Source organism: Pleurodeles waltl, chromosome 12, assembly GCF_031143425.1.
Source record: "Pleurodeles waltl isolate 20211129_DDA chromosome 12, aPleWal1.hap1.20221129, whole genome shotgun sequence".
NCBI classification, from domain to species: Eukaryota; Metazoa; Chordata; class Amphibia; order Caudata; family Salamandridae; genus Pleurodeles; species Pleurodeles waltl.
In genome coordinates, this window is record NC_090451.1 from 674,780,327 (window position 1) to 674,852,415 (window position 72,089).

Genomic DNA, 72,089 nt, shown 5'->3' on the forward strand with positions numbered 1-72,089 from the left:
TGCTCATTAAATGCAATAATAAGGAATCCTAAATCCTATCCTCACAGTATTGCAAAATTAATGTGAGAGTTTTTCACTACCAGGACATGTAAAACTTAAATATACATGTCCAACATTTTAATTGCAAAGCAATCTGCCATATTGGCTACTAAGGGCCTACAGTAGGGGTGACATATGTAATAAAAAAGGAGTTTAAGGCTGGGCAAGGAAGTTTGAATGTCACGTCAACATGACAGTGCAACACTGCATTCCGGCTGCAATGGCAGGCCTGGGACAGTTTTAGAATGCTACTTAGGTGTGTGGCACAATAGGTGATGAGGCAGGCCCACCGGTAGCAATTAATTAAAAGGCACTGGGTATGTGGCATATCACTCTACAAGGGACTTATAGGTAAATTAAACATGCCTATTAGGTATATGCCAATCAATCCATGTTTAGGGGTGTTAGCGCAAGCTGACCTCATGCTGACCTGCCAGAGATACACCGTTCACTAAAACATTTGTGTAATTTTTAGGGCCTATTGCTACCCATACAGCCTGTCATTCTTTACTGCCATGGCCGATACCATTCGTCTAATCCCGTATGCTAGTCCGCAGTTGCCTTGGACCTCAAGTGTGACTTCCCATATCTGGTGAAGCAATTGTTTACAAATCTCACCTACGCTGAAATGTGGCAATGAAAATCTATTGTATATTGTTAGCTGCCACGTAACCATAAATAACATTTTCAGGGACTCCTGAGAGTTGCTCCAGTAGTTATCACCGGGGTGGTTGGGTGCAGCCCATGTCTTTGGCAAGTGCAGCCTCTCTGGAACAAACAAGTGCAGCTAAACATGCCTTGGTGCAGCAATCAGATGTCTTCAACAGGACTGGGCACTTTCTGGACCAGTGTAGGTGAATCCTACTGCAAGGCAGTGGTAGCCCACCTCCAGGCCAATGTAGATGGTCTTAAAGAAAGGCAGTTGCATTCCACCTCTGGACAGGTGCAGTTGAATGTGTGTTCCTGGCAGTCACAGCCTTTCTAGGCTGGTAGGGTCTCCATCAGTATTATTGTGACTCCTCACACCGTCATCAGCTATAGTACCAAAGCCACAGGAGGGGGAAAATTAATTTGTTTTTAATGTACCATTTTGACCATGAACCACAGAGAGCAAGACTGACAGACAAACTGCAAAATAATGCACTCCTGGCTTCGTTGTCTCAGGCAGTCTCCTTTTTCTGGGTGTTACTCGGATAAGGAATACATTGGGTTTCTCCTCCTGGACCATCTCTCCTCCTGCAGTCAGGGCCAGGCAGTCAACTTTCCCTTCTCAAGAGGCAGGCAGGCTTCTAGATGCTAGGGATAGTTTGAATCCTACTTTCCTATACATTTTCCATTCAGGGAATATGGGTCCAGTTTCTTAGCTGTCACAGTCTGTTTCAGTTTTCCTTCTATGCTCCAGTCACAGCCTTTGAATACATGGATGCTTCTCAATGCAGGAAACAGCGGGGCTGTCTCCAAGTAGGAGCACTCACAATATGGGTACAATGAAGTGTGAGTTTTCTGAACCTGTTGTCATCAGATTTTCTCAAGCTGTTATCGGAGGCAGGCAAAAGTGGAGGTCCTCACCTTGCACAGCAGAAACTGCAGTCCCCACCTTTCACTCCTACTATCAACAAAATGGCAAGGAGGACCTACTCATTAGCGGTATCGCTAACAATCTTCATTGAATTCCTAAAGGTGTCTTGAACTCACTCCTCCCCACTTGACCGCCTGGATCTCCACCCTCCAGGCACAAGGGTGCATGCGATACACTTCTACTGTCCGGGGGAACTGTCCTCTTCCCCATCTTGTGCAAGGGCAGACCAGGGCATTTCAAATGAATCCAGCTGGCTGCGGTAGTCAGACTCACAGATAACTAGAGTCTTGCGACCACTCTTATACTCACTCATAGTTCACACGCATGAGCACTCGACATACACACGGGATATCAGCGCAATATGCTGGGTTTCAGATAAAAGCAGAACTTTACAGGAGAGGGGTCAGTGAGTCACATTCTCACTAACACAGACAAAAATGTCTGGTCACAGTATAAATCACAAAACACAGTGTGTTGCACCACCATCTTATGTTCTAAAACTAGCAGAGTCCACTGTCTGGATGAGGCATTTGTGTTGTGCTCCTCCAGGTCACAGGACAGGTCTTTGGCCTTTTGTTGTCTATAACATGCTTGGGCCTCTGCTCACATGCAAGTAGCTTGATGCCAAGATCACAAGAAAAGTCAGGGTAACAGATATGCAAGCAGATGGCCACTCATGGGATGGCAGCACACGTATGCAATGCAAGAGGCATTTCCGTCCCAACAGTGTGTGGGCTCCAAAATTAAAGCATGCAAAAGGCAGCTGGCTAAAATACTTTTATCACAAGCTGCTTTGGGGCTTTTAGCAGCATTGTGTATTTTGGGCTGGTGCTACAGTAAGATCGAAGAGCACAGTTGCCTTATATTGCCACCTCAAATGTGCTCAAGAGGGCGACAGATTGCAACGAATCACCTTAGAATTTCTTTTTATAGTAGAGGAAAGGGAGTTTTGAAATATAAAAAAAATATTTTTGCTTGGAACTACTCAAATCTTTAACTGAGTACATTCCACGTGAGTATGCCATCAAGGGAAGGTGAGACGGGGCTTCCTCTTCAGCCCCAGGACTGTGCCGCCTACAGAGAAAGAAACTAGTCACAGCTCACCTTTGATTCCTAATGTGTTACCAAAGGAGTAATGCACTGTCACCAGTATTCATCTGAGATACCTTTACTAATTGAGCTGTGACTAGCATGTCTGCAGCCTTCCCTCCAGGGGGAGGGTGGGATAATGAATCATGACTTGGAAGCAGCATATAAGCTGCCAGGTGCTGAGGTCTGGGCTTGAACTCAGCCTAGTGAGGTCAGTACATGCAGAGGCCGATTGTCCTAGCCAGAGGTAAGGTGCCCCCTTTTCAGAGAAGAATACAAACCATGTTGTCTTGTTTTAGGATTGTGAAAAGGAAAGGCGATGGGGTTTGCATCACACACATTAGCTTCTGTCCATGTTTAGAATGAACTCTCTGACTTTGCTTTCCTGCAATTATAGGAAAACCTGAGAGTTTTTTGCTCACTGTGAAAACTAAAATATATTTTTGAACTTTTACTGCTCTATTTTTCAGCTTTTCCCGGCCCTTACATGGAATAGTAACATTAGTCGATAATTTTAAGGGGCCGTTTATGTTTTCAATATTTTCTTACGTAAGCGTGTTCTGGTGCTTCAACATAGCCTTGAGTTTTGCTTTTCTGAAGAGCACAGATGAATATTTGCGTCATAATAAAATATCCCTCTCTAAGCAGGGAAAAACTCTAGCCACTAGGAAACCCGGTAGATGGGAACATTTCTAGCGACCCAGTCTGTTTTTTTTGCAAGTGTGAGCGTTTTTCAATTCTACATTTGGAAATTACATGCATTAGACCAAGATACAAGCTCTGTGATGTGATACGATGTACTGAACCTAACCTACCTCTTTAACATATATGTCCCAGTTCCTGATGGATATGTAGCAGGGGCCTTTGGCAATTTTTTCTTAATAAACTTTAAGCTAACTTCATGACTGTCTCTCTCTAATTTTACCTTCACGTCACAGAACCCGCTTTTTTTAAATATTCCAGGAGACATGAAGTGATCCTGTTGCTTAGCTATTTTGTTACAATGTCCACCAAGGTTAAGCAATGCATTTTTGGCGGACACATTGTCATCCATGAAAACAGAGGGGTTATTCAAAAAAATGAGTGACTGTAATACCTTTTCGAAAATACATGTTCGACCATTATGGTTAATACTTCCCCGTTTTTATCCTGGTTCCTGAGACGGTCTGTCCTCTAGAAAGCTCACAAGGCTGACCTTGGGCACCCCAGGTGAAAATAGGATGGTATTACCTGATTTTTATGTGGCTAGTTTGAATTCTCAACCAGCACTGTCATCTGCTTCGGAGCCCACTGCTAGCTATGTAAATGGCAAAAACTGGCCAATGCTATTGTTACACACGCGCCACACCAAAAATACCAAAATTCAGCAAAACCCATACTGCAGCAAACTCTGCTTCACTATCCTGGACCTCCTCAATGTACTTCAAAATCCTGGATGTACCAGTCTTCTAGCCAACCAACCATTAGTGTTAGTGCAGGACTTTTCAGAAAGTATAGGAACAAGCGGAACATCAAAAAGGCACAATAGGAGTATCTGCTGCAAGACTGACCCTTCATGGGACTCCCTCTGATCTGACCTAATGGTCCTTTGATGAAACTTTATATCTGATCTCACCCTGTTGTTTCCCCTTTTTTATCACCCATGCGAGGGAGTCCAGAAGTCGCTTGCCCAGATCTACGATATTGCTAACCTGACATTTCTACAAGCGTACAAGGTTGACTCTCGTAGGTGACTTTAACCTGCACATTGATGTGCAAGGGGGTAGACATGCTCGGAGACCTTCTTGACACTTTACCAGTTTATTAACTCTCCAAGCTGCTCACACTTGAGAAATATCACACCACACTGGATCCGATAGTCACCCCGACTGAGTAGTCAACTTTGTCAGAGGCTACTTCTGCACCCTGGACTGATCACTACTTCATGGCTTTTCAATGTAAAGGAAAACAGACAGTTTGTGCCCATAGTGTCTAGACCAAATAGACTTGATCCTGTCTTTCAGTCCTATTGTGGTCCGGTTTGCCCAACAATCTCTGGAGTGTGATTTGGGAGACGTTCTTGAGGAACACTGTTGAGATAGTTTTCAAAAGTCACTGTCCCAGTCCAAATGGAATTAACTAATTATACTGCTTATACAAAAACACTAGTGATTTTCTGTTGCGCTCAAACAACAACAGGTCATGGCAATTTGAATGAGCAAGGAGTAAATCCTACTATGCGGAGAACTCCTGCCATACAATGCCCAATTAAAGCTTTTAAAAGAAAGCACTCATTAAAGCTAAATCTGAGTTTATTGGCACAATTATTTTGGTGACTAATAATTTCTCCTAACAATTTTTCAGTACCAACATTTCCTTTCTAGGTCCCTCATAGCTAGAAACAACTATCATCTCGCCAACGTTATGTGACTCCCTCGCGGACAAGTTCATCTCTAAGATAAAATCATGTACCATGGGATGAAAAACAAAACCAGATGTATCTGAGCAGGTCTACTCTACACCACCCCTTCTTGTAATTTCAATTACTGGTTTACTTCATGCTTCTGTCTCACTGAGAAGATGTTGAATCTTTGCCTCAACCCAAGGTCAAGTCCCCCCATGGTATTTGTCTCATTTGTATCTTGAAATCCATTGCAATAACTGTAGATGGTCGAAGTTTTGATACTTTTTAATGGATCACTGGCATCAGGGGTTGGTGCCTGACCGGTGGAAAGCTGAAGTGGTTGCACTTTATTGAAACAGAACAACCTCAACAGGTCTCAGGTCTAGAATAATCTCCCCAGTATGTTTCATCCCACCTTAGGAAAATCTTTCAATTCTTTGTAGCTGAACAACTATTTAAAACATGGATTCCTTAGATTCATGGTTTTTGGGTTTTTGGCATGGCTGTACATTCACCATAATAACTACAGCCAGCAAGTTTTCCTAAATTAAATAGACACTTACAATGTTTTGCCTGAGTGCACTGTGCTGTGCCTCAGAGAAACTTTACCTCATGTACTTCAGAGAAGCAATTCATGTGGTATATCAGGGAAACACTGGGTGATATTTCTCAAAGGAACATTACCTGATGGAGGTAAGAAAACCACTGTCTGCGATATGGATGATCTACATCCCAGCCGCCCAGGTCTGTTGTGTTTTGATACACTGAGAGAGGAGAGCAGGTGGACCTGAATGATGAACAGTGGAGCACAGGGTGATATACAATAAGAAACACCACTCCATGTCATGCACAACACTTTCAGACACAAAAGATATTTGAGCCAACAGACTTTTGTATCCTGGGATTTTAGGCTAATAAATATGATACTAAATGCAAAACACACGGCCCAAAATGGAAAGTTATGTTGCCTAAAAAGCTTGAACTAGCTGGAGGCATCACAAATAACCTGGGCTGCTTGGTTGAAGTGCGCATTCAAGGATGGATAATAAATGTCCTCATCATGATCTGGGAAATACAATATATTTTTGTTTTGCTACTTCAAGGTGTTCTTTGTCCTTCATTTGTCCTTCATTCTCAAAAAGATAAGAGCTCCTTCTGCAACAATGTGACACATTTTCATTTTTTTCATAAGCCATTTCAAAATGGTAGAAAGACAGACACGAGTAAGCATGTAGTCAGTATATAGTAATTATGTTTTGTTAATCCATTTTTTAGACCTTGCACTTAAAACATTTTCTTTAAAATGGTACCTAGGCCTGTTTAATATACTACAAAAATATGTTTATGAGTAGGCAGCGCAAAATATATTAAAGAATCATTCAGAAAAATGTCTTTAAAGCATGTAACTCAGCAGAGCTATGCAACCAATTCAATGTGATTATTTTTCCTTGATTATTAATGTTCTTAGATGATGTATGTTCATAATCTATGTAATGTGGATGTAAGCAAATGAAAAACTTTGATGAGGGCAAGCGTTTCAGCAGCTGCATTGCCGGTCAAACGAGGGCATTGACATGCGTATAGAAAGCACATCATACCAAACGGCCTTCCTTCGAAATAAGTGTTCCCAAGCCATATACTAACTTCGACTGGTTCAAAACTACTGAATAGAGCAATTGGCTTTAAAAAAATACTGCATTGAAATACTACATTCCTAACCCATGAAATTTTAGCTCTGCCGGCTCAAAAGTCAGCAATTTCCACCTTCTATAGCCGCAAAACCTTAACTGCATGTACCCCAAAAATGATTTGTTATTCATAAAGGAAATCAGGAGAGATGCAGCGGTAAATCTTTAAGGAGGAACACATCAAGGCTAATCTCTAGCACCCACCAACATTGGTCCAACATTCACTAACATGGTGGTACTTGAGTATGGATACATCTACAAGACTGGAAGCCTGGTGTAGTAAGCAGCCTACCTCAAGATACCCAAATAACCACATGTATATTGGAAATCCGGGTACTGGAACACACCTGCCATTAAGGACCTTATCTATCTCATTACCCTAATCTTTAAAAAGCATAGACCTCTCTTCCAATCTTTCTGTGACTTCGAACTCAAAGGATAGAACCCCAAACCAGCAGAGGTCCAAATGGTTCTTTTATTTACTAAGTTAAAGCCTCTGCTAGTCAACTGGCACCTGTTCAAAGCCACTCTCCTGTACATATAAATGATTCATGTCAGACTGGCTTTAGACAGATTTGCTATCCTTCTAATGACAGTCCCTAATGGAATTCGTAATTGAAAAATGATTTTCTATTCTACTTCCTACTGCGTGAACACTATTCCCAAGATCAAACGCGACACAGTTCTCAAAAGAGTTTTATTTTGAATTCTAGGGCTGTGCATACACCTTGTATATTGTAACTACTACATTTTATAAAACTGAGTTCAAAAAGATTGCAAATTGAAAAACGAATATATTATATTGTATGTGTTTGTACTCACCGCTTAATCCTAATTAAATACTTCCATGTTCAGTCGACCAAAAAACAGTATTCAACTATTATCAAATACTGATAAAAGCACAGATAAAAGAGAAACCAATAAAACAGTTTTTAATGATTTACATGCATCTTCCATAAGTAGTTACATACATCAATGTTATTCCATAACACCCTTTATTGGTTTGTTCTGTGCGATAAAAAACATACACATAAAAAAAAGCAATTAAGTGTGAATCATGTTTGTAGGTATTGAGGCGCTAAGCAGCGTGTGCTGGCACAGGGGGTGTGTCCGGACATGAGCCTATCACCGGCAGGCAATGATTACTATGAAATTAAAGTGCATGAAGACAGCAGGTCCATTTGCTGGTGGGAGGGGCAAACACATTTTAGAAAGTTACAGGTGCTCATGGGGCAGGTAAGGGGACGGAATGTTTTAGGGCAGTGGTTTCCAACCTGTGGTCTGGAAACACCAGGGGGTCCGGGAGGCCTCCCAGCGGGGTCCGCGACTGCTTAGAAAATTAAATAATATTAACGGATTAAGTGTCCAGCTTTCAGTATTGATTCAGTGGGGGAAGGGGGGTCCCCAGATTCCAATAATGATTCATTGGGGGTCCCTGGGATCCGGTAGTGATAAAGTGGGGGTCCACAGAAGTCAAAAGGCTGGGAACCACTGACATAGGGCATGAGAGAGATCAGAGGGAACGTACAGCAGGAGCAAGCAAAGGAAAAAATAAAAAGGGGAAACTCAGGAAGCTTTGGCTACTTACATAGTGGGCCACAGGAAAGGAGCGAGCAACTGAGCCATCGGCATAGGGAGAATGAAGAGATACATTTAAGAGGTTGAGTAGAGAGTATACCTATTTGAAGGGGTTTCTGTGTGTAAGTGGGTCACAAGGAGAAAAGATCAGAAACTAGGAGCCAGGCCAAAGGCAAGCCAGAGTCTGGGCAGTGAAAGCCTATGGTTGAAAGGGGCAGACCTAAAACCACTCTGTTTTTATTGTCAGCAATAAGTCTGGTTGAAGGCCGGAACTAAAATGGCATTCACTTGATTGGAATGAAGATACCCACATGCAAACTGATACGGTGCATCATACAGGAGTGTAGTTATCATCCAGGAATTCTTTTTAGAAACAAGAAAATCTTTAAAATGTTCCCTAAATGTGTTTTTGACTGATAAATCATGAAGTATTTGTTAGCAGCGTTAAGAACTAGATCAAAAAAAGCCTTTCAAACTCATGCAGAAAGCTAACTGTATAGGTAGATGGGGTTTCTCTATAGATTGTAACAATGGTTCCTGGTTTTATGGTGTTTATCTTTTGGCCTTATCTTCTTCATTTATTCATACTTATTTTATTTTATTGATATTCTTGCTTATTTCCTCGTGTTTTTAGGAATTTAAAACAGTAAAAACTGAAAAGTTATTTGTTAATAGGAATAGCACCAACACATGTCGAGCACTTCAACTCAACCCAAGTTGTGCTTTTTCCCTCCAGAGCTCTATGTATACAGCCTGAGCAAAGAAATAGAAATTTGAGGACCTCAACAGCTGAAAGAACACAGCATACAGCATAATACAGTGCTGTAGATATGTTGTCATTTCATGCTGCCCAGCCTTGAAGCATGATTGTTAAAACATAGTTTGTGTCCATTCTGTTCCAATAAATAGATGTCCAAAATTATGTCCCTTCACAATTTTGCAGTTAGGCTTCTTTTTGGAAAATGGCTGGGAAGAAACTTTCTGTGACTTATTATTTTGCAATATTAATATTTCACCAGTGGACCCTCCCCCGACTGCTGCAATGCTTTCGCTGTTCCTTCCCGCCTTGCTGCTGTCAGTGCCCCCTCGCGTGTGCGGCGGTGACGCGCCTAGCTGTTTCCTGCACGCGGAAGAGGAGGACGGCTATGAACAGGATGGCGACATCCAGATCGGAGGAATATTTCCTGTTACCTTCCACAGCGAACTTCCGGTCAACCCCTTTATGGAACCAAGGAAACCTGACGACTGCAAAGAGTAAGGTCTACATTTTCTCTCACTTAAGGTCCACCCAATTCTGCATATTTTTAAAAACTAAGGAACTGTTCCCCATCAGTGGCGGCTGGTGAACTTAGAAAGTGGTAGGGCTAATTACCTTCATCGATTTTGCAAGAGTGCAGTTAATTATATTTGGTAATTATGTTCTCATTTGTGTACAACCCAAAAATAAATTAATTTAAACAAACGCTGTCTCTAGGCCACACCTGAAAATCACGATAACCAGTTTCCGATAAAAGAAGTAGATCACATACATTTATCCATTCATTCAGATCTGTCGAAGGCTCTTTTTATTGGTAGAAGTCATGTAATTTTCATTAAAGCACTTCCTGCCTGGCTCTGTACAGCAGCCATCTCTCCTTGAGGTTGTTCATTAAGCAGTTCATTTGACAAAGTAATAGCAGTATCTCTAATTATTCAGAAGGCCGGTGCATCAGAAAAAGGGCAGCCTGGAATAAAGCGGAGAGCTGGACACGTTGATGCGCTTCATTTCATGCAGTTGTATTCACCGCCCCTACACAAAGCAACAACACTGCACAGCACTTACCAACAAACAACAGCTTGTTCCTCCAAGCTGAGCTTTCCTGACATTGAACATAACAATTATGGCCCAGCTGAGGGCATGTTACATTAGACAAGGACACGTTCGTCTTTGGGGCACCGGGAGGTTAATAGATTTGTCCTGACAGTGCTTAATGTGAGCCAATGGGCATTTATTTTTAAGCACCAGCACTTATTTTTGCTGATCGAACATTTCCCAAGAGTCAAAGAAGGAAAACACACAAATGGGAAGGAAGGATGAAGAGAAAGATAGAAAAGTGTCATGGGTGGAGAAAGCAGGGACCTGCCAGAACTTGTTAGAATCCAAACTGAAGTTACTTTGGGAGTCTTGGATAAGTACAGACATAGGGAATGGATTTGTTTCAAGCAGTTCACATATTAAACTTTAGGGGAAATGGTCATCACTGAGCAGCCATGAGCAGCTGTAACATGCATTACAAAAAATGTAATTATTTAAAATGAAGTAATCTAAAAACCATGCCACTTAAACACAACATAGCATAGCATAAATACTTTTCCAAACCTTGAGCTAAGCTGCATTTTGATTACAAACCTCGATACCTTCAAAAAACATGACGTAAAAGGCATTGGCTCTTTAAAGGTGAACTCACCTCTTATTTCTGCTATGTTGCTTGGTATTACTTTTGCGGGAAGAGATTGCATACAAGCCAGGACGGGAGTGCTCACCGCGTGAAGGAGGGACCCCCCCGGTGCACCACGCACGTGACGCCTCCAGTAAGCAGTGATTCTGCTGATTTGCTCTTCAGATGAGATTCTACTCACTGCTGATTGGATGTTAGGAAGGGCTGGGGAGGAGTCCGTGAGTCCGTCTTCTCTATGGACTCCTTCCCATTCCTACACAAACCCCAACCATCAGTGAGCAGAAAGAATAAGAAGGGCCAATGAGTTGCTTTCAAGCCTACACTGCCTACTAACACGTTGATTGTGCCTAAATAGCCTGCCCCCCATCATTGACACCTGTGGCACGGAGTTGGCCCTTCCGAGGTCCACAAGCAAATTGCCCCAGGGCTGATCATACCACCTTCACTGAGAAGAAGACACGCCCCTTCCATTATGTAAGCACACTCTCTTCTGCCTCCGGGGCGAGTGACAACCTGCCCTGCAAAGAAAAAATGCAACTTCCAGGCCTTATGCTGCGCTGCTCATGTATTCCATCACTCTCCTCTCCCCCTCTGAGTGACAGGGACCCGCCCCTTTTGCCCACATGAACCAATCACCCCTATTAACCATCCGGTTAGACAAGTGTCATTATAACGCCGTATCCCTTACCAACAGCAAGCTATGTCCCTCTCTGATTTGTGTCCAAACCTTAGTTCAGAACATTGCCCTCCCTTTGGTGCCTCCCTGCCTTATTACAGAAAGGAGAAAGGAGCTTTACGGCTGTAGGTAGGCCCTCCAGTTTTCTGCTATTTAGTTTTAGACCCAGTGCACATTCATAGGTTAAAAGTCTCTCTTTTTTAACTCCTCTAACTGCCTCTCCACACAGCTGCTGGCCGGGCAGGCCTGACAGATAGTATTTAGAATCACTAAAAATAATCTATCCTTTCAATATTTGAAAATAAATGCAAACAGAAAAATAGGTGCTTTCCTGTTTTTATTTACCTGCAAGAACACAAAACAGGGACCTTCAACTATAATACCCCTCGTTACCTTCCTCATGCTTCCTCATGCAAGACCTTCAAATTACAGAGCCCTCATTCCCAGAGCTAAATCCATTTCAAAGGCGCTCATGTGAAAAAAACTGGTCTATGATGCGAATTGTCAAACCTGACGCTTTGTGGCCTGTACATCTGTAGTCCATGTATCCTGTCCAGTAGTTCTAATTTGGTGCAATCCCACAAAAAAAGATGCATGATGCTCAGTCAAGACTATGGAGCTTTGGCATCTAATGTCAATAGTGATCCTAGTTGCTTGAATCCACAGTCTTGATTTGTAATGCCCATCTTCACATCATGGAGTTTGATTGACTATCTAAGAACCTGATCATTGATGCAAAAGCAATATTAACACATTAGGATTACCCTCTTACCTTTTTCCTTGTCAGTATAGTAGCCAGTATTTTACCTTCAGACTCGTGCGGTGGGAATTCACATAGAGCAAAAATTCCAGTTTGAATTCGGCCACAAAAAAATCCAAGTGGTGCTGAGTTAACTGGTCCTAAATTACTGGGTGTTCAAATTGTGGACCTTGTGATCCCTGGCTCACAAACTCTAGGCTCAGGTATTCTGGCCCAGCATCCCATTTTACAGATAGCAAATGTGCATCTAGTCATCATTGTAGCATCACTTTAACCTTTGGACTTCTACACTATACTATAACTAGAAAAACTAAATTAGTTATATTGCTCATACTATCACTAAACCCATACAGAGCATTTTATTTCTTTGCATTGAAAATCCTTCATTTTTTTTCTCCTTGTTTTTTTTCACTGTATGTCACTGCCAGATTTAGTCCTAATACATACAGATGGGTACAAGCCATGACGTTCTCCATAAACGAAATCAACAAAGACCAGACTTTGCTTCCAAACATCACTCTAGGATTTCGGATTTTTGATACATGCGCATCTATTAGAAGAAATGTTGTGGGAACCATGTGGATGCTGACAGGGAAGAGACGGCCCCTGCTCAACTTCCAGTGCCAGAGTCGGTCTGTCTTCACTGCAGTCATTGGAGGATCCCAGTCCACTTCCTCACTTGCCATGGCCAGATTGCTGGGACTTTATCAAATTCCACAGGTAACATTTGCAGTGTTATTTTTTATTTCAGGTGGGGCTCATTTTAGTTTGTTTACAGAGAATTTAGGTCTTGACAATCGCTAGAGCTCCAGTCCATTCTTGGGGTAGGGCAACATAAACCTACTAGAGGAAATGAACTGTAGAGGGTAAGCAGACAAGTTGTCAAAGGTCATGATGAAGGTGACCCACCATGCAGGAGTGGCAATAATTATTAGAACAGATTTGTAAGTAACTACTAAGATTTATCTACCTAGGTCAGCAAATTCTGATCCTCCACTGGGAGCGTGGGATGTGACATCTAATAAAAGGCTCTTCTGTACTTAAGGGGGGTGCTTCATAATCAACAGAGTCAAGTTGTAAAGAGAGGTTCTAAAAGATGAATCCACCAGTGACAAATGGAGTGAAAAAGACCTTTCACTCTGTCGTCAGCTTTATTCACTTTGTACTACAGTGCCTTTTCCGCTTCTCAGGATTCCTGCTAAGACAAATACTTTAGAAGACAAAGTATCAATTTTACATCAAATAACAATATAATTCCACTCAGTGATAAAACAATAAGCAGGCTACAATGAGCTGTTCATTACAACACGTGGTAGTTCTACAACTAAATCACTCACACCGGGGGAAGGGGTAATTTACTAGTGTGGTATTACCACATCGATAATCCGGAATGTGGGTATCATGTCTGTGCCCGCAATGATTGCACGATCTACCCTTTTCTGACTTATTATCCCAACGCAGATTCCACCTGATTTTTCCTGACAAAATATGTATGTTTATATTGCAGTGTTTTTGCTAAATATGTAAACACAAATTATCGTAGGACTAGTGAACCAGTCACTGGTTCTCTTGGAAAAGTTAACTTTTTGGAGTAGTCACTCGGTTTTGTTTTCCAAAGATCTTTACAACAAATCATTAATGAATAAAGAGAGAGTCTAACCAGGACTATCCCCTTAAATACTCACAACTGTGGCACAAAATCCTGCTAGCAGTGAGTATGAAGTCTGTTGTTACTATTAACAGCTATGGCCTTCTGAACACAGGTCTAACCCACATGCAGTGACACAACATTGCTGTCATGGAACTCTCTGGGCTTCCTACTGAACTCCTCAGTTCAAGGAACTGTCTTCACAGCTTCTAAAGTAGGAGAGGAAACCCTGCCAAGCACTAGTACTTCCAAAGGTCTGCTGTTTATGAACAAGTGCAGGAAGATATATTATTTTATATATTCACTAGTATAAAACAACCATTCCTCGTAGGCTCCAAAGATCCCATCTGTCTTGCGCTCATCAAACACATTTTTTTACATTTGGCAAGTAAAATGCATTTTTATGCATTGAATAACTCTGCAGAATGAATAAAAGGGCTCCCATACTTCCAAAATATACTAGAAGTGTTAAAATTTGCTAATTTATTTACTTTGTTATTTTTTACATGCACAAATGTTTCATTCTCTGCCTCTCAGGAGCCCTGAGAGGACAAAAACTTTAGAACACAAACTAACAGTTTTAGAACAATATATTTCCACTAAGTATTGAAACTACAAAAAGGCTATTAGGGGTCCTTCATTTAAATGCAGTTGGTAGTTATAAACGTTAATTACTAACACCAGGGCGAGTGGTCATTTTCAGCTGTAGTGTTACAACATCACTAGAAATTGTTGAAGTCAGAATGCGGGTATCCTGTCTGTGCCCACAATGAATGCATGAACTACCCTTTTCTGACTTATTTTCCCAATGTAGATTCCACCCGAATTTTCCTGACAAAAAAATTATTTTCAGAATGCAGTATTTTTACTAAATATATAAGCACAAATATGGTTTATAATGGTGCTCAGAATGAGCAAATCACTGGTTTTCTTGGCAACATCACTTTTTGGATTAGTTTCTAGTATTTTCCCAAAGGTCTTCACAACAAATCATTAATGAACAAAGACAGTGCCTAATCAGGAACAGCTCCTTAAAACTTCCAAACTGTGGCAGGAACTCCTGCCAGGAGTGAGTGTGAAGGCTGTTTTTGCTATTGGTAGCTCACGCCTTTGAATAACACAGATCTATCTCACATGCTGTCCCAGTAACACTACTGCCTTGGAACTCTGAGTGGCTTCCTATGGAACGCCTCAGGTCAAGGAACTGTATTCACAGCTTCAAAAGCAGGAGAAGAAATCCCACTAAGTCTTTGTACTTCTAAAAGTCTCCTTTTTTGAACAGGGGCAGAAAACCCACTCCTTTATAAACTCGCTAGAAAGAAACAACCATTTTCGTAGTCTTTAAGGATCCTGCTAGTCCTGTGACCATCTTAAAGCCAAAAAATGCGTTTACAATTGGCAAGTAAAATGCATTTTCGTGAATTTAAGTACTTCGCTGAATCAATAACAGGGCTTTCCTGCTTCCATAACATATTAGGGATTTTCATATTTACTAGAGTATTTACTCTGTTACTTTGTACATATGCTCTCTGAGACTTTTACCAACATTGCATGCAAATAGTGGGAGAAATCCCCAGAGATTAATTGAGAACAGTAAATGAATGGAACAACAACAACAGATCTTCTTCAAATTGTCCAATGATTGCATTAATAAACAACTCATCATTTAACCCCTTATTAACTCTTTTGACAACAGCTTTTCTAAAGTTTCTATGAATCATCATGAAAACAATGCTGACAATCCTCCAAGTCTCTAAAATTGTCTATTTGTGGGTTGGATGAAAATGGTATTAAAACCAAAACAAAATGGAAGGTGGCCCCGTTCAAAACCTTAAAACAACACCAATAATGACAAACTCAGGGGTCTGTTTAGGTTGTGCCCCACTGACCCTCCACATTTTGCAGTTCTGACATTCCCAGGAACTGCTCCTTTGCAGAATGACACAGCACACATACCTCCAATGATTTTTTTTACACATACCACCAGTGCATTTACACATCTAATCTGAGCCTCTCTTGATGTCTCTCAGGAATCTCCTGCAGCCACAGGTTAGGTGAGAATGTAGATGTTGCTTTTTGCATAGTTTGTATCTTATTGGGACAGCTCATTGAGGTATGTACGCCATTTATATGTCCCGCCTCTTGCAGGACTCACTTAAGTTCTTGGATCTCTTAACAGACACTAGGCAACTTGTGCTGCTTCTATTGGGGATACACTGTTTTTCTCTTACCCTCAATATGAAGTCCCTATTAATTGGTTATTACAGCAGAGCAATGATTGTAGGTGCCTATGTTGCACTCCATTCTTCACCGGTATAACTAGCCTCAGGGCATCAGTTGTTCTTTGGTGGGTGGCTCATCTGACCACTTGATCAACAAACACCCTTGACTGTGTTTAGTGGTGGAGGGCTTCCTGGCATTCTGAAGAAACCATGCCTGCCTGATGGGGATCTATTTGATGAAAGTGCATCTGCCAGTACAGCAGATACAAAATGTGCAAAGGAAAATGCTGAGTGAACTACCATTTTGCTGTGGCTTTCTTAAAAAAAAGGGGGGGTCTGAAAAACAAATTGAGCTCTAAATAAGCTCTTAACCTCTACTTTGGGTAAACTATCTCCTTCAACCTATAATATGTCACCCAGAGTTTAACAGTGTTTACCCTGAGTGTGTGGCTTATCTTCATGAACTACAATAACAAACTTATGCTCCTCCCTGCATATTTGTGAGCATGGGTTGAAACCCTAGTATGAATTTGTGGTTTATGTCTTGTGCATATTTTATTTTGTAAAGTATTAGTGCTACAAAGCAAGGTTTCCCCACAGATTTGATTCTCTACCAACAAAATTGTAAACCAGTAATGGATTTCACACCCATTATGACATTTGAAAATCAATTAGAAGAAAAGTCACAGCTTTCATTTAAGTAAAGCCTCCGGTCACATAGTGGCATGTCAATATTTAACTTGGACATGATACCCAAAACAAGTAATGTTGATTTAAGATTTTTGTGTTACTTAGCAGCTAAGTCCATCTATTTGATGTTACAGGTGAGTTACTTTGCCTCATCCCCCCTGCTCAGCAATAAGATACAATTTCCTTCTTTCCTACGCACCATCCCCAGTGACCATTACCAGGCGTATGGACTTGTCAAGTTGGTGCTGCACTTTGGCTGGAAATGGGTGGGATTGCTGTCTGCTGAAGATGACTATGGAGTCCTGGGCTCACAAGTCCTGAAAGAGAGCCTCTTGGCATCTGGAGTCTGCATTGCTTTCCACGAGACTCTCCCAAGCACTCCTTCTACCAGTAGACACAATGTGATCAGTAATATAGTGAAGACATCCTCTGCTAATGTTGTTGTGGCTTTTTCTGCATTTGCGTACTTGAAACCAGTGTTGTGGAACATCGTTAATCTTACTGGTAAGATTTGGATTGCTAGTGAGGCTTGGTCCACCATCACCAGTATTTTCTCTAAGGACCAGTCCAACATGATGACCGGTACCCTGGGGTTGGCGACTAGGGACGTTGCGGTGCCAGGGATGCAAGAGTTCTTCATAAATGTGCATCCTCTCACGTCACTCAATGACATCTTTTCTGAACAGTTCTGGGAGGAAACCTTTGGATGCCACTGGAAAAGCAGATACAAGGCAACTGGAGCTAGTGTCATTAACAGTACTCGTTGGTGCACAGGAGCAGAGAAACCCATGGGGTTTGAGCTTCAAAATACCAACAAGTTTGATCAAAGAGTCACCTACAATATTTACAATGCCTTGTACGCTGTGGCACATGCACTACACAAAATGCATTCCTGTGTGCCAGGTGGTGGTCCTTTTATCAATAACAGGTGTGCCAACCTCAGGGATTTCAGACCATGGCAGGTATGTGGGTAAGGAGTATTTTACCTGACTTTTCTGCATTCTTTAATTTTAAGGTGGACATATAGCAATATGTGTTAGTAAGTACGTTTATTTTCAGTTAATTAAAACCAGATATATTTGCACAAAATAGTTAAAAAGATCATTGTCCAGTAAGTATAAAATTGCAACTTTGTAACCAATCATTTGTTGCTAAGAAATCATGACAAAGCTCATAAGTCCGCAAAAACACCAAAAAATGCTTGATTATCTGAAATGCACAGCATAGATTATAGTTCGAGATTTAAATTTGGGGGGGGGGGTAATCCTCCAATTACTATCCTGGCTGCCACTTTTTTTTACTCACCTTGCAAGCAGAAAATGATAGGATGACGACATGTGCAAATACCAAACTGAAAGAAATTGTAATGAAAACATTCTCCATGGATAGGTGCCTGAAAGATGTGTTAGTGTTTCTGGATGATGGGAGCACAGTCTGCAACTTTGCTAGAAAGGCCTTTCATCCCAGTTATGCAGAAAGCCCAGAGATGGAGCCTAAACCCAGCTGCTTTAACCTAATTTTGCAATGGGATTTGAAGGGTTCGGCCACGTAACCTTGCACTTGATGACCCCTTTGAGAATTGATTCAGAGCCATGTAGGGCCTATTTTACTAAAGTTGTGTTTGTCACTGGCAAAGAAAATGTCATTTGTCACTTTATTTAGCACTTCTTAAAATAGCATATGACACATACATGTAGTTGCAATAGATGTTCCACTCTGTCCATCTTCATGGACCTAAGAAAATAACTTTTCAGAGATGCATGAGACAAAGCATGTAGTGGTTTTTGATTGTAGCAAGAAAGAGAGAGATCCGCAATATGACACAGCTTGTGGCTGGAAGGAAAGCGGAGAGGTGTTAGGTGATCGTTTTCAAGATGTGTGAACGTGAATCGTAGTACAGCATGTGTGCTACATTCCCCATGGTGATGGTGCAGCATTCATTACCTGAAGTGTACAGTTTGGGGCTTTGCCAACTTTAACATCATTAACATTTTGAGTCTTTTAGACGTGTACCTAGGAAAATACCAAAATCAATTATCCATGAAAACAACCAAGTCTTCATCATCTCAAAATGCCATTCTAAGGGCCTGATTTAGAACTTGGTGGACAGTTTACTCTGCAACGGTAATGGGTATCCCGGCTGCCGAAATCTAAACTCCATTATAGCCTACAGAATTTAGATCCCAGCGGATGGGATATCCGTCACCGTTGTGACGGAATAAACCATGCCAAGTTCTGATGGATATCCTGTCTGCCATATTCCGATTTCCATAGGCTTTAACGGAATTGGACGGTGGCGGACTTGACATCCCCAAACTCTAAATCAGGCCCCATGTCTGTACAGAAGTAGCAAGGTATCAAGCCTGCTTTGAAATAAAAAATACAAAGAGTAAGGCAAGACGTAGTGGAATCTAGACCTAAAGGCCATTGTGTAGGTGGAGAATGTTGTTTTAGATTGGCCACAATTTTGTGTGAGTTTCTGCTTGAGGACCTTATATGCTTTTGCATTTCCAGCTCCTTCGATACATAAGGGACGTCCACTTTGTGAACAGTCTGGGGGAGGAGATGTACTTTGATGTCAATGGTGACCCTCCTGGCTTGTACGACGTGGTTAACTGGCATGAAGAGCCTGACGGGACCTTAAGCAGTGTGAAGGTGGGAAGCTTTGATTCCAGGGCACCCCCAGGACATGAGCTGTCAATCAATGCAAAGGCCATCCAGTGGAACATGAAGCAGACTGAGGTACCGTTTGCAAAAGCATGTACTCTGCATGACATCATCATATAGTTTATATTATATGTTTTGTGGGGAAATGGGTGCAGTAACACTGCACACAGAATTACATAGACAATGGTGTGTGAAAACTAAAGGCGGACAGTATTTATAGATACACTGTGATTTGGGGTTGACCTATTAAAATTTAAAGGAAATGTTTACACCTAACAAAGGGGTTTGTTTTGACGCATCGAATTGCGGGTTTCACATTACTACAATTAGATAAGCTGTCATAGATTTCCCGTGCTGCACACAGATTCTGGCGAATGGTTACATAAGAAACCAGTTCTAAAGCTAGTACCATTGAAATCAAAATCCCAGAAGTAAGGCAATTCCTTACCTTAGTATGAATCCTATGCAAAATTCAAATCCCAATCAGACTTTAAAAGGTTTCCTACCTACTTCGTGTCCCCCAGAAAGTCAGCCGCTTTTGAGCACCTTATCCATTGGTGGTTCGTGAGCAGTTCTCAGGATGCAGCTCAATTATGTTTAACGTGGGTCTACTCCCTCCTGCGCCACATCTATATGTGAAATCATATGAGTGCCAGTCTTGGGAGAGTGTGCTTTTGACAAAGTCTTTTATTTGGTGAGATTCAATTTCCAATGTTATCCTGATGAAATTATTGACTAGTGATTTGCAAAATTGTTGCAAGATGACTAAATCAATTGTGCTCAGTTCTGAAGTTCAGGTAAAATTTGTAAATGGTCCGTCAGTTAGTAAAAGGGAGATCATTGTATCTCTTCTGTGCATTTCTTATTATTGTTTGTAACAGAGCAGCTAAGTTAAGTTCATACTGACGGGAGCTGGAATTGTGCTTCCACCTATGTTTAAGGAAGGATTTCTTTGAGTGCTTTGGTAAGCCATTTGGGGGTGGGGGGGTTAGGAAGAGCGGCAGCTCTGCTATCTCTACTAAAGCTTAAGAAGAATAAGTAGTTCAAAGACATGTGAGATCAAGTGGTTGAGGATTGTTATTGTAACTTGCATTGAAATGAACACATATGTTAGGGGAACTGAAGATCCCATGAAGTCTTTCCCACTGTAGAAGTATAAATTTGTTCAGGGCCATGAATAGATCTCAGCAATAGCTTTGATTGTTAGGGTTTTTCTCCAAGACATCTGATAGAAAAGAGACCGGCATATGGGCCACCGCAGCTTATGCATTTCAATGACTTGAAGAACGGATGGGACAGAATCCAGGGAATTATCAGCCTATTGTCTAGCATTGAACACATGATGGTGAAAGTCAAAATATTCCAAGGTGTGCTCAACTGATTTTCAGGGTCATGATCTGGAAGTCCATAACAAACAGTGAAGCTGTAAAATATTATCAACAATTGAGAACAATTAATATAGCATAATATAATTTCAGAATACAGTTCTGGAAGCTGAATGAGATGTAGAGGCTCTGCAGACTAGAAAGAAGGAGGGAGACTATTGTGGGGATAACTTGCATTCTTACTTTGGTGGAAGATAAGAAATTAAGATGAGAAATTATAACGAGGACTTGTGGAGAAAGTTAGTTCGTTCTACCCTTTTTAATTCAAATCTGAAGCAAAGTATAGCAGCCTTGTTGAACGTCTCAAATAATGAGGGTTACAACGTCCCCAACTCAGTTTTAAGTGTTAAGACCAGTTCTGTACTTTGATCAACTAGTGTATTATGTATTGCCTTTGTTATATAAATTATATGAAGGCAAAAGATCAGTTTGGTTTGTGAGTAACTATAGGTGCAGTCACATGTGCAATAAAGAGGAGGGAAAGGGCGAGTTCAAGTTGGGAAGAGATTTGACTGGGTTATGACATGGCAAGCAAAACCTTAGAGGGCAAGAGAATAATGGTATAAGGAGTAAGAAGAAAGGTGTTATATATAATTATTTAAGACTATTGGAGAAGTGGGTGTGACATTGGCTTACTCTTGATCATTTCGAGCTGATTAGAAAGGATGGTGGGTGGGAGCAGAGGTTTTTGCCTTGCTATATATTTCAGGTTCCTACAATCAAAAGAGAGGTAGTGAGACCCTCTGGGGACCAGTGGAAGCAGGAAGAAGGGAGAAAGGGCATTAGTGCTTAAGGGACTTGGCATAGGAGGTACAGATGAAAGCGTATGTCTGATGAAGATGGCAGAATTTAGAGGGTGATATGAAGTATATAAAGGAATAAGAGTAGATCTTAGAGATGGAGACTTTGCTGTGTTGGTTACTGAAATGTTAGTCAGTATGAGTGAGGTGATGGTACACATATTTTACATACTTTCTTACTATTTATTTTAAATAAATATTTGTTTGGCCTCACCTAACCACAATAGTGTATTGCATGTGCTACGTTTCTAAGTAGAATGTTTGAACACATTTATATCTGCCAACAACAGAGGATTTCTTAAAGTAAAACCACCCAATATGAGTATTATGTGTTCCAACAAATATACTAACATTTTTCAAAAATATCCTTCAAAGGCGGGGATTGATAGGAGTGATTGATTCCACAATTAGACGTTTGCATTTAACTTACCTATTTCAATATCCTCTATCCAAAAATTGTGTCATTCATACCGGCACTGTGCAAGATAGAACTTTTTTTCTAAATCATCATTCACAGCTACATCAATAATTCTCATTCAATATTATTTTATTATTACTAAGCTAGTGAACAAATACAGCTGATTACATAGATTGTTAATGTTTTAAAATATTAATTCTCATTACCTCCTCTAGGTTCCATGCTCTGTATGCAGTGAGAGCTGCAACCTGGGTTTTAGGAAAGCTCTTCAGAAAGGCCGGCCTTCCTGCTGCTTTGACTGCATCTCCTGTGCTGTTGGGGAAATTTCTAATGAGACAGGTAGAGCAACTCCATTTATTTATTGAATGATACTTGAAGCAAAAGCTGCTGCATCACTTGTTCAGTATTGTGATGCTGTGTAACTATTTCAGAGGACAACTCCTTCTATTTCAAATGGTTAAGTAACAAAGCTGATAAGATCTTTAGAACATTTATATTTTTGTTATTAATCTTGGTTTTAGAAGGATCTGAGAGCTGACTGAGCCATCAAAGGGTGGAAAATGGTGGTTTCTGTGATACTTAATCCTAAATTAAGAGTCTCAGGTCTTTGGAGTGACTCTAATGGTAATGAATAGGCATGTCTCCATCAATTGAAGACTATGAAAAAATGTTAATGGATTATAGCTGAATATACAGCTGAAAATCCAGCTGTTGCCAATGCAGAATTGTCTTTCAAGACTAGAGCCAAGCTTAAGTAGGCACTATTGGAATTTAAATATTGCCAAACCTTTGAAGCAGCCAGAGATAAACAAAAAAAAAACTTTAAAAGATACATAGATGTGCATATATCTAAAGACATATTTAAAGAACATCTAAAATTAGGTGAAAACACTAATGCAAACCAATATAATAAAATAGAGGTACGTAAAATCTTTGTTCTCAACAAGGTGTCAGCAAAAACAGGGGTAAACTAGCTTCTATTTAATCTTATTTTAAGCAGTGAAAGAAAGAAGCAGGAAAAAGAAATATGAAATATGAAAAGGATCAAAGCTAAATATAAAAGCAATGTAATAAATGCTGATTTACACAACTGTAATACAATCAAGTTTTAATGAATCAAATAGAATGTTACAATCAACATGAATTGTAAATGCTAATATAATCAATACTGAAATGCAAAGCAATCTTTAAAGTTTATGATTATTTATGAACTTTCGCATTAACAATATTTTGTGCTATACTAAAAACCATAACAATTCTGCCACTGGACAAGTAGTATGATGTCAAGGGAAACTATGAGGAAATGACTCTGTTTGCATGGTCATTCCCTATATTATTTTCTGTTTTTTAGAATCTGCACACTGAAACACTGGGAGCACTGGCCCAGTGCATGTTCAGTGACTGCTAAAGCATGTGAAAATTGCCTAATCCCTCACAGGCTTATTTAACATTTGTATGGTATTGAAATACAGCAGTGGAATGAAAGTTACACGACACCTGTGGACTGCAGCACTTAATGTACCATCAACTGTTGTGACAAAGGGAAACAGCCTCAGGCCCACTTATGCAGCCTGACTGTTGCAGTATAAAACGTGTAGTGTGGCCTGTTAATATAACCCTCTTACATCAGGTAAAAAATCATAGGAAGCCAATGCAGAAAATTTCATATTAGATTTACTATTTTTAGGTGTGGACAAAGATATTGTAGGGCATTCATTGCTGCACAAAAAGTTTGAAAGAATATTTAGGAGTGATTTAAAATATGATTTAGAAATGTTGATGGCAAGCATAGACAAAGAAATGTTATTAAGTGGTAGCGTTATCACCTAAGTAGATTCTAACATTCCCCATGATGACCACCACTTTTCATCAGAGTGTAGATTTTTGATTTGATAGCAAATACATTGTGATCTTTTTGAAGTGTTAGAAAGCCAAATGACTTTAATTTTATTTATTTCCTAAGTTAGGCCAAATGGATCAGAAGAACACTTAAGGCAATATTTATTGAGTGCTAATACTTTAGTTGTGTCAACACTCTTTTAACACAAAACCCGGGAAAATACTTCAACTTTCGTTACCTCCTAATTCATGCCCTGTGATATTACCTTTGATTGAACAAAGAAACTATGCCATTATTTAAAATGGCTAATTTTAGATTATGATATGAAAGAGAGTCAATCTAAAAAACGTGAGTACCAATTCCATGATATTCTAAAATATTAAACATATACCACTATATTAACCTATAGCTGCCATTGGTTGTTTCAAATTGATGATTTTACTTAAACTAATATAAAACGTTCTGGAACTGTCAGCTATAAGCCTCTCCTTAACAAAGCTAGTTTGCTTCAAACCAGTTAAGTCAAAGAGAAAATGTATAATCATAAGGCTACTAATTTAACAAATATTTTACCATCTAAATTGACTAATGATATTGTTCTGTAGTTACTGCATTTTGGGCCATCCTTATCTTTAATGGCTATTAGACAAATCATAGTTTCCAGGATAGTGTGCTCAGATATATTGCGAACTAAAGCATAGTTATACAACTCAAAGAACAAATGTGAGATCATTCTGATTAACTCTTTATGTAATCCAATCCATCTGGTCCTATATGTAATATATTCTAATACAGACATATCAAATTTATTTGTTTTTCCATTTTCCATATTATTGAAAAAGATCTTAAAATCAAATAATGAAGGCTCTTCACTAGTGGAATATTGTTTCAAATAGCATTTCATTAAATATTCAGATATATCATAATATGAAGGCAACGCATTCCCATTGCCAACAATAATAGCCTTAATAGTGATATTTTTCTTTTTTAGCCTTTTAGGTAATTTACTAGTATTTTCCCTGACGGTTTTCATCTGCCATAGTTATGGAAATTGACCCTAAATAAATAAGTATCCACAAACACTTTCAAAAGATTAGTTATTATATTAATATTAAAAAGATCATTAATAACAATTTAGACATGGAATATAATATAATTATTCTAGCATTTAGAGGATCCTAGAGGATTCTCTTTCTGCATTTTTTTCTTCTTAAAAACAAAATAAATATTTAAATCCCCCGAAGCAGCCTCAAAACCTTACCACATGACTGGAAAACAGAATCTGCCACTTTGTCAAAAAGAAAAGAAATCTGTGGCAAAATGTCAAAATTTTAGAATAAAGCATATATCTTAAAGGATGGTAGTATTAAATGTTTTGTGCCCATTCCTACTGAATGGAAAATAGAAGTATGAAATTACTAGGGCCTGAACTAAAATTAATACAGCCTCCATTTCTGAATTATGCACATTTTTACATACATTTCAAGATGCAAATAGTCAATGCGTGAATGTGAGCCATATTTGGTAGGAGAAAAGATATATTTTTGCATATCAGGATTGTGCAAGTATCTAATAGAGCCCTTGGTGAAATACATCTTCTTAAGTATTTCAGAATTCTACTTGTTACAAAGCAAGCCTTTGAACCTCTGTCTAGGAAGTAGGCAAACATTTGATTGAAATCTCCCCCCATAGTATTATCTTCAGAATATTCAGTAACTCTCTACCAATATCTTTCCCAAAATCGATAATGTCACACGTAGAGTCACATACATTAAAAAATATAGCAGGATATCATTAATCTCACAAAAACGTCATCTGACTTCATTAACTTGTTTTTCTGACAGGATTCCAACTTTTAAGGATTTTTTAATAAAACAATTGTGTTGTCTTTTTTGCTATCCACCAGGAGTGCAGAAATCACACCCACTCCAAACACTTCAAGTTTAAAACCTGCTTATTCATGCAGTTTTTCTCATATAAAAGAAGAGTATCCATTTTTAGCTGTGATTTATAAACTAAGACTCTCTAATGTTTTATAAGATTACACATGCACATATTTCAGGAAATAAAAATCAACTGTGATAGTTAGAAGAACACCATACATTTAGAACTTTCAAATGAGGAGAACAATACATCAAATAAACACACCAGATAGAAACAATGGACATAGGAATATAAAGTATGGACTAGAAACCAGAGAAAGGCCATAGAAAAACAAAGCTAGTACCAAGAAAAGGAAAAAGCAACTAATCTTACCTAACAGATAGTAAGTAACAACACATAAACAACCGCACAGTAAATTATCATAAGTAAAAATAAAAAAGAAATGATGAACATCATAAATTCGACAAAGCACATCTCACCTCCATTGGCCTCAGGGGGAAAAAATCTGAAAATCCACAAAAATGGAGATTAAAAAAAATATGAAGACTTTGACAGAGAAAATAAACTTGTGGGGAGAAAAACGTAGAAGTAATACTAGAGAAGATAATACCAACCAAATATTCAGCAAACCATAAAAGGAGCATAATACATAATACATTAAAATAACAATTATGAAATGAAAACTATAAGATAAACAGGAAATAATAATTCAAGGGCCAGATTTTGAAGTATCCATTTCATCTTTCTATCAGCTCTGAATAAGCAATCTCACATTTCTAGGGTCATCATATGTGGTAGACCTCTCTTTGTATGTGAATTTAAACAGATGGAGAAGACAATATCTAGATTTAAGTGATTTCAGTGCAGGTCCTGTGCCTAAAAATTCTTTCCTGCTTTTAGCAGTCAGTCTAGTCACAACTTGATCAAAAGAAACTTTGAGACCAGATCACAATAGTTATTTCCTTTCAGGTGTGGCAGTGACTATCTTCATTAAGCCAGTGAACTCACAGAAAAGTATGATAACATTTTTTTTACATTTTTATCCCAAATGATGAACCCTCAATATGTTTAAATGAATAGTTTCATGCAAGCCTAATAATTTAGGAAAATATTTCTTAAGAAAGCCAACCATAATAAATCCTTCTGTATCATCATGAAGGTCATACAATTTTAAAATATTTCTACTGTTTGTGTTCTCAAAATCCTCACACTGATTTTTCAAAGCTTCAATTTTGCCATTCATTTTTCCAATTTTGACCTCCATAGTGTCTACTTAAGAATGATTCTTGTCAAATACACATATTCCGAGCTCCAGACAGGATAATTTATCATTAATTCACTGTAGCACAGCAGCAATGGAATACTTAAAATGTTGCAACTTTCCCATTTCATCCAAGTGATCTTCCAAAATAGGTAAACAGAATGGTTTAATAGGGGAAAACAGATTTTTTAAAAAGTTTTTAATCAAGCCACACATGCATGTTGAATTGCCCTACCTAGATTTAGCTTGTGCACATGTAGATATAATATGTTTGTATATACAAGAGCTCTAACCAGAGGTTTGGAGCTAGAAGAGAACATGCTCCCCATTTTGAATCCTGTGCTAGAATCACTCATGTCTTGTAAAGAGTCAAAGTTAGTATGGCGTGAATCAGCCCTAGGTCTTCTCTTTCCACTCATAAAGATGGACTCCCCAACAAAAAGATGTCTACTATTCTGAGGTGTTTCACCTATTCTTCAGTAGAATAGTCTCCTCATGAGTCTGACTCATCAACAGAACAATCTGAATAATGTATAACAAACTCTTTATACAACCTTTAAAAGGTTTTTCCCTACTGATAGCCGGAATATCAATTAAATTGTTTAATGCAAGCGTATAATTCACACCTTTAGAGTAATTTATCTATTTATATATCCGACTAAGCTGTGCAAAGACTCCAGAGAAATATGAGGAAAGATGATGTTGAAGTTAGACCATAAAGCAACTGAATTTTAGTGTTCAAACTAATTTGTCTTAAAATAGTTGACTTGTTTAATTATATTAGACTAATTTATCGCCCTAATTCTGACCAAGCCATGGCAAAAACAAAATAGGTGCTTAGTGGTCAAAATGTCAGCTTTTCCATATGTTGAGTGTGGCTCTGAATTGACTCTTCATTGTCACAAGTAAAGAGAGTATATACTAGCATAATAAATTCTATATCTCCTATCATTTGTTTTACCTGAATGTAATGTTTGTTGGCTTTGTTTGAATGCCTTGAAATGATACAATTTTCGGTTTTACAAAACTCTTTCTATCCTTTTCAGACTCCAGCAACTGTGGAAGTTGTCCAGATGACAAGTGGTCCAATGAGGAGCGAAGTGAATGTGTCCCGAAGAGAATTGAATATCTTTCTTATTGGGAGCCTCTAGGGTCTATCCTGGCTGCTTCTGGGATAGCTTGCTCTATGACCACAATGACTACTTTATGTATTTTTATTAAATACCAAGATACTCCAGTTGTGAAAGCAAATAATCGAAAAGTGACTTATATTTTCCTGGGTGCCCTCGCACTGAGTTTTCTTTGCTCCATTTTCTTTATTGGAGAACCTCAGCCATTAACATGTTTACTCCGACAGCCTTCCTTTGGGATAATATTTGCCCTTTGTGTGTCTTGCATATTAGCTAAAACCATCATGGTGGTCATCGCCTTCAACGCAACAAAGCCTGGCAGTAACATGAGAAAGTGGCTGGGTCCTCAGGTCCCGATGGCTACTGTCTCACTGTGCACACTTAGTCAATTCCTCATCTGTGCCATGTGGCTGCTTATCTGTCCTCCTTACCCAGAGAAGAACTTGAAAGTCAGGATTGGGACCATCATCCTACAGTGCAATGAATGTTCAAAGGCTGCTCTGTGGTGCATGCTGGGATACATGGGACTTTTGGCATGTGTTAGCTTCTTGGTGGCCTTCCTGGCTCGAAAGTTGCCCAGCAGCTTCAATGAAGCCAAGTGGATTACATTCAGCATGCTCATTTTCCTTAGTGTATGGCTGTCTTTTGTTCCAGGATATCTGAGCACTCAGGGGAAATACATGGTGGCAGTGGAGGTTTTTGGGATTATCTCTTCCAGTGCTGGATTATTCACCTGTATATTTTTGCCAAAATGTTACATTATTTTATTGAGACCTGCTTTGAATACAAAAGAGCATCTGCTTGGGAAAAGTAATACGGAGAAAACTGAACAGAAAACAGAACATATATCAATGAGAACAGAGAACATGGACACTATAAATCATTTTGCATTGCAATGTAACTGATGAACATGTACAATGATTATCGCTGAAGAGCACTTGATTGCAAAAACCAGACCTCATCCTGGGTAAATCATTAATATGAGTCAATATGTACTGACTAGAATTAATTACATTATTCTAGATATCTCCTTCTGGGATAAGTTCCTTAATTTCAAAGTATTGCCTAAAGTGGACAGTGACTAAACATTTGACAGCATGCTCAGAGTTAATCCAATATCGTTTAGTCCCTTCCAGTTCACTCCATATTGAACCCATTTCAGGGAACAATCGAAGCTCACTAAAAAGGCCTATAGTGATAGCAAATCCTAACATTTTATTAAAAACTGATACTATCTTTAATATTTATCTAGCTTTCTACACTGGTTGCTCCAGCCATGATATTCCAATTTTAGAAATCCATTGTTTTTAACAGTTGCAAGGATTTTTCCATATAAAAGAAACATGACATTGCTTTGGTATACAAGCAAATGGAATTGGAATGAGGCAAACTGGGCAGTTCTATTAGAAGCACACAAAAGGCATCAGCATCTCATTTCTGTGCAATATTGCTCATGGTACCTCAGACAGTGGTATTCCAACTGACCAGTTGATACAGTCAAGGGTATGGATTTAGCACTCTGAAAACCTGTATTCTATTAATAGTCATGAGGACACTGTGGTGTCAACTAAGACTTAGAGCCATTTAGTTTTCACTGTGCAGTGACCTGACAATTGTATTTTCTCTCTCTCTCTGACACTGAGATATCGGTCTTTGACTGGTGAAAAGTCCATGACCTAGAAAAGATCATAGGGGATGTTTCCTGCTCTGAAATTCTAGTGTGGGCTCCTTATATCTATTTCCTGTCTAATGCAGTAACAAATGGAGCAGACGTCCTGGAATCCTGGTGCAGTGTGGAAGTTGTTTCCATTTTCAAAAAGAGAGACAGACCTGATTTGAGCTACTACCAGCCTATTAACCTGTTAGATGATCTTCAGAAAGTGTTCTGCAGACTGTTGTTGGGCAACTCCGCATATGGATGAGTAGGACCCCTATACTATCCCTTTTTAGGCATGTTTCAGAAGAAAATTCAGTAAAATTGATTAAGTATTTAAATTATCCCTCATTATGTGGAAATATATCAAGATTAACAAAGGGCACTTCTATATTGCTTTTGTAGACTTGAGGGAACCTTTTGATCTTGTTTTCATGCAATGGCTGTGGGAAACCCTCAAGTCTCTCTGTGGTCCAGAAAGGCTGCCTAGGGTTGTGATAAGACTCCTGTGGGAAATTGGGTGGTTGGTTGACTGGGCTGTGACCCTAGTCAAGCAACAGCCACAGCCTTTTGCAGGGTGAACCACAAAAAGTCACTAGATTGACCTGTGCTTAACCCTGGGTAGCTTGGCACATAAAATAGTCAGGCTTAACTTAGAGGAAATGTGTGAAGTATTTATGCAGCACACAAACAGTAATAAAGTAAAAACCAGCCTAAGAAAATTCCCAAACCTATTTGCAAAAATAAAGTAATTTATATAAATTATTTGGCAGCAAAATGACATAAATCCAATCAGTAGAACCGGAGTTATGAGTTTTTGAAAGTTTAAGGTTCAAAATAGCAACTAAAAGAAAAAAGTGCCAACTGTGAACACCTGGTCATGCTAGATGAGGCAAAGTCAAAAGTTTGGAGCACGGTTCGGGTACAAAAGGTGCATTTACCTTCGGAATTAGAAATATTTTGAAGAGAAAACATCTGAGAAGGTAGAAATTCAGGGGGGCGAGGTTGCAGGAGTGTCTGAGGAGGGAGCTTTGTTGTTAGATAGCTGTGGAGCGAAGCCGCAGTGAAGATTTTTATCTTTGGACTTAGCTGTAGAGAGAAAAGTATAAAAATGTCCAGTGGGATGAAACAGAAGGCTGTAGCTAAAGACAATTCTATGAGTTTGGATATCCCTTTGGTGAAGGACAATGAAACAGATTTGCTGCTGCGGAGAAGAAGGCAGTGGGAGGAACCACAAAGTCAATATGAGTGACAAAGCACCCCAGGCCAATATGTGACCAGGTTGGTCCCAGTCTCCTCCTGGGTCTCAGAGCACTTTTTAACCAAATTTTGTCTAAGTCCTCAGTTTTGGAAAATGGCCATCTGGGAGCCTTTAGCCCCACAACCAAGACAAGGGTCCAAGAGCAGATGGGTACCACTTGGAAGTTCAGAATTCACTCAGGCTGGGACCAGGCATAGGTTCAAGATGGTGGGAGCCTGTTATGTCCCTGTGCCTTGGAACAGGAGGCCATCAAACTAGCCCTTGGAGTCACTTCTGGAAATCCTGGGTGCAGGTGAAGTTGCAGGGCTCAACAGCAGGGCTGGCCTTGAGGGTTCAATGAAGGCTCCAGGCAGCAAAACAGTCCTTACAGGTACAGCTGCAGTCTGGCAGAGTGCACAACAGGTCACAGCAGCAGGCAGTCCTCTGAGACTCCTTCCATAGGTCCCCTAGTGAACTGAAGAGTGGGCCTGAGAGCCCTATTTTTATACCCTGGTGCCCAGATTCTAGAAGGTGGGAAAATAGCTGGAACAATTCTTTGAAGTTCTAGAAGTTTACTTCCTCCTCTGCCCTGGCTCCAAGCTGGCTGCACTGACAATATGGGGTTGTTAGGCCTATTGTGAGGAGGCAGGACACAGCCCATTCAGGTGCAAGTGGGGCTGTGCTCAGCTCTGCCCACCCGTCCTGCCAGTTGATGGACCATTGAGACTCAGCTAATCCCACTATTGTATGACTGTCTGAGAGGAGTCTCACTGTCAGCTATACCCAGTCATGGGAAACCCTAAAGTCTCTCTGTGGTCCAGCAAGGTTGCTTAAGGTTGTGATAAGTCTCCTGTGCTAAATTGGGTTGTTGGTTGACAGTGATATCCTATGGGAGGGGTAGGCCTCACATTAGTGAACACATTTAATGTGGGAGGTTTTCACTACCAGGACATGGAAAACTTAAGAGTCCATGTCCTACCTTTTAATTACACAGCACCCTGCCCTATGGACTACCTGGAGCCTACCATAGGGTTGACATATATGTAATAAAAGGGGTGTTTACGGCTTGGCAAGGGGGTTTTAAATGCCAAGTCCACAGGGCAGTGGGACACTGAATTCAGGCTTCAATGGCAGGCCTGGGACATGTTTTGAAGTTCTACTTAAGTGGGTGGCACAATATGTGCTGCATGCCCACTAATAGCATTTAATGTACAAACCACTTTAGAAAAATAGAGTAAAATTTAGTGAATTATTTGAGACCAAAACATTAAAATTCCAATTAGTCAACCATGAGTAAGCATTTAGAGGGTTTTGAGCAACACCAGTGCCTAAAAGCACAAAGCGCCAACTGTGGTCATCTGGCCATATCAAACTGGGACAAAGTCACAAGTTCAGGCCAACCATGTTGGAGCACAGTCCAGCAACAGGCACAGAGTTAGACTCACTGAACAAAAGTACCTTAAATCCTGGTTTGCAGAGCATTTGAGATCTTGCATCAAGGATGTGTTGTGCAGCTGCGGTTTCCCAGGAGCTGTGCAGTTGCGATGCAGAGTCCTGCAGCATCGTCAAGGATATTGTTGATGAGGGACTTGCAATGTGAAGTCCTGTGTCGAAGGTGCTCAGAGCAGTGGTCGGTTTTGAAGAGCTGTAGGTATGAGATGGGATGTTCTGCATCATCATCGAGGATGGCATTGAAGAGGGTCTTGCGATGTGATCGTGTCCTTGCGGTTGTGTCACACTGGGGCAGATCCGAGGGGACTAGGAACTGCAATGAAAGGTCCGGCATCGGGGATTGGTCATGCTGCAGTTGTTCAAATGCAGCTGTGAGGAAATGCATCACACTGCATCAGTTCTGCTGCACAAGACCACTGCTAAGCTGGCAGAGCACCTTCAGGCCTACTTTAAAGGGTCCAGGACTGAGGTGGCACTACTTGGGTGGTAGGACGCACAGCAGACAGAATACAGGTGTTGGGTTCAAGTTGGCAAGAGCTTTTTCTGTCCCTGAGGCTCTGATCAGGAAGCCAGCCATCCAGCCATCCAGCCATTGGGGTCACTCTGGAGGTTCTGGAGAAGCAGTCCCAGTCCTTCCACTCAGGCAGCAGGACAGCTGGGCAGAAGCGCAACACAGTAGCAGTCCTTTTTGCAAAGCAACACTGTAATCCTTTCACAGGTCTAGAGGTGTACTGAAGAGTTGAGTCTGAATGTTCAATATTTATCCCTGGTGCTAGATTTGCTGCAGGGAAGGTTCTGGAGGGTTCCACTCCCAGAGGTATCTGGAATTTCCTGCCCCCGTACTTCGGCCTATACTTGTCTGGAGTCCCATAAGAACAGTGTCAAACCCCTTGTGAGTGGGCTGAGGCAGTGACTTTTTGATGTGCAAAAGTGGTAGGTGACAGCCCCCCTACATCAAGTCAGAGATGGCACATTCTGCCAACACCTATGCTCCTTTGCCTCACTGTTTGTGAATAATATACAAAGACCAACTGCCAGCTACATCTAGTCACGTGACCCACGAAACATGCTGCAGGCACCATATGGCTGGGACAAGAAAATGACAGCTTTCTAAAAATTTAATTTTCAGAACTGTGTCTTGAAATTTGACTTTACCATTAAAGTGAGTTTAACATCAAAAATCTTTAGATATTCAGGAAGATGGGGAGAGTTTCCCTTAAAGAATTGAGAAATTTGACTATCTGGAAATTATTGTCCATAGTTCATTGACATGATCTTCTCACATTGCAAATTGTCAAGAATGGTACTCCATAGAGCTGTAGCTGGTCTGAAATTATATGAAAGAACAACATTAAGATCTTTTATCCCTGGCACTAGAATTATATGGAGTAAAGGCTCAATCAGCACTTGTGTATGGAGAAGAAATCTGAGGAACAGACAACGTGAATGCACTTACCAGTAGAGAGAGAAGCTTTTTTCCAGATCTCTTTTCAACACCCCAAAGCTCTCCAGTCTTACCACTTTATTTTGATATTGGCCACAGGAGATGAGAGAACCTGGCATATATGAGACAGTTTATGTACTAAGTATCTCTATGGTCAACTCCTGAGTTGGAGTCCTACAGGAATGGCCTATTAAAGATTTAAAACATTGATAAGTTTCCTTCTTTGCCATGGCTATGACCTGTTAGGACATGGCTTTATGCTCTGGGGATTAGAAAGTATATAATCAGACTTGACCTTTATTAAATTGGCATGCAATAGGTACCTTAAAATTCTCTTTCGAGCATCATGTGTTGGTTCCATGGCATTGGAAAATGACAAATGGCATCCTCTCAGACGGATTTTTGGATATCAGATCTACACTTCACATTTAGTTATATTTGGATGAAATATTACCCTACCTGGCAAAAATCTTGTACATAAAAAGTAGTCTGGACCCTATGGGCAAATTTATCATTCTTTCAAACAACACAGGAAAGCAACTTGCTGTGCTTCATTGCATGAATGGGAGAGGAAAGAAATGTTCCATATTTACAAAGATATAGAAAGGTTTTGCTGTCTCCAACAGAGGCACCATTGCATGTTTTTTGTGCAGGAAGGGCCGCCTTTCTGCACAAAACAATCCGTAGAGGCATATTCATCTTTCTATATGTGCTGCAGAATGCAGCACACATGGAAAGAGGAATTAACAAAGTAAAATAAAGATATGTATTCTCGTTGCACCTCTGTTGAGTAGGTGCACTATTTTGGCACAAACCCAGCTTGACAAGCATTCCGGCTTTGCACTCCATTGCGTTGCTTTGCATTAACTACACCGCACAAAGCCATGCAAAGTGTCTTTGTGTGGCTTAGTAAATCCCAGCTAAGGACTTGCATTGCCCTGCGACAACTCGCATCAATCAAGGACAAAGCAAGTCCTTAATAAACCTGTTGCTCAGTGTCTACAATTTTACGTGTGAATGGAAACCATGCCTATCTGATGAATTTTTTGTTTGCAAAACATGGAAAACTTGTGTTGGAAAATATTGAATATGTTTGATTTATTTCCAGTGTATTGTTCAGCAAGAAATAAAATGACTGGATCTTGCTCTAACCTATGTCTCAGATGCTATGTAATAACTGAGAGTTTCAAAACCCAATACTGAGGTGCTTTGGACCAGATTTACTGGCACCACCCTAGCATCATGCAGAACAATGTAAGCCCTCAATTGATATTTACTAAGCCACACAAAGCCACCTTGCATGGCATTGTGTGGTTTAGTAAATCTAAGGTAACACAGGGCAACATATTTCACTGCCTTGCTTTACATTATGGCAGGGAGGAATTCCATGGGTGGTGTGTGGGCATTCCTACTCATCCTCCCATGAATTTTGGCACATTCGCTGATTTACAAAGACTTGTAAATCTAGGAATTCGCCAAAATGGTTAGCAACCCGGACCCAGGTGTAACAAGGTGAAAAATCTTCATTTTTCCTCTGTACTTCCTTTTTCTTTGTGTGATGTATCCGCACCACACTTAGAAAAAGGAAAGCACCTTTAAAGATTTTTTGTTTGTAGTAACGTGTCCCTTCCTGCACTTAAACAATCCTGCTCATTACGCAGGCACCCTTGCACCATAGTGCAACTGTACCTACATTGGCGCTAGGCAACAGACAGTGTGCCAGCACAGGGAGGCAGCAGAAATGCACCGTAAGAGGAATATTTATGCTCGCTCTTGCTCCACGCAAGGGTGCACAAGGGCAACATAAATACTAAGTCAGATGTATCAAGCCACACAAGGCCACCTTGCATAGCCTTGCCTGGTTTGGTAAATCTAGAGTAACTCAAGTGTTGTGTTACTCTGCCCTGGTAAGGCGTTCCATAGGTGAAGCGTGGGTGTTCCTACGCATCCACCCACGGATTCTTGTGCATTCCCAGATTTACCATTACCAGTAGACCTGGGAATGTGTCAAAATATCTTTATTTCTCCTTGTTACTTCCTCCTTCTACGTGTGCTGCATTCTGTAGCACACGTAGAAAGAGGAAAATGCCTCTCACAATTGTTTTTGTGCAGGAAGATGCCTGCTTACAATGCAGGCACCCTTCCACCATGGTGCGAAGGGTGCCTGCGCTAGCGCAGGGTAAACACAGGAATGTGCTGTACAGTGTTAAATACAGCTCATTCCTGCCCTTTCCCTATCACACAGTGCAGCAAGGTGACTTGCTGCACTCTGTGATTTTTTAATATACATGCCCCTTTTGTGTGAAAATGTTGCACCCACTGCAACACCCATGGAATGCCTTTCCGATGCAGAGCAAGTGACTCACGCTGCGTTGCCTTACTCCATACCGACAAGGCCATGTAAAGGCATGCAAAGAGGCTTTGTGTGGCCTTGTAGATATGGGCCTCACGCCTGCACTGTCGGTGCGTAAAAAAAAGTGACGCACCAGTGGCATAGCCACTTCTAAATATGGCCCTAGGTCTTTACCTAGAAACTCTACCAAACTTTCAACTCTGACTCTAAAGCATGTGGACTACGCGGACTACCTTCGCATAAGTCCTTGTTGTATGAATAAGACTCACAAACATAAAACACAAAAATATACAAATTAAACATCTCCGACCATTGCTGCGAGATTTCAAACACGTGAAGACAGACCAGAGGCACTGACGTTACTTCAGTCTGTCACGGTGTGCCTAGTATTTATTTTTGATTATTGAAAAATATGTTTTCTGTGTTCAGCAAATCCCTCTTGTGGCATCACAGGACGATTGCAGCTTGGCGTGCGACAGAACAATGATCTTGTACTTCTTCCCCTAGTGGTTTGCTATAAATATGTGCGAGTTATTGAATGCCCCAGAACTTGTATAAAGGCAGCCCCAAGTCATCCTATGAACCAGAGGCCGCCCCCTTCTGCAGAGACCCCTCCAAAGCCCCGAGCTCATGCAGCAGAGCCCTGGACCGCACTGTACACTGAATAATGCGCCAGCTCAGGTAGGTGTAGACATCTCTGCATGTCCTATCCATACATGCATTAAATTCAGCTTCAATAAATACCTGTGCTTTGGGATGCCTTGCTGTTTGTGTGGAAGAACCTTTGCTCTAGACGTGGCTCAAATTTGCAAGGTAAGGTATTGACAAATCTGTATAGTGTTCCTATTCTTGCGAAGTTAAAAATAATAAGGGGTTTGGGAGAAAAAAGTCACTTTGCCAGGAGAAAAGCAGACTGAAAAGCCTACTTTGTGGATAGCAGTTGCCCTGCAAACAAGTATTTTGTGGGTAAAAATGCATCAAAAACATCTCTTGTGGGAAATTCTGTCAGCAAGTTTCTAAGTTTTTCTGCACATTCGAAACATAATAACCCCATTGAAACCGCTTTCACTCTGGTAAAACCCATTTTCCTCTGCAAGGTTACAGAGCTTAACTGCACAGGATGGAATATTAAGGCATACTTTTCTCTCCAGATTAGCTGTTTGATGTGATGATTGTTACTCATATAGCCGAAAACTTAAAAATGTGAATCTTGATTAAGTTTGCAAAGTGTCCACAGAACTGCGCAAGAGATACGAGGACAAAACGGTACAACTTTGCACAAAGTCGAGGCCGGCGACTAGTAACAGTTTGTTCCTTTTGTTTCGTTCCACCCTCTGCCTCTAGACAGGTAATGCAGCTGCAAATATTTTGCCAATACATGCTGCCAGTCTTGTAATGTGGTGAAAAAACACCATCAGGACAGTGGTGCTGTGCTCTGTTGCAAATAACAAACCACTTTTTGTGCGTGTAAGGCACTGCTAGTGATAAACTGGAATTATTATAAGTGCTTTGTGGGAAACCCGCCATGCCAGTTGTTTTGCTGATGTTAAATCTTCAGGAATCAGTGTTTTCTTCTAGGCCCTTAGCGCCAAGACCACTGACTGCTAGGCGCTCTATAATATCCTGCAAGTGCTGCGCACAATTGAAGCCAGACCTCAGTGTCAGCTATCACTCAACGGAGGTGGCGGGACGGCACCAGGGGTGGTGGGGTGGGAAATATATATATTTTTTAAAAGCATACCTTTGCACTCGTTTCCCCTCCTCGTCCTTTTTCTTCCTGGCTCACACAGGCTGGGAGTGGGAGTCTGGGCATGATCTCAACACGGCCGGCCAAAGCGCCATGAGCACTTTGTGCAGCGAAAGCCCTCCTCTGGTCCCCTCCTTCCAGCCCAGCACCGCCCTCCCCCTTATTCCCAAGAAAAATAAAATGATAATGACATCACGTTGTTATCATTTTATTTTTCCTTTCCCCACAATCCAGTGGGGCGATGTTCCTGCGCCTTAGCGGAGGAGCCACCCCTGGCAGCCCTTGAGTGAGTTTGGATCTCTTTGCATCTCTGTGGTTGATATACAGCAGGGCATTTTGCAGCACACATGGAAGGAGGAATTCACCTCCATTGATTGTTTTTGTTGCAGGAAGATGCCCCCCCAAATAAAGAAATTGGGTTAATAGTTGGCGCGGGGTGTTCACTGTTCTCAAGCAACAGCCACAGTCCTTGTACTGGTGAATCACAAAAATCACTAAATTAACCTTTGCTTAACCCTCTGGTAGCCTAGTACAAAAGCAGTCAGGCTTATCTTGGAGGCATAGCATTAACTATTTATGCAGCACACAAACAATAATAAAGAGAACACACAATACAAAAAAAAATCCCAAACCTGTTTAGAAAAATAGAGTAAAATGTAATAAATAAAATTACACCAAAAGGAATTAATTGAAATCGGTATAACCAGAGATATGAACTTTAAAATGTTTTTAGTGACAAATAGAATCTAAATTAACGAAGTGCCAACCATGGGCATGTAGTCGCGTGAGACCGGGACAAAGTTGAAAGTTATGGATGAATGTAATGGAGGGCGATTCAGATATAAGAAGTGGATTCTGCTCGGTCTCTCCTAACATTCAATCTTAGAAATTTCAAGAAAAAGACTCAGAGAAGGTACATCTCAGTGGGTCAAGGCAGTCAGCGGTATCTGAGGAAGAGGCATCACCATCAGGGAGCCACTGGACAAAGTAGTGGTGAAGATTTCTATGTTCAGACTTAGCCACTTGTTTGCAAGTTGAAAGTCTCGAGCTGGATGATGCTGCCGCTATAGCCAACAAGGACTCCATGAGGCCAGATACCCTGCTGGAGAGGTCCCACTGAACAGGATGTGCTGCTGCAGAGAAGAATGTAGCGGCAGCTACTGCAAAGTCAGCCAGACTAGCAATATACTTCAGGAAGATTAGAGAGCAGGTAAGTCCCACTCTCCTGCCTGTTCTCAGGCCACTTTTTAGTGGGAAAAATTGTAGGTCCCAAGTTTCAAATTGTGGCTGTTTGGACACTTCTACCACCATTTCCAATGGTCCAGGCAGGGCCCAGGTTCAGGGTACAAGGTTACTGGGGCTTGTTGTGTCCTTGTAGTCCAGAATGGGAGGCCAGCCAACTAACCCTTGGAATCACTCTAGCAGTCCTGTTTCAAGCAGCAAGGCAGGCCCCTAGCAGCAGACCAGTACTCTGAGGGTACAACACAGACTTCGAGCAGCAGGACAGTCCTATGGTAGCAGCAGGGCACTCCTCTGAGGTACAAAGCCAGCTTCACGTAGTAGAGCATTCTTCTGAAATACAAGGCATTCCTTGTGAGTGTCCTCTATAGGTCCAGGAGTGAACTGAAAAGTTGGTCTGAGGGCCCAAAATGCATACTTTGTGCCAGCCCTTGAAGTGGGAGACTTCTATGCCTATCTGGATCTGAAAATGGGTCCTTCCCCTGCCCAGGCTCCAAATTGGCTAGGGTGCCAAATCCTGGTGTGAAAACCCTTAGTCAGTGTGCAGGAGGCAGCCCTTTTAAATGTAATTGTGGCAGGGAACAGCTCCTACTCTAACACTAAATTTAGAATAGAGTAAAATTAACTCTGCTAGCTGATTTTCTGCAACATAAATGAAGTCTGCGTGAGCAAATCTTGGCCCAGGCCAAGTATATAACTCTGGAGCTGGAGATGCACGCCTGGAAGATGAGTTGTTTGAGCACATAAAAAGTATTTGAACTAATTCCAAGCAATTGAGTTCCGTTTATAATGTCCACACCACAACTTCACTATCAACATCATCTATTTCTATTTAACCTTTCTACCATGGTCAACCTCAAGAAACTGTAAAAAATCATCATCTAGAACCTTTCAAATTCCCTCATGCCAAAACGTCTAAGAAAAGACATAATCCAATGTTTTGTGTGGATGTCACACAAAGAGCACAAGAAAGACCCCGTATTGCAGTCTCCATTTGCTGGATCTCACAGGCAAATCAGGAACCTGAGGTCAGATTTTCAAAGATTGTGCATTGGGTTTGTGTCACTTTTTTTAAGCAGACCCGAAATCCTTTGTTTAAAAAGCAACAAAAATTGTTATTTGCATTACTTTGCACCAAGGTCACTTTCCGTGGTATGTGCTCGGGCATCCCCATGCTTCTACTCATGTATTTTGACACAAACCCATAGCCACAAAGACTAGTAGACATAGGATTGAGTTAAAATGATGCACCGGACTGATGCTGGTGTCATGAGGAGAAATATTGTTTGTTCTCCCTGTTATTTCATAAGTGCATGTTTGCTGCATTGCGCAGCATACATACAAAGAGGAAAGAGCCTCAAATTATTAGCTTTGTGCAGGAAGGCAAGGCAACCCTTCCTGCACAAAAAATATCCTGACCTTAACTCAGACACCCTTGCACTAAGGAGTAATGGTGCCTGCATTACATGGCCACAAGTGACCCAGATCATGAAGAGAGCAGAACTGCACCATTTCTTTGAAGATAAGGTACAGTCCTGCTCTCTCCCATTGCAGCAGTATAGTGCAGCATCTGTGCCCAGATGTTTTCTACTTTCTGTAGTTAAATTTGACATCCAAGGCCTGTCAATGGATTTCAAGAGTATTTTCTAGTTATCTTCCTCTTCTGCTTCTCCCTCCTCCCCGTAAATATCTGCCCCCTGCATCTATTGCTACCCACCCCTCCCATCTTGAATGTAAAAGTATTTAGCGAATCCTAGAAAACACTGGGTTTCTTTGATAGACGAGGGGGATGGGCAATCTAGAATGGCTTGAACTTTGTCTGAGTCCATGGTAATACCAACTTGGTTGATGTGGTACCCCAAGTATTTCACCTCAGTTTTGTCAAAATCACATTTCTCTGGTCTGCAAAATACTTGGTGTTGCTGAAGTCTTTCTAGAACTTGAAGCACATGCATAGTATAATGTTCTGGATGAATTATTAAGATATCATCTAGGTATATAACCAGTGTTTGGTTTAAAAGCTCAGAAAACACTGAGTCCATAAACCTTTGAAAAATAGAGGGGGCGTTGGTTAGACCAAGAGGCATTACACAATATTCATTATGACCAAAAGGGGTTCGGAAGGCCGTCTTCCATTAATCACCTTCTTTTATTCGTAGAAGATGGTAAACTCCCCTAAGATCCAACTTGGTTAATTTCCTTGCTTCTCTTACTGCTTCTAGAATATATTTTATGAGGGGCACTGCATTGCAGTGTCAGCATTTTTGTTGTCTGCAGATACCACTCAATTCAAAGCCAAGGCTACTGCAGCTCACTCTGCCTGTAAGGGCCTGGAGAGGAGCCATTTTGAGCTCGGAAATGAAAGATAGTTCACCTATCCAGTGTAAAAGATATGTAAAATGCTGGCAAACTTGTGGATGGAGAGGTAGGAGAAGCTCTCCTCGAAGCACACACACTCTTTTAGTGCAAGAGGTCTGGGTATCTTGTTAGCCTCATGAGGTCCTGAATGTTTAGGTGACTCGTGAACCCCCTAACTCGTTCATCCATAGTTCCTGAACACAAGTCAAGCTATCCACATATGAAGGAAGATTAGAAAACAAAGTAAGCATTGTATGTGTTAGTGCTTAGGTTAAAGTGAACAACAGGGAGAGTGCTGACATAATATAATCATGATTTACAGACTAACCCACATTTCTTTCATTCATTATCATTTAGGACCATGAAGGAACTCATTCTATCTCAGAGACAAGGTGAAAGGCTGTCCAAATTGGCACAGGGCTCAATGACCAAAACACAGCTGGGTCAAAAGAAACACACTGAACATAAAGTACCAAACATTGGCTGGGACATTGCACTAAAAGGAACCAGATAAATGCAATATTGCACAATGCCAATCAGTAAATGAAAACATTGTAAGGGCAGAACAATGATGCACTATGCCAAAGCCATGGTTCTAGTTAGTTCTAGACCTAAGAGTCCATCATCTTTGGGTAGGAGATCCCTTCTTATCAAGGTCAAAAAGAGAGAAAAGACTTACAAACATCAGACAATGTTGGTAGCTGATCACCATCTTACATGGTGGCATGGTGAAACATACTTAGTAAGCAAGGCACAACACTGAATCCATTGATGGTCTTTTTAGCAACGGCTAGAAAGGAATTATCATAAGAAATTAGGCTCATGCTCCTTACCTGGAAATTAAATGTAGATTTTGAAATCCTTCACAAACTCACCTGCATAGCAAATGAGGTACATCTGCAGATATTTGCATGTTCTTTAAACACCATGTTTTCTGTTTTATACATTCCAGCTTTCCAATCAATTCTAAAAGGTATTTTTTCTTGCCAGAACTGACGAGTGGCAATCAGCCATAATGGTACCCCTTGCGGGTTCCCTCCTGATGCTGTACCTATGCCCTTCAAATTCGGAGAACATTTCACTCTACACCCAGAGAGATGCGGGGTATCAGCAAGAGGGAGACATCCTGATTGGAGGTTTGCTGCCTGTGACTTTTTTTATGCCGAAAGAGAAATATGATTTCACAGAGCTTCGGCTTCCTGCCCCTTGCAAGAAGTAAGTAACTTTTTGCCTTGTCACTACATGGTAATGATGGAAAATGTAGTCTGTCTGTCCTTTTGATCACACAGCGGGATCAGTGGGACTGCCAAATGTGCCGTGTGATCTTTCTTCTTTCTTGACCGCTTGGTTGCCAAATCTGGTGGATGATCCAAAAATGTTCTGGTCAGGAAACATGTAAGGGATTAAAGAACCTCAAATGGAAGAACAGATTTAAGCCCATCAGGTAGGAAGTTCAATGAGAGTCCCTAGAACAGTTTTTCTTAACCTTCTCACTTCTTTGGAGCCCTACTCAATTATTACTGGAAGTAATGGACCGTGGCCTAAGCAATTTTCTTCTGATTTTAAACTCAAAACAATACAGAAAAAACAGAAACAAGTACACATCAAACATATAAAACATGAAATATTCTAATTAATTCCAAAAACACATACACAAAAGTCAAAATGTTAATTTTGAAATAAAGATTGGGGCTTTTCAAAATGTGGCTTTGGATCTAAAAGACGAATTCCTACACATTTACAGAGCATTTTAAATTTGTCAATTTTACATGTTGCTATTTATCAGTATACAAATTATTATTCTGTTAATGTTATTTACTTGTATAAACAGGCAGAGATATCCTGAATAGTCATAGCGGACCACAAAGGGACCACAGAACCAAAGTTGCGAACCGCTGCCCTAGGATCTTTCTGATGCCGCCTCAAAGCCAGGTTCAGCCTGCCTTTTGTGCAATCACACAGGACAGTCTGAACTTCATTGTCTGCCTCTCCTCATTAACTCTGCAACCACCATTTAGGAGAGGCCCAGAGAACCCGATAGAGGACATACTATGACCACACCTTGAGTCCCGTTGTTATAAAAGGCGCTATAGTGGGTTATAGGTGGCACACACAAATACATGTGTTTGGGTCATGCATAATGCTCAGTGTCATTCCTCCATTAAGTTTCACATAGGCACTTGTAAAACTGCAACTGGAGACATCACACTTTTCCTAATGCCAAACGTTAGCTGTTGAGCACCATCACAAGCAAACCTTTGTTTCTTGTGGTGTCTTACTTTTGTGTTGTAGTGATGGAAAGTAATTTATGAGTCATTTTGCACTCTAGATCATGCTCATTGACTTATCCACTGACCCAGGGCAATTGTCTGCCTTCTCCAGCATGAAGGGTATGCCCCGTGCATGGCATAGCATTATGCTTTTAGATATTTATTAAACCTTGCCCAAAGTCTCAAGGTCACCTGACATCTGAGGAGCATGGACTTATTTTTGGGCAGCCCCATTATTAATGGCACAATGTAATCATGCAGATAATGAATGTGGCTCATTAGGTTCATCACGTCTGTCCTGATCTTTCCTGGTGAGGACAGATGTTCTGCGTACCCTGTAAGGGAACAGGCATGCACAGTGACTAAACAGATGCCACATTGTCATTGTCCTAAAAGGGAATGGGCATGCGCAGTGACTTAACAGATGCCCTGATTCTTAAATGGGTAACAGGGAGGCTTCTTGGTAGATACAGACCTGCAAGGGGAGTGGGTGTTCCCCTGTCATATAGAATTTTGGAAGTATAGGTCCAGGATGCCATGAGGTAACTCATGGCTTCTTGGTGGACACAGGTCTGCGAGGAGAGTGGATGTTCCTGTGTGAGCTGGAATTTTGAAAGTGTGGGTCCATGATGAGGTAACTCATGGCTTCTTGTTCGACACAGACCTGTGAGGAGAATGGGTTTTCTTCTGTGATCAAGAATTTGGATGTATTGGTACAGAATGCCATGAGATACCTCATGACTTCTTGGTCGATGCAGACCAGTGAGGAGAGTGGGCGTTCTGTGATCCATATTTTTGGAATTGTAGGTAATTGGTGAGGATCGAGGATGGTGCAGGGCACACAGCAGAACTCAGAGGTCCCTAGAGCAGTAGAATTCACTGCTAATAAGCAAAATGCAACCTTGCACCGAGCATCAGAACTTTATAGCAATATATGTACTGCATGCATTGAATCATCTTCAATTAAAATCATTGGTATAACTTTATTTTTTTAATTTTTGAAAGAGAAACCTGAGTCGCAAAATAGTATCGGGGGAAAGAATCAAAATAAAGGGGTGGGGGGAGGTGGTGTTCAACATTGTTATTGTAACTTTTTTATTTCATTTACTCATTTGTTCTTTTTTATTTTTATCATATTTTCATGGAATACAACAGAAAACCTGTTCTCCCTTTCTTCACACGCTAAAAGTGATATTTCTTTTGTAATTTTAAACATTGCTTCCAAGGAACATTGGCTGTTCCTTACCTGCCACATCCCTTCTCTTTAGATCATTATTTGTCAGGGGTAATAATTGCTTTGATGAGGTGCTCTGCCATTCAAAAAACTTAAGGACTTTGTGATTTTGCTTAAATAGAGACCTCCATAATCCAGCAATGTGCCGTTTATATATCAGTAATTCCAAAAGTAATTCCATTTTAGTTACATTTGCCAACTCGTTCTCTCTTCGTAAGGCCTTTGGAGGTGCATGTAGTCTGCAGGGAAGGTGTAGTCTCTGCCATATAAATACTGAAGTTCCATCTGACTCTAAATGAGGTAGGAAAAACTTGGCCTTGGGGGAGAGGGTACTCTGCAGATTTTACAACACGGTACCCTCACCATCAAAATGTAAACCAGGCCCAAACTTTGTTAAATGTTTACACAAAGAGATGTACATCTAAACATATACAATTCTTACAAATATGAGTACACCTGAAAGGCAGAGGCTGTCAGAGAATCCCAGTGTTTTCCTTAATTGTTTACAGAATTAATATATTTTGCTGGGAATCAAGCCCTTTGATAATCCTATACATCCTCTTTTCTAGATTATCTAATTCAAATAGGAACCTAAGGGTAAAACATTCTAGAATGTATAAAAGATGAAGGTTTTTTAAATTAATTTCCTTTTACTAGACTGCATGGCCTATGAATCTTAGCGGAATTGGTAAATTCACCAAGTAGGAACATCGCCCACCCTATTTTCAGTTTCAATTTTGCATCATTTACAAGCCGCTCAAATGTCAGAACATTTATTATATTTGAGTATGTTTACCTCCATTATGAGTGCAGCTGAACTACCAGGCAAAAAAATTGCCTGGCTCGCCCTGCTGTATTACCCTGGGGGGACTTTAAGGCCCAATACTGGGATAAAGAGGTCAAAACGGGAAAAGAAAGCCCAGCTGCTGTTGCATCACATTCTAAATCCACATATTTTCCTGATTACCAAACGTTTGTCCCCACATAGATTCCTCTTAGCAACACATTGATGAATGTGTCAAGGGAAAATTCCTAGAGTGGTCTTTGTTTGCACATCCCAGAATCCATAATCCATAAATGCATCACACGATGCAATCTCAGTTAAAGTTCAATTGTTGTGTAAAGGTCAACAACAATCATTCCTTTACATCTAAATTTTTCCTTTAACTTTCTAACTATTTACCAAATACTTCACTTAAAGTTACCTTGTGTGAATATCATTACAGTAATAATGAGAAAGGAATTCAGTGAAAAACACATATGAAGCAAAATCATGATAAAAAGCATTTTCGAAACACAGCCTCAAAACTACTGAGTGCTCCCCACAGTCTTAAAAGCATTGTCTGATGTGTGAGATACTTTTCAAAGGCCATTTGTTGAGATTATCCATGCACCTATTGTTAAAAGAGCAGGCCCAGGGCACACTGCAACTCTGATCTTTAATTTTCGAACATTACTTTACGAATAATGCCAGCAGGAGTCGTGTGCGCTCTTATGGTAGATGTGACTAGTCAGTGATTGGTTGTGTTATGTGCACAATTAAAGTGAGTTCAAAAGTTCCAGTATCATGTTTCCGCACTCGTAGTTCACATCTGTTTTAATGTATCTTGCAGAATAGCCCTTGTGGTGTATCCAATGCTTGATTTGTAAAACATATGTGCCTGAGCTCTCATCAGGAGGCCACTGCAGCTTGCACCACTCATTGTCCCTGCCTTACTGCCAATGACAGCAACACAACTTCTATCACACTCCTACAAGTGTGACAATTCAGAATATTCAAGGCCCCCAAAGCTATAAGAATGGCCTGGGAAGAAGGTAATAGTCATTTTTAATGTATCTTGAATGAATATTTAACTGTTGCTGTGGTCATCTCCAAATTAGCCAGACAGCACCATCTTGTGGCAGACTGTCACAAGCACTGATGTTAACACGTAAGTGCCGGTGCCGAGCACCGGAAACCACTGGCTCAAATTAAGCACTGGGTGTATCCAAATCCATACTTTTTCATGAAGTGAACGGCATAACTTTGCTGTCAGTCTGCAGCTGTTCCCTGCTGCAAGCTTTGTTAAGCTAGCAAACTGGCATATGCTGCAGGCTGCCCTCTCCAGTGGCAGCAGGTTGGCTGAAATAAGGTGCGGCTGGGTATGGTTGGGTGACTGGTGACCACCAGGAAACCACCATAGCAAGTTAGGCAAGGTAGAAGGTCATTGAGAATGGTGGTTTGCACTCAGCCCTAAGGAAGGGTTGTGGTACAGGGCAGAAGGACCCAAAAAAAAAAGCAAGGTTGTAGAAGGAAGGAGACAATAGGAGTACAAGAAAGGTGAGCTGAGAAACTGAAGTTGAGGGTAAAAGGCTAGAAAGAGAGTCTGGTACAAAGAGCAAAACAGATCTTGTAAATAAAAGAGATTAGGTTACATCAATATTCTCAAATAGATGCAGCAAATTGAATTAACTGGAAATTTAACTTGAATCTTTTAAAAGCATCTAATCATTGTTTCCTAGTTTGCTTTCCAACCCCTTCTGTTCAATTGATTCTTCTACTACCTTTTGACACCATACCTTGACACCTCTTGCACAAGGGAGCTTTAAAGTCTGAAAGTGGATACAAGTCATAGAAATCAGGGGCAAACAGGCAGTGAACTAGGCAAGTGAAGCAAAGGAAACATCAATAAGTGCAGTTGTGGCTTTGAGGAGTATATTCCCAAAGGTATGCCAACAAACTATTGTGTAGAAAATATAGTGAGATACAATATTGTGTCACAAATATCTTAATGTGAAGAATATAAATGCTAAAATGATTGTGTTTTTCAACACTTAATAACTTTTTTTATAATATATATGTATATTATTGTTTCTTAATTAGTCTGTTAAATTGCAGTCATTTATGTTTTATGTTATCAATTTTCTAATAATATTCATAATTATTTTGTTTTAGTGTATTTTGTGATTTTTTAATATGAAATGTCACTTTTTTAAATTAATCCGAAATTGTTACTTTAGTAGCAAATGTGTTCAGGATTAGTGCAGAAAGTTTCTTTATATCTAAATCATCATTTGTACTTTATGGTTTGGAGTGGGAATAGTAAATTGTCTCCTCCAAATTTCAAGACTTTTCCTACTTTTTCATGTTGGACTGGTAATAGTTAATCTGATCCTTACAAAGTCCAATGCTATAACTAGTGTTGCTCCGGTTGGAGTGAGAGTAGTGAATTTTAACTTTCAAGTTTTGTTGTTGTTTTTTTATTTATTTTTTAATACGTATTTTTATTTGAACTGTAAAAGTTAGTTTAGTATAATTTATTTTGTATTATTCAATTGTTTTGTAGTAATTATTGATTTATTTTTATGTTGTTATTGCATATATTTTTTAATTTGTAATATGTAATTATTGTAATTATATCCAAATCTACCTAGCATTTAAATAGTAATATTATTCTTTGTAAATATGTTTATTATTCTTTGGAACTCTTTTAAAGTATATATGTTTACTTTATGCTTATAAACTATATATTTTCAAACATTTCTTATATATTTTTATGAGTATTTTCAAAATATATTGTCAATTTTAAAGTTAATATATGTTGTAAAGGTAATGTAGTTTATAATATTTCAAATACAATATACTTACCTAATGTTTGAATATATTGTGATCATTATCATTGATAATTATGGTTTATCAAAACAATTTTCATCCACGTTATCTGTTTCGCTATATTTGTATCACCAATAATTTTGTAGGATATATTGAATTAGCCAACCATTGACAAATGCAGCCACACCCATTGCTCAGTGATCAAAAAGAGGATGGTCCATTTTGAAGCTATTGCTTCATATGTGTGTATCCAAGCTTTGATCCATGAGAGCAAACTTGAACCAAACCAAATCCCAATCATAATGGCTAAAGCCCCATGCTTTTTAGTTTCAGTGTTTGCCTCAGAGGGCAAGGGAAAGGACTGTCACGCCATTATTTTATGACTATTAGGGGATGTGGATGATAGCAGATGGATAATTGAAGACAAAGCAGCATTCAGGACAAGATTGCTGCTAGTTTCAAATGCCCTTAAGCAACTTATCACCTAGCCAATGCACAGCTCACATGTCCATGTGTGATGTGCTGCTCCAGTCCAGGTTTTTCTTTTGAATTCTGGAACTTGTAGTTTTAATTTATTAAACAGGAGTCCAAATCCCAGAATTGAAGGGAAAAAACCTGGACTGGACCCACTCATAACACATGGACCTGGGAAACTTGGCAGCTTTACTAATTGCTTGCAGCTGTATACGTCCATGAAAGCTCAGCTACCTATTAAATAAGATAATGGTGGCTCAAGGTTCCCCCTTTTTTAATCTTGCATAAAACAGAATAACACTTACAAAGGGTAAATAAACTCTGTCACAAGTATACAATCAATAGGCCTCCTATTCAAGTTTCAGAGAAAGCAAATCTTGCATCTAGGGGAAGAGAGACACAGAATAGATGATCTTTCATGCTCCACCATCAAGGAAAAAATCAACTTCAACAACTCCCTTTTGAGCTATTATTCCATGTAGAAGCTTACAATAGCAATATTATGGTCAAATGCCTACAACATTAATGTGCCTCAACATGTCAGTGTGGGTGACTGTGGGAAGGCCACCAGGTGCTCACGGTTAGCACTGTCTTCATGTTGTGGCAATGGAAAATGCATAATTCTATAGCCTCAAACCACAGTGCTACACGAAGGGAAGATACAATGCATACTGCTGAGTAAGACTGATAAAAAAATACTAATGACATATGCTGTGTTCATATGTAGAACCTAAAACTAAAAACCCATAGAGGCCACCAGCAATAAAACGGCATCATGATTAAGTGAGATGTTGGGGCATGTGTTTGTGCCTTTGAGGAGCAGGAACCACTGAAGGCAGTCTCTATCCAGGACATGTTTGGAACTACAAAGATACTGCTCGAAGATGCCTATTGTAGAATAGATGCTCACTATGTTATACGGCTCCTGCAAATTAAGTAGAACTGTGTATCTAGTCAACATAAAGGTCAGGTTATAGGGACTCAGTCTACCTATGCCATCGAGGAATGTTGACGCAGTTCCTGGCTAGCTCACAGTGCTTCATCTGAACCCCTAAATATACCATGGTACCAGATGGTATCTGCAACCTCAAACATGACAACTCAGATTCCAAAGGAAATGTTGGAAACGGATGTACCCTTCCATTGTCACGTTGCACACCCAAAATGAGGCACAAGAAAGTTGTGAAAATGTCTTTTGGAACATTTATTGCAACAATTGTATTCTTGCATTAAAAACAGGAGTTGAGATTATTAGGCAAATGAGACAAAGCATGCTAACCAGCAATACAAAAATGATACAAAAGATAAACAGTTCAACCATGACAGTGTTATTGTATTGGTACACTCCTATTCGTTACTACCTACACTATCAAGAGCATAGTGGGAGTACCCTCTGCCAGATCAATTGGGATAGCCTAACCCCATAACTGAGTAAGATGTCCCGGAAAACCAGGTAGCCAGTCTGGTGTAGTGCAGCCTATTTTTCCCTGCAGGGTAGACGTCACAGTCACCAGGGCTGCATTTCGGCTACAGGTCATCATCTTCCAGGATAATCCTAGCAGAAGAGAACCTGCAGAATGTTACACTGAGGCAGCTTTTATAATACAAGCACCATTGGTATCGCACTGTGCCAGAGATGCAGAGCCAATGTGATGACGTCTGAAGTGATTAGCTGTCTCCACAGACAATCATAATACGTAGGGTATTGCGTTCTGGGTGCCTAGCATTGGATGGAGTGTACAGACTGAATGTCAGCAATGCTTACAAGACACATGCTGCATGTACAGTGATTTTTCAGCATATTATTGCATGAGCTGAATTAAATGTAACCATCAGAAAGAAAGGGTAAGGTAAAATGCGCACTCCAAAATGGAGGCTCAATGCGGGTCCTGTTGTGCTTTATCACAACTCCAAACTTCACCACCTTCTGCTATCATAGGTAAGTCCACTGAGACAAAAATGAAAAAAATAAACAATAAACCATATTGTCTATGTGCTGTTTATTTATAGGCCAATTATAAACCCTGAAATTTGTTAAATCGCGTGGCTTGCAACTGAAAACGGGCTTTTTTAATGTACAAATAGCCCTTTTACAAGCCACAAAATTATTTCTGACTCATCCTTTCCAATTTACAAATAGGACTATGCGTGCAACAGGCCTACCCCTCCTATTTCTGAATCGAAGAGGAATGTATCAATGGTTTGTGATCATCATTGCAATCAATTAATGAGCTACTGATCCCCAGAAAAGAATGTAAATGATTTTCAAAGAGGAAGGAGTACCCCTTCCCTTTTATGAATCACTTTGGAGGCCTTGAGGAATATGCAGTACTGATTGTTCCCCACACCCCAGTATTTTCTCAAACAAAAACTTTTTTTTAAAGAAGCACTGGTCTCTTTAAGGAACATGTGGTGTTATAAAAAAAATGCTTTGCACAACAAACAGAGGGATGGTGGGCTGCTGCTCCTTGAAGGCCACCATCTCTCTGTTTGCACCCATTCATAGTGTTCACAAATAGCAATCTGCTACACTAAGATTTATTAAGCAGGTCATTCTTCAACCTTCTGCCGGTGGGGATTTTGTAATGTGACTTATAGGTTGCAGGGCAAAATAAATGTTGTATTGCTTTTATGAGTATTTTATGTAGTCTTATATTACATCTGGCCCTTAGTCTCTTGACAATTTGCTTCTGTATGCCTGGCCCCTCCATCAAATTCCTTATCCTACTGTAATGCTACATGTGTTGACTGATATGGATTTCAGTATTTGCAGATGAGCCCATCTATGCCTATCGTAAGTGTAGTCTATGGATAATCTTTGAATAATTGGCCTAATCAATGTCTTAACCTCTTTATTCTTTTTATTTTACCTGTTACACAAAATGCATTGTTTTCAAGTGTATTGAAATTAGAATTACCTGCTACTTTCTCTACAGTTTCAGTGTTTCAAGCTATGCTTCTATTCAAGCCATGGTGTATGCTGTCAATGAAATTAACCAGGACCCGAACATCCTTCCAAACACCACCCTGGGTCTCCACATCTATGATACTTGTTTGATAACTAGGATTGCCATTGAGGCATGCCTTCAGATGATGGCTGTACAAGAGAGAGCCATTTTGAACTACCAGTGTAATCGGCGGTCACCAATTACCTCGATCATCGGAGAGCTGAGTTCTACTGTATCAATGTCAATTGCCACACTATTGGGGCTTTATAGATATCCCCAGGTGAGAATGGGGTTGAAGAGGCTTGAACTTGACAACTCATCATCAACTCCTAGAATGAAAGTTAACAAGTGTTGCAAAACAATAATAATGCCCTCAAAGCTTGCTTATGCATGCAAATGATTTTGAAATCTTTTTTTAGCCATCAAAAATTATGTTACTTTTCTATCAAAGATGTAAGTGTATTGGTATGCTATGGTAGGGTACGTTATGATAGTACATTTTATATATAATGCACATTTACTAATGTCATCTTGGTGCTGCCTGTAAGTGCTGCCTGTAAGTGATAACAAGATGCTGCTGAATTTAACACATTCATATCAGGCCACCATCACCTGACAGTGCAATGAAGATAACCGGGCCTTTCTAGATATGTAATGTATGAGTTTGTTCCTCAATAAATGCAAAATAAAACATGGTGTCCAATACACAAAACCTTAAAATCAATCCACATTTCAACTGGTAACCAATGAAGAGGTCATAGATCTACCAACATGTGCTCAAACTGTTTGAGTTTGAGATGAGTATGGCGACTATATTCTTTCCCATCAATAGTTTCATATCTGGCTATCTTAAGGAGTCCAAAATAAAAGCTTAGCTTCAGCCTGCAGCAAGGATGCAAAACCATTTTCAACTTATGAGTAAAGAATGAGGTTCCTCAGTTGTCTAAATTGATAAAAGTAAATTTTTATAATTTCCTTTAATTTGGGGGTCTTTATGAAAAGCCTGTGTCAACTTGGACCCCACATTTACATAACAGTATCACATGTGTTGATAGGGCTTCATGGGTTTAGACACTCAGGCTAGATTTGAAGAGCTAGAATTGTCACCTTGATTGATAAGAAAAATCTCCATCTTGAGGGGCAATTCTTAAATCTTTATTAATTTCAAATAAAATCAGTAGGAGAAGGTTAATTCCATCATGGGCAAATTTGGAGAACAATTATTTCCAACTTGTTCAAAGCTTTAAAAAATACATTTACGATATTGCCAGCATGCTACTTTTGTTACATTGTTGTGTACTTTTTCCAGATTGAAGATAAATGACCAAAATCTTGAGATGCTTATTTAGACAACAGCTAGCTCATGTATCTTCAAATGGTTGATTGTGTGCTACCACTGGCTCACAGACAACTTTAGAGTAGCTCACAGCCTTTAGTTTATTTTTGAATAAGCACAGGGTCCCATTTTCCTTTTAAAGTTAAGGGAAGGCTGTGTTTATTTTACATTATTATCTTCAGGCTGCAGTTAGCAGTCTCTGGTAATAAGCAGTGCTTGGGTCAGATTTATGACCCGGGGCACACAGGTGGAGAAGGAAGCACTGAGGTATTTAAATCTTTTAGAAAATAATTTTCCAACTCAATATTGGATGGTGAGAAGAAAGGGATGTTTCTGAATGCTTTTAAATCAGAGAAAATGTAAATGAAGAGTTAACTTAATGATTAATTTAATTCTTCATTTTAATTTTATCCCATTTCAAAGTGTTGCATTTACAAACAGCAGGCCCCTTGCTCCCAGTGGCCAGTAGACACTGTGCCAAATTTATAACTGAAAAATAGGCATTTATTTCAAATATGAGAAATTTTAAGTGAATAAAAAGAATTCTATCAAACATTAAGTCGATGATTTTCTCCACTTTCAATTTTACCCAATTTGTCGTAATATTTTATAAAGCATGTTTCTTTACTCTAAATTCCTCCAATTGGATCAAATGTTTGTATGCTTCTGTTATAAATATGGCACCGTGACTACAGGCCACTGGGTGCAAGGTGCCTGCTATTTTAAATGTGACAAACTGAAATGGAGAATATTTAAATTATGAATTTTATGGAATTCATATAAACATAAACTTAATTATTTTGTTTAATTGTCTCCTACTTCAAAGTGTCACATTTACACACAGAAGACATCTACCTCCCAATGGCTGATAAACACAGTGTCATATTTATAACTGAAAAATTCTGCCATTTTTTTAAGTGGGAGAAACTTAAAACATAGAAAAATGTTTGATATTTTGGACATTTTTTGCAGAACATTTTTCTGCACAGGAAAGTTTTCCAGTTAAAAAAAAGAATTCTATGTTTGTGTTACACATGTTAGAGTGCCACATATGACAAAATGTATGTCCTTTCCCACTAGTAAAAATGACACAGACTCTCAGCACTCATACACATGTATCCCTTTCATATGCACACATGTTCACAGAGCCCCACAGACCACAATCTCAGTGACACACATGGTAGTGCCCCTTGTCAAAGTATTTTGTTCAAATCATAGTTTTTGGCTTTATGGACGTTAGGCTTAAAGTCAATGAAATTGGGTGTGGGGGTGTCTGGTAACATTGTGCAAGGGGTTTGGCCTTCAGTAGCTCACATTGAATTTCACTGATCAGAATTAGCTCTCCTACGGAAAAGGTTGGAGAAGCCTGATCTAGCTGTAGAATTCGGGGAATATTGTTTGTTATTTCATTCCAACTGTTTTTCATGTTTACATAAAATATTTCAATAGTGCGTATTTTGACTACAAGATTTAACTTTGAACCTATGGTGTACTCTGGAGTCAAGATAGTCCGATGGACCTAGAGGGCTGAACTTAGGAGTTATATTTGACAGGGCATAATCAGAGGAAACCTAATGTCATTTTTTTTGCATGACTTGAGACTGAAAAAAATCCAATTTTATGTGGTTCTGTTTCTGAGTCATTTAAACATTAAAAACATGAACAGCAGATATGTGGTATGAAATCTGAACAACAATGACATTTCCGAAGCCCCAGTGATTAAACCATTGCACTTAAACCTTCATATAAACGAATACATAGTGTGGGTCAAGAAAATAAAATAAAAAAGAATACGAAGAATAATAAGAATATGATCATGGAGTACTTACATAAAAATGGGCTTCAGATTAAATGGGCAATTTTACAGAAAACACAAATGTTTAGTATGTACAATATGATGAGCAGTTCAAACAGAATACTTAAATGAGAAGTACCTAGGACTAGATTTGCCATCCCACAAGCTCAGTATAATACAAAGCCCTATGAAGGTTTGGTTCAGCCCAAGAGAGAGAAGTAGTTCTATCACATTCTTTAATATTATTAGCTCAATTTGAGTCTATTTAATGAAACAGCTGTCGAAGATCCACAATAGAAACATTCTTTCAAGGTGACTTGTATTAATTTGGCCATCTTAGTGTTTACTCATAATTATCCTATCAAATAAGGTATCGCTCTTCTTCACCGCAGAATCAGGCATGAGAAGGTTCTATCAGGCTTCTCAGTACTAGTTCTGTTAATCTCTTCCACCAAGTGATACGACATGACAGGATATTCACTGATTCATAATTTACCAGTGACTTCCTAGCCACCACTTTAAAGAATGCTACATCACAATGCAGTAACAATCTAATAAACAGCTACCTTTTCTATCATTAGTTGACTGCATGCCTGCGTAAAATCCCTTTATGGCTTGATTGGTGCTATACAAACACCACACCTGTACACACATACAAGCATACTTGTCTAACAGAGATAAAAGGTTGTAACTTCTATTGACATGGAGAAAATACATTTTTTCTCCATGAGTGAAAATTAGGGCATTTAATCAGAAATAATAATTCCTGTCAAACACGTTATGAAATTTACATTGTAGAGTGTGCACGTCTCTAGATGCAAGGGGGGGGGCTTCTTTCTAGGTGTAGTGGTTGGCAATGTATCCTTCAATCTCTTGGCTCCCATGGCTTTTTGCTGAGGCGGGATATTTGTTTGAGTGGGTGGTATGGAGGGGAGAAAAGTGTGTCAGGATGGTCAAAAGGGAACAGAAAGTCTGCACAGGGCTGGGGCACCTACCAGATAACAGCTTCTAGTTTTTTTTATGGTACTGCTATGATATTGCAAGGGTTGCAATGGATGGGGTTGAAATCATGTGTTGGAACATAGCGGGTCTCAATTGTCACCGTAAGCGACAGTTGGTACATGAAGAAATAGCTCGATACAAGCCGCACCTGCTATGCTTAACTGAAACCCATTTAGCACACAAGGATCGTTCTCTATTGAAGCAATTAGGATATAACATCATCACTTGCACATCTCAGTTAGTTTCTATTCAGGGGTTGCCATCTTGTCAGCTAGTATGCCGAGGTTGAGGTTCTTGTACTCGCCGCCAATTCAAGAGGGAGTTGGGCTGTTGCTCAGGTCTTTTTGACTGGTCAAAAATATGTTCTGTGTGCTGCTTACGTCCCATATTGAGATGAACCAAGTTTTTTTGAGCATTCGTGTTTAGAATTGTTTGACTGGGTCAGGGATTTAAAACTGCTGGGAGATTTTACCTGAATAATGGATTACGGCATAGATTATACCAATCAATGCGCTCCTTCAACCCACCTTCAACTACTGGCTCAAACTATGCATGTGGTTATTTGATATGACCCTGTTTCTCTGAGAACAATCCTTATTCATGCTACTTCACCTTAAGGCTTAAAAAATTGGTTACATTTTGCTTTTAAATACCTTCCTACATCCTCTGAGATATCATTTGAGTCACCATATCAACAGAAAACATAGACAACAGTTTTAAGAAACTCTGAAGGAAAGAATTGAAGGAAATATCATTGCAAGGTTGTTTGATATATCCATTTTCAAACAGAAGCTCACTTTTATGTTAAAATACATGTAAAGAAATGAGGAACTGTTTTTGAATTGATAACTAAAGTGATCTCTCTCATTTTAGGTCAGCCACTACTCAACAAGTCCTCTTCTCAACAATAAGCATGAGTACCCATCCTTCTTCAGAACTATACCGAGTGATGACAGCCAGGCCCAGGGACTGGTCACAATTGTGGTGCATTTTGGGTGGACCTGGGTAGGGATACTTGCCAATGATGATGACTATGGTAGGTTAGGCTCCCAACGCTTAAAGGAGGAGTTTTTGAAATTTGGAGTTTGCATTGCCTTCCATGAAAATTTATCCACCGAGCCTTCAGTCATGAAAATCAATATCATTACAGACATAATTGCACAATCTTCTGTCAATGTCATTCTTGCTTTTTGTTCTGGCCCTAATCTGCTTCCACTTATGAGGGCATTGTCTCAAAAAAACATCAGCAGCAAAGTATGGATTGCGAGTGAAGGTTGGTCAACATCCTCTAATTTTCCAAGCAATGAATTTGGCAATGTAATGAGTGATACTATTGGCTTGACTGTTCATGAGGGCACAATCCCAGGGTTCAAAGAATTCCTGCTGAAAGTCCATCCATCTAATTCCCCCAAGGACAGATTTGTGAAATTGTTTTGGGAACAAGCAATGGGTTGTCATTGGCCCAGACAAGGGTCTAACTTGACACTGGCAAAGGGGAATTCTTTTGAAAATACAGTCATCTGCACAGGTGAAGAGAAACTGCAAATATTCAAAACCAAATTTCAGAATGAACCTGACGCAAGAATTTTCTATATCATTTACAATGCAGTGTATGCAGTGGCACATGCTCTAAACAATATGCTCTCTTGTGTGCCAGGAAATGGTTCCTTCTTGTTTGAAACATGTGGCAACCTGGGGGACTTTAAGGCGTGGCAGGTATGTTCTGTTTACCATGGTCAGGTGTGTAAAGAACAGTCTCTGAACTTTAGACAGACATCACACAGCATTTACCTTCTATGCAATATTTGAAAACAGTTGTATATGTTTAACTTTCCCAATGTTACCCTTATGCATTTGGTCATAGTTACCTTCCTTCAAATATGTAATACTTTGCGCTGTCCAGTTAACTTTGATGATAACCTTTCTCAAGGCGCTGTTTGTGCTGTATGTGGGCGTGCTGCTCAATCGAAGAGCCATATCTTGAGGTCCCTCCTGAAATGCTTGGGTGATGCCGTCTGCCTGAGTTTGAGAGGTAGCGTGTTCTGTATCAGGGCTGTGAGGTAGGAGAAGGATATTCCTCCTGCTGTGCTTTTCTGGATCTTGGGAACTGCTGCGTCGGTGAGCTGGGATGAACGGAGTTGTCTGTTGGGTACGTAGAAGGCGAGGCGGGTGATTAGTCGCCCTTTAGGAATGATTGATTGATAGCCTTTGGCCTTTTAACTAACAATGTTAATGTTTATGCAATGTTTTTCAGCCTGCTTAAAGTTTTCATTCCTCACATGAATGATGGACAATGCTAATGTTTTATAGAAAATTAAAATCTATGGGCCTGACTAGAGATTGGTGGATGGGTTACTCCTTCATAAACATCACAGACATTTGCCCACCTTATTACATGCACCTTATATCCTTTGGTACTTGCTGTAAGGTGGGCAGGATACCTGTCACATTTGTGATGGGAGTAATCTGTTCACCAAACTATAAAGCGGACACTATATTTTTAACATTGTATCATAGGAATCATTACCCAGAAAACTAGTGAAGTATGTGGATACCAGCAAAATTTTCATCAAAATCCTAACTTGCCACTTTAGATCAATGTATGTATGTGTATTGTGATATTCACAGAGTGAAAATCTATTTAAAAGCAGTGGAGCTCTAAACCAAGGGCGTAGGTCCTGACATATAATTCATTATCGTTTGCAGTAGCAGAATATTTGGGGTTGGTTGGTAGCAACTGAATGTCGAATCGTGTTTTCCACCTTGATTCCAGTGGTTACTGTAAAAAGGAAGTTTTCATGTTTTTCTTTGTTTGAAATAAATATTTATATAAATGCATGCCTCAGCTTCTCCACTACATGAAGAAAGTGCGCTTCAAAAACAAAATGGAGGAGGAGATATCCTTCGACAGATATGGCAACCCTCCAGCTGCTTACGACATTATAAACTGGCAGCCAGGCCCTGATGGTGCCATCCACTATGTGAAGGTTGGGACCTTTGACACAAGAGAAGCCAGAGGGCAGGAGCTGCAGCTCAACAGAAGTGCTTTCCAGTGGACCAAGCAGGGTAGAGAGGTAACGTATGGATCACTGGCAGAGAAGATGAATGATTTATTTTCTGCTAATTTGACACTTTAGTGGAATAGTAAAAAGGGGAAGAAAAGACAATTGGCAAATTAAATAGAGCAAAGGCATTTCAAAGGTTTAGTCTTTCTTGTAGAAAAAGTTAAATATTGCAGGTACTTGTCACTGGACTCTGGGCCTCATTACAACCTTGGCAGTCAGCCAAAGCAGCGGTCCGGCCTCCACATTACGACTGTGGCGGAGCTGCCATGGCCAGACCGCCGACACCGCCAGGTTGCCGCCTGCCGACAACCTGGCTTTCTCGGCGGTCTCAATCCGCCAGGGCAGCGCTGCCCTGGGGATTATGAGTCCCCTTTCCGACAGCTTTTGCATGGCGGTAGCCCCACCATGCAAAGGCTGGCGGAAAGGGGTGCCGGAGGCTCCATGGGGGCCCCTGTACTGCACATGCACTTGGCATGGCAGTGCAGGGGCCCCCATGGACAGGCCAGTCACGCTTTCCACTGCCCTAATTTTGGGCATTGGAAAGCGCGACGGGTGCTGCTGCACCAACCGCACCGCCACATTGCTGCCGGCTCGATATCAAGCTGGTGTCAATGTTAAGGCCTTGTTCACCCAGGGCTGGCAGGCAGAAATGCTGTTTCCGCCCGCTGGGCCTGCGGGGAACTCATAATAGGGCCGGCGGTGTTCTGGCAGCACTGGCGGTCAGGTGGCATACGAGTTTGGCAGGTGACCTCCGCCACCCGCCAAACTCGTAATGAGGGCCTATGTAACTTACAACATGTTCAATTGGCAACTTTTAGTGGGATTTCTTTTTGTTTGTTTTACAAATACCACATTTCTGAAGCTGAGGGGGGACATGTCCTCAACGATATGGCTGTGCTTTGCTTCATGATTGGCTATCAATGAAATCCAGTGTCCATAAAGAGCAAAATGGTAGTGGCAGAGGTAATTCAAGTAGAAACATGTGGAGGTGCTTTGTATAAATGAGTATGGTATAATATAATGGCGCGGTTATTAACTACTCTGCCACTGTGATAAAGGATTGAGCAATGGGATAATCTGGAACAAATAAGGGGATGTACATCAATCACTGATGTCATTTGCTCGAGGTCACTCATATATTGCTCAAAAGCTGTAACACCTCAGCGAATATATGTAAATCAGTAGCAGGACCAAAACAAGACTGCTTTTTTTAAATGGTCAGCACCAAATTCCAGTTATCAGAGTAACGTGCACTTTTCCTTCGTAATAAATCCTAGCTGCTTTCACATTACTACTGAACAACCACCACCTCACTTTCAGCACCTCAACTCCCAATATCACACCAACTGCTCAATCCATACAAGAAGTCATTCAGACTCTTAGCTGAAGGGTTCCTTTTCTGTTGTACAACACAATGAATCCTCCACTAAGCTGGTGAATATTTTCTTATACATCCAAAGGCATTAGCATGATTTAAAATCCGCAATAGCCTAAGTGAAAAGAACATCAACAACCATGCATTCTGAAATGTGGGATTTATACATTTTGGTACCCGCAGGTTGACCATGCATTAGATGCAATAAAGGAATCTCACTCCTCAGAGGAGGCACAAGAACTTCAATCCATCTCAAAATTAATTAAGGGTCTCCTGTTTGGGAGCTTATGGTTGATTGACTGGCAATCAAGGCCCAGCACCGGATGGTGTCCCACCAAATCTGTCCAGTTGGGCTCCAAACTTCCATTTTGGTAACAATGCTCGTATCCGAGAAGAGACTTTAAGGGAATGTTGAATGTCGACAAGCAGGTGCCTGTATGGCTTGGGGATAGGGCAGAAGATGCAGAAATCCGGTGTGCCTGAGGAGAGAAAAAATAAAACTATCCCAAGGATGATACAGTTGCTGAAAAAGCAAAGTTAGATGGGACTCCTTGCTTTAAACAAAGGTTTAAGCAGTGTTGTACATTGTGGCCTAGTACGCAAGGCCAGATACAAGATGAAGGCCACCTTAATTCCCTCAAATTGATCACTCCTTTGAATTTTTTTCTGATGTGTTTGTAGACCTTTAACTGCAAGCTAAATTGCATGCTCCCTCAAATGTTGTCCTGTTTGGACATGCTTTCCACCTACCAGTTTCTTAACAATCCTTTTCTGGTAATGAATTTAGTGTCATTTGAATAACTTTTACTTATCTCACCCATTATGCACCTATACCAGCTGTGAAATAAATGGATTCCCTCCTTTAACAATTCTCAGGGAGTGACTTGCATAATCTTACGGTGAAAATGGATGGTATAGCCCACATGCATATCTTTCTCTTCCTTAGGCTCCAAGTTCTTTCTGTAGTGAGAGCTGCATCCCTGGCTACCACAAGGCAGTAAGGATAGGGCAGCCAGTCTGCTGTTTTGATTGCATCCCATGTTCCGAAGGAGAGGTGTCCAAAACAAGAGGTATGTATGTGTGTTGTTATTCCTAAATACTCTATGAAGTAATGAAGCATTCCAAATACACATAATAGCATAATGGCAACCACATTGAACGACACTGAATTGGTCATGTTGCACTCAAAATTCAAAGTCTCTAACTACAAAGCCAGTCACGTATAGTGTTTGTGGTCATCTCAGGGGTGCCTAAAAACATGATTTAAGACACTTTTCTCTTGGATGAAGGCAAATGCCATACATGAGCATGAAGTAACTAAAAGCAATATTTAGGTTCATGCTTTATTTGTCAAAGAGGTTTATGATAGTTGACTAAGGTTGAAGTTGAGATGGGACAATGAGAAAACACAGGAATTCTGATATTTTGGTTCAGTATTGTCTGGTTGTCAAGTCTGTGATTGATCAGACCACTCGAAGAGCTTCCAGCTAAATGCCTGACTACATAAGTAAGAATTCATTTGAAGCTCCTTATATTAAAAAATATATTTGTAGGTGGTTAATGCACATTGTTGTGTTATGTTTGGTAATGTGATGAATTCCAATCTGACTAGAGATGCATGCATGGGGCATATGTTGCATAAAGCTAGGGAAGGTTTCTTCAGTCAACTCTTTTTAGGTTCTCATTATGAGCGCCCTGGTAAATAGGCCAGATTTAATTCACCTGCATAGTTACTGAAACTAGGGGTACCGGTAACACTGGGGGGGGGGGGGTAGGAAAAATCTCACCCAGTAAGAGTTGTATCCTGATTGTCTATGAGTAAATGAAGAATTTCTCAGGGGATCATTGGCCATGCCTTAGGGTGGTTCTTCCCCCCAACCTTGTGCCTACCTCCTCCACTTTTCTGACCCTGTTTTTGCTGGCTTTAGAACTCTGTGCACTTTAACATTGCTAACCAGTGCTAAATTGTTTGTGCTCTCTCCCCTAAATCATGGTATCATTGGCTTAAACCCAATTGGCATATTTAATTTACTTATACATCTTTTGTAAAGTGCACTATATGTGTCCAGGGCATATAAATTAAATGCTATATGTAGGCCTGCAGCACTGATTGTGCCACTCGCTTAAGTAACCCTCTAACTATGTCTCAGATCTGCCATTGCAGAGTCTGTGTGTGCAGTTTTAGACCACCCTTTTGACCTAGTAAAATCATGCTTTTGCCAGGCTCAAACCTTCACTTTTTATACATATAATTCAAGCATAATGTAGGCCCTGACAGCCTAGAGGGCAGGGTACACTGCATTTAAAAGTTAGGACATGTACTTATAGGTTTTACATGCCCTGGTAGTGAAAACACTCCAAAAGTTGTTTTTAACTACAGCAAGGCCTATCTCTCCCATAGGATAACACTGGGATTACCTTACATTTTATAAGTGTGATTCACAATCTGGGAGAGATATGCTTGTCAAGTTTGGAGTCTCTGGACTCACAGTTTAAAATCACAATGCATGGTGAAGTTGGATTTTAAATTGCAGGTCTGAAAATGCCACTTTTAGAAAGTTGGCATTTTCTTACTTTAGCCATTTGGTGCCTGCTGTCTGTCCCCAATACAAATCTGGAGTGGAGTGACATCTGGGCTTGGGCATTCCCTCTGAACAGCCACACACAAAGGGTGCTTATGTGTGACTGATGGGCCATCCCCAGCCTGATGGGCCATCCTGGGCAGTTTGGGAAGGAGTGGCTGACACTTACACCTGAATGAGCAGTGTCCTGCTCCACACACAGGGCTGCATACCCCTCTGCAGAGAGTCTGGAGGCGAGGAAGGGAGGGAGGACCTCTGTGCACTTCAAGGACCTTTCTTTGAAGTCTCCCCCACTTCAGAGGTACAACTTGGTATACGTACTGGACTTCTGACACCACCAACTCAGAACACTCTTTGGACCTATGGATACTTTGCCAGGAAGAAGGACTGCTGTGTTGCAACAAGGACTGCCACCCCGCTGACCTGCTACTCTCCTAGACTCCTGCTTTGCTGAGCTGACCTGACCTGACCTGACCTGCTGCCTTCTTGCCTGGAAGTGAGAAAGACTGGACCTACATCTCTTCATCCCAGAACTAAAGTGACTCCAAGGGCTTGCTGGCTTGCCCCCTTTTTTTTTTACGGCTCGGGGACACAAAAGTCTATCAACTCAACTGATACAGCTCCTGGGCCCATCTTTAACCAGTTCCTGCCCCCCTAAGAGACGCCTTTCCAGTCCTGGGTCTCTGGAAGTGTTTTTTGGCTCCTGAAAGCCAAGCTTTTGAGGTCTTTGTGACCATGAATGGGCCCGCTTTCACCAGAACCTACGCCACTCGCCCAAAGAATCAGCAAGATACCGCACGTTTGTCTCTTCACACTGCAAGTATCACCACTTATGACTGTAAGGCTCCAGCCCACCAATTCACGACGCCCGGCTGACTCTTTGCAACCGCGGAGCACCTCCAACAACACTCTCCTAACTCCTGGCGAACATCGTCCCCACGAACAGGACTCTTGGCCCAATTTTTGAGAAGACAAAACTTCAGTGGGACTTATCTGAGACTGTATCAGACCTGCTTTCTATTGCAGCTGGCCTGAACTGTTGTACTTAATGCAGTGTTGTCCAACCAGATATCCCCAACTGGCACCTTATGCTTTTAAGCACTACATTGCATTTTACTCTTTAAAAATGAATAACTTGACTCCAACTTATTGGGTTTTTGTTGTTTTCTCTTGTTTTGTTCATTAAATTAAGCTTTATTTTTCAAACTTTGTATGGATTATTTTTGTGTGGTGTTTTCACTGTTTTACATTTTGAAGTGTTGCACAAATACTTTACACATTGCCCCTTAATTTAAGCCTGACTGTTTTGTGCCAAGCTACCAGCAGGCGAGTACAGGCTAACCTAGAGTCTGTTGGTGACTTACCCTGACTAGGAATGTGGTTCCTGCTTCTGCCAACCCGAAACCCAATTTCCAACATAGGGGCACACTTACTGTCAATTCATGCAATGATGCGTACCAATAGAATTTGATGTTCTGCATTGCACGAAAGGGAGAGAGCAGAAATGCTCCATATTTGCAAAGATGTGGAGCATTTCAACTCTCTCTTTGCACTGGCCCAATTTCTGCTACGTCACGTCAACACAGACACCCTTGGACCATTGTGAAAAGGTGTCTGCTTTAAGGGCAGAATTGTTTTTGTGCAAGGAGACATACCTTCCTGCACAAGGAAAATCCTTAGAGGCATATTGCTCTTTCTATGTGTGCTGCACAATGCAGCACACATGGAAAGAGAGAGTAATGAGGAGAAATACAAATATTTCTCTTTGTTATAAGTCTGTGGGTGTGCGCAGCATTTTGGCCCAAATCCATGTTTACAAGTATTTGTAAATATGGGCTTGCATCAAAATACATAGGAGGATGCATGGGAACACTCATACTCCATTCATGTACCACCTCACAGACACAAAGTAACTCAAGACAGCACTTGCTGCTACATTCATTTACTTTCTATTTCCTTAATTACGCAAAGCCACACAAAGAGACTTTGCCTGGCCTAGTAAATGGCAATAATGAATTTATGGTGGGTGCACCACAAAACTGACTCATTAAGCGCTCTGCATTGTCCCCGTTGATCTCATAATTCTGATTGGGCCAGTAACTGCTGTTATTGGCTCCATCGTAATTAACAGGCGACACATAATGAGGGCCTAGAAGCTCACTCTCACACATAGAATCACAACGTTGGGTCTTAATGTCCTTTTTCATAACATAAAGAATTTGCTAGAAAAACGAGTTCATATTTTACAGGGATGGGATGTTTTAATATTGATGATGTGGATAAATACCAAAGTCCTTAAGATGAGACACAAATTATTGGAACTCATGGCAAAAAACTTTCTCATTTTGTGGGTTGACTTTCTTCTAGGAATACTAGTATACTTTAATATTTTGATTTATATAAATGCACTATTTAAAAATGGTCTTATAAAAGGATGTGCTTTATCACTCCAACATTGGTACAAGGTAAACAAAACTAAACTATTAAATTGTAAAGTACTGCCTTATTTTACAGATTCAAATAAATGCCTGCCGTGTCCTGGAGATCAGTGGCCGAATGAAAAGAGAAGTGACTGTGTTCCAAAGAGGTTAGAGGTTCTTTCATACCATGATCCCCTAGGAGCTACCCTCACTGCTACTGTGGTACTTTCTTCCTTCATGACAATGATGTTCCTATGTATCTTCATCAAATATCAAGACACTCCGATTGTGAAAGCCAACAACAGGAATCTTACTTATGTCCTCCAGGGAGCTCTCTTGATAAGCTCCCTCTGTGCACTACTCTTCATTGGAGAACCTCAGTCAATAACTTGTCTACTCCAACACTCCACCTTTGGCATAGTATTTGTTGTCTGCATATCATGCGTTTTGGCCAAAACCCTCATGGTGGTCATCGCCTTCAATGCTACAAAGCCTGGCAGTAAGATGAGGAAGTGGCTGGGTCCTTGGGCTCCTATAGTTACTGTCTCTGTTTGTACATTTATTCAGGGTCTCATTTGTGGCAGCTGGCTTCTACTCTGCCCACCTTTCCCAGAGAAGAACATGAAATTGAAAACTGGGGTCGTCATCTTACAATGCAATGAATGTTCACAGACTGCGTTCTGGTGCATGCTGGGCTACATGGGGCTGTTAACTTGTGTTAGCTTTTTAATAGCCTTCCTGGCACGGAAATTACCAGATAGCTTCAATGAGGCCAAGTGGATCACGTTCAGCATGCTGGTGTTCCTTAGTGTTTGGTTGTCCTTCATCCCAGGCTATCTGAGCACCAAGGGGAAATACACAGTGGCTGTGGAAGTTTTCAGTATTATCTTCTCGAGTGCTGGGATAGGCATTTGCATTTTCCTTCCCAAGTCTTACATCATATTGTTGAGGCCTGATCTCAACACCAGAGAGCAACTTCTAGGGAAAAAAGCTTCAAACAACAAAAAGTTAAAAGATGTTTAAATATTGCTTCTAAGGTACACAAGTGAATATGTTTTGTTCAAAACTAAAAGAAGAACATCATGAACATGCTTCTATTTCGCTTATATTCTGAAATGGAAGAACACAGGAGAGAAAACATGCACATAGGAAAGCTCTATAACAAAACAATGAATTTTGCATTCATCCTAAGTAGCTTTAACATGAATGTCAACACCAGTAGAATAAGGCCTTGTCGAAGGCATGGTAACTGCTAAATAGAAAGTCTAGTTATTTCTAATTGTTTACATTTAAAGAAAGAAAAATATATTATTTTAAAAATATAAAAAAACAGGATAGATTTGTACAAAAAAAATGGTCAATATTCTATGGATTTTTTTGTAACAGAATGATTTAGGGATGAATTAAATGTTATTTTAATAGAAAAGGTAGGGTATGGTGCTTTGTCGGTGTCCAAAAGAGACCTGTAGATTAGTCAGGAGGTTTCCTCGCAAAATATTTATTTCAGAATTGTTTGCAACCCACTGAAAAAGAGCAAGCTAGAATTATTTAACTGGTGATTATGAATAAATGGTGGTGCCCTGTACTACAGGAAATAACATTAGAATGCTGCATCTACACGAACTGTTTGAGTAATGGATTATGGTTTTATGCTTTCTAGTGAATACATTCCTCAAACCTGCCATGAATTTGGAGGATCATTTGGGTCTTGCCCCTCTCTTATTGTTAATTAAGACCTGGCTAAACCAGGAGGCTTCTCTGGTCAGATCTTGCATCACTGACTATTGATCTCTGAATGGAGTTGCCTGGGTCCCGTGGTTTGCATATCTTAAAGAAACCTTTAAGTTGATTGGCATGAAAGAGTTGTTTGACAATCCTCTCATGACCACTCCTAAATGTAAGCAGGAAGACAAACTTTGTTTCCTTAACTATTGTTCGGATCTAAGGCATCAGAGGGCACAGCCTATGGTGTCAGTCTCAACATATGTAATTATTTCTACCACAGCCCACCTAGAACCATATCTTGTCTGGATCATAAATCCTAGCTATGGCTGTGACCTCTCCCTTTTTTAGAATTTGCATGATACATCTCAAGGTTGCCTTCCCCTTTCAATGTGTATGGTCACTTGATTTACCCCCACTTGTCACTTTATACTGTCCTTTCAACTATATGCAGTGTCTAGAAGCTCCTTTTAATGTATGTTTTACGGAAATCCAAATTGAAAACCCATAGGGAAAGCCTGGTGTTTCTAAAGAATCTTTCTACTATAGAAACATGCTATGCAGTGCTAAATTTAATTAGAAGGGCAATAGTCATTAGAAAAAGCTATGAGGTCATCCTGTGATTGTTGCATTAACCCTTCTCCAGGCTAGCTTATGCGTAGATATTTTAAGATTTCAGCTTCTTTTAATTTATAATGTATTATTTATTCACTGTTGTGTGGATCTTGTTACTATGCTGTCTCTACACCACATAAATTCTACACCGGTCAATGTAATTATATTTTAGCAATTGTACGTTTTAGCCAAAAAAACATTACTTATCCACTTTATGTATTATATGTGCACTTTTTTATTGGTTTATATGGCTCACTCCGAATAAAGATTTTTGACTGAATGACAATAAAATGGTCCAGAGGATACCTTGACCTATGATGACGTCTGATTGTTTTAAAATGCACTCACTAGTTCCAAGACTGATAACATGGAAGTCCGCCATTCCAGGGCAAGCATTGGGAAAACTTCTGACCTGCAATGCTTTAAGCAATATTCTGATTGTGAACCCTGTCTGGTAATGGCCCTGCCCTTTACTCGTGACTGTGTTTTACTGCACATTAAAATGTAAAGAAATATATTTAAACCAAAAGGGAAATTTAAATCAAATAGCCAATGTGAGCTGCCCCAGACCCTAGTGAACTGAGCCCCCTTTTGAGAGAAATCTTCTGCAGGTTGACAATGTGAAAATTCATTTCATCAGTCTGTTTCACCAGCTCTTTGTTCTGTTGACATCTTTACCTGACGGCAAAAGTGAATCAGAGATGCCACATCGGAGATCATTGCTGGCTGCAAATGTATTTGATCAACAGAGCCTATGATATTACCATTAAAATCACCAATCCAGACTGGAATTAACAGGCAGGATGGAAGGTAGGGCCCAAATGCGACCAAAAATAGGCAGAAAACCAGTGCTTAATTTGAGTAAGAAAGAGGGCAGGTGTCCAAAGCTCTGCCCAGAAGCTTGTGGTTAGTTCAATTAAACGGTGGTTGCCGAATATCAAGGCTGGTAGTCTTAATTCCAGCGCAAGCCACTTTAATTCATTGCCAAACAATCCCTGTTACGTTATTCTACTCCTACGGGTTACCGCTTTCTCCATTTGTTATGTTTTTTTCCTATCTAAATGTTTTTCTTTCCTCCTGCGCACGGAATGTGCCGGTCCACCAAAATAAATGCTGATGCCCCCCACTGGCTCAAATTAAGTACTGCCGGGCACCAAATTAAAAGTGGCCCCTATGAGCGATTTAGCAGTTGACTGTAGACAATGTTAGCATTCATGTTCCCAAGAGTAGCTTGTGCCAAATAGGCCACAACTCTGTGCCTTTTCGTGCTATTATGCCTAGAACAGCCACACAGTCCACATAGAAATGTACCTGTTTCATGTAGAAACATTTTCCAAAGAAAACTTGAATTTTGGTACTCCTTCTGTATGATCTGATTCCATCTGCTACTATTAGAGCAATACGGTTAAGAGCCCCCCTCGCGGAGCCCGTTAGGCATTGCAGTACCGGCCTAACGAGGAGCTCTCCCAATGATGAAGCCAGTCATCCAGTGTGATGCTTGAGGGTTCTCGCTCCTGTTGAATTAGGTCTCCCTCCTCTTTTTCTTATTGATTGGAACAGTGTACCTCTTTTTTCTTTGGAATTTGTATTGGGAGACTGTACACTGGGCCATTAACCTCCCGGTCCCTCTCTTTGTTCCTTGTTTCATGTAGAAACATATCCTGATGGAGCTGATGAGGTAATTTGAAGTTTGCTGTTATTTCTTTCATGAATAAATAGAGTTATATTGCTTTCTAACAGTTAGCATACTCGGTTTGCTTGTTGCTAGTATTTAGTAGTATTGGGCTGTAAAATGCTTCACTTTATATTTTGTTTGTTGCCAAATATGTTTACTTCGAAAACAAAGCAAATGCTGTTGTAAGAGCCAACCTATATTATGTGTATGTTGATTTTGTGAACATACACATCGCAGGGTGTTGTAGTGTAGGACAGTGCTTCGTAGAGTGGCAGAGAGTGGAGTACAATGGCGAGGTGCCGCATAGTGTGGAGTAGAGTCTCGTAAAGTGGAGGAGCTTACAGTTCCACAAAGTGAAGGAGAGTACTGAAGCATAGCATAGTGGGGTAGAGTGTTGTAGAATGGAGTGGCATAGAGTGCAGTGCCATGGAGTGGAGTGGCGTGTCGTAGAGTGGAGTGGCATGTCATAGAGTGTCATCAAATAATGTGGGGGGTAAAGGTAAGTGGCAGGTTCTAAAGTGGAGTGGTGTGACATAGAGTGCAGTTGCATGGCATTTAATAGATTGGTGGGGCTTGGAGTTTTCTAGAGTGGAGTGGAGTGGAGTGGAGTGGAGTGGAGTGGCGTGTCCGAGAGTGAAGCGGCGTGTTATAGATTGGAATGGTGTGTTGAACTGTGTTGTAGAGTGGGTTGGCATAGAGGAGAGTGACCTACAGTGGAGCGTCATACAATATCACGGCGTAAAATGTTGTGGCATAGAGTGAAGTGGAGCCCAGTGGAGTGGTATAGAGTCAAGTCGTATAGATTGCAATGGCATAGAGTGGAGTGGTGTAGAGTGGCGTCGCATGTAGTAGAGTGGAGTGGTCTATCATAGAGTGGAGTGGGATGTCACGGAATGGTGTGTGTTATTAAAATGCCCATATAACTACCAAATATTACCACTTCCTACAGCGCAAAATATAATTTGCTCAAACCAAGTGCTGCATCTTTTATTTTCCTGCGTATTCTTTCAATAGCCTATTTTCAGAATTCAGTAAATCGCTTTTGTACCATCCTCAGATAATTGTGGCTTTGAGTAAATTAAATCAGTTACACAACATATGTTTCCCATATGGTTTGAGGAGAAAAGCTGCCAGTTATAAAAATTATCCTCAAAGGAGTCATTGTCTCATTACCTCTTTAGGGTCCTGCTGCTGAGGGAGGAGCAGAGAACACCTCCTGCAATTGCTCCCACCCCCAAACCTTTATATGAAGTAAGATAACAGCACAGGAGCGTTTGTTTCTCCGTGTGTGTTGTGCCTGTTGTCTAGAAATAAGCGGGGCATAAGACACTCAATTGCCAGATCTGGTCTGGGAGATATGCTTTCTGGAAACGTTTAGTTGTTAGAGTTGAAAAGGTTTCACTGGAACAGCATTAAACATGGACCAACTACTTTAGATATAGTGCAAGGACAGGGGGTGCACTGGTTAGTTCACCCCTGCAGCCATGACCCAAGCAAGTACCAGGGCTGGCCACTCATTACCAGGTTCCACTTGGAAAACATCTTCCTGGTGTGCTTTACACACAGCTGGAATCCAATCAGGCTTGCACTTTGTCTGAGGAATCACACCGCAAAGCATTGTGGATCAGTGCCTCTTCAAGTGGTCTGTGGAGGTTTTTTGTTTTAGCTCATCACCTGATCTACTGCCAGAGCTATCATATCATCAAAGTGATTCACATCAGGGGCCATAGATCCTACCACCCATCATCTCTATCGGCAGGAAGTCTGCCGCAAGGTTGCCTTGTGGTGCTGTTAAATTTTTGTCAAATCATCACTGTTACAACCTCCATCAGATTGCAAGCATGCACCTTTTGTTGCTGTGCAGCTTGTTGCCCTTTGCGCAGGATTTCATCTTGTGTGAGTACACTTTGGTAAAAATGTGCTGGAATGGTTGTGTGCGAACTAAGTGCTGCTAAATTTATTTTGTACTCCTTTGGAATTGTACCTTAGGTTGCAACTTTACATTTTAGGGGGCACAACCTTCAGGCAAGACCTTTGATAGAAGTGGCATTACATTCAAGTGATATTTCAGGAATGAAACTGCAGTAAGTGACGTCATAAGAAGTATCATTAATTGATATCTCAGACTCTGATCACCACTGGACAGACAGAAATGGGAGAGAGGGCAAGATCCTCTAGTAGATTCATATGCCAAGAGGTCAGTAATTAGGTGTTGGAGCTGGTGCAAGTGGGTCTGAATGGAGGTTGGTAAGTGGGGTGGTACTAGGACAAGTGGTGAAGTAATCTTTGCATTTGTCTGCTTATATACCCCAAATGCATCTC

The 72,089-nt window shown here is 40.5% G+C and overlaps 2 protein-coding genes across 2 annotated transcripts; both read left to right on the forward strand.

Moving 5' to 3' along the window:
- Nucleotides 1–9,398: 9,398 nt before the first annotated feature.
- LOC138267188 (extracellular calcium-sensing receptor-like) lies at nt 9,399–29,124 on the forward strand. Its single transcript, XM_069216038.1, has 6 exons — nt 9,399–9,610; nt 12,659–12,950; nt 16,925–17,752; nt 19,305–19,532; nt 22,276–22,399; nt 28,092–29,124. The coding sequence occupies exons 1-6, from the start codon at nt 9,399–9,401 to the stop codon at nt 29,078–29,080; spliced, it is 2,673 nt and encodes an 890-aa protein (XP_069072139.1). The 3' UTR covers nt 29,081–29,124.
- Nucleotides 29,125–52,202: 23,078 nt separating this feature from the next.
- On the forward strand, nt 52,203–66,778 carry LOC138267189 (extracellular calcium-sensing receptor-like). The gene is made up of 5 exons (XM_069216039.1): nt 52,203–52,460; nt 57,187–58,029; nt 59,160–59,387; nt 61,700–61,823; nt 65,850–66,778. The coding sequence occupies exons 1-5, from the start codon at nt 52,203–52,205 to the stop codon at nt 66,776–66,778; spliced, it is 2,382 nt and encodes a 793-aa protein (XP_069072140.1).
- The last annotated feature ends 5,311 nt before the right edge of the window (nt 66,779–72,089 follow it).

Bases quoted from the DNA above. Each gene is read 5' to 3' on its own strand.
- LOC138267188 (XM_069216038.1), top strand. From the start codon at position 9,399: ATGCTTTCGCTGTTCCTTCCCGCCTTGCTGCTGTCAGTGCCCCCTCGC. The intron at 17,753-19,304 runs GTATGTGGGTAA...TTGCATTTCCAG, and splicing joins GGGATTTCAGACCATGGCAG to CTCCTTCGATACATAAGGGA. The intron at 19,533-22,275 runs GTACCGTTTGCA...TACCTCCTCTAG, and splicing joins GGAACATGAAGCAGACTGAG to GTTCCATGCTCTGTATGCAG.
- LOC138267189 (XM_069216039.1), top strand. From the start codon at position 52,203: ATGGTGTATGCTGTCAATGAAATTAACCAGGACCCGAACATCCTTCCA. The intron at 58,030-59,159 runs GTATGTTCTGTT...TGCATGCCTCAG, and splicing joins GGGACTTTAAGGCGTGGCAG to CTTCTCCACTACATGAAGAA. The intron at 59,388-61,699 runs GTAACGTATGGA...TCTCTTCCTTAG, and splicing joins GGACCAAGCAGGGTAGAGAG to GCTCCAAGTTCTTTCTGTAG.